This window comes from Lepus europaeus, chromosome 12, assembly GCF_033115175.1.
Source record: "Lepus europaeus isolate LE1 chromosome 12, mLepTim1.pri, whole genome shotgun sequence".
Classification (NCBI taxonomy): Eukaryota; Metazoa; Chordata; class Mammalia; order Lagomorpha; family Leporidae; genus Lepus; species Lepus europaeus.
In genome coordinates this window covers 46,921,510-46,993,598 of record NC_084838.1, presented here as the reverse complement: position 1 = coordinate 46,993,598, position 72,089 = coordinate 46,921,510, and the positions used below count along the sequence as shown (strand labels likewise).

General features: G+C 40.6%; 2 pseudogenes; one reads left to right on the top strand and one right to left on the bottom strand.

Annotated features, from left to right (window-relative positions):
- Positions 1-26,480: 26,480 nt before the first annotated feature.
- LOC133772076 (5S ribosomal RNA) lies at positions 26,481-26,599 on the bottom strand (annotated as a pseudogene).
- An 11,373-nt stretch (positions 26,600-37,972) lies between these two features.
- Positions 37,973-38,317, top strand: LOC133770991 (large ribosomal subunit protein eL33-like; annotated as a pseudogene).
- The last annotated feature ends 33,772 nt before the right edge of the window (positions 38,318-72,089 follow it).

Sequence of the window (72,089 nt, the reverse complement as noted above, 5' to 3'; positions counted from 1 at the left end):
ATAACACAAAAAAATTGAAAAATCTTCCATGTTCGTTGATTGGAACTATCAATATCATCAAAATACCCATACTACTGAAAGCAATTTACAGATTCAAAGCAATCCTAATCAAAATAGCAATGACATTTTTCTCAGATCTAAAAAAAATGATGATAAACTCATGTGGAAACATAAGAGACCCTGAATAGCTAAAGCAATGTTACACAACAAAAACAAAGCTGGAAGCATTATAATGCCATATTTGAAAACATACTACAGGGTAGTTATAATCAAAACAGTCTGGTACAGGCGAAAAAAATGTATAAATCAATCGAACAGAACAGAAACTCCAGAAATCAATCCACACATTTACAACCAACATATCTTTTACAAAGCAGTTAAAATCAATCCCTGGAACTAGGACAGTCAACAAAAGGTGCTGAGAAAATTGGATCTCTGCATGCAGAAGAATGACACAAGACCCCTGCCTTATACATTATAGAAAAATCAACTCAAAATGGATCAAAGACCTAAATCTATGACCTGATACCATCAAATTAATAGGAGAGAATATTGGGGATACTCTGCAAATAATTGGCATAGGTAAAGACTTCTTGGAAAAGACCTCAGAAGCACAGGCTATGAAAAGCAAAAATAGACTAATGGGATTACCTGAAGCTAAGCAGCTTTTGTACTGCAAAGGAAACACTTAACAAAGTGAAGTGGCAACTGACAGAATGGGAGAAAATATTTGCAAACTATGAAATTGATAAAGGATTAATATTCAGAAGCTATAAAGGGTTCAAGAAAACCAACAACAACAAAACAAACAATCCAATTAAGAAATGGACAAAGGACTTGAACAAGCATTTCTCAACAGAGGAAATTCAAATGGCCAACAGACACATGAAAAAATGCTCTGGATCAATAGCCATCAGGGAAAAGCAAATCAAAACCACAATGAGGTTTCACTTCACTCCATTTAGAATGACTTGCATACAGAAATCAACAAATAATAAATGTTTGTGAAGATGTGGTGAAAAAGGTACCCTAATCCACTGTTTCTAAGAATGTAAACTAATACAGCCATTTTGGAAAGCTCAAATATATATATATATATATATATATATATATATATATATATATATATATCATATGACCCAGTAATCCCACTCCTGGGAATTTACCCAAAGAGAATAAAATCAACATATGAAATAGTTATCTGTACCCCATGTTTATTGCAGCTCAAGTCACAATAGCTAAGATATGGAATGAACCCAGTTATTGCAGCTCAAGTCACAATAGCTAAGATATGGAATGAACCCAGATGTCTGGGCGCTGTGGCGAAACGGGTTAAAGTCCTGGCCTGAAGTACCGGCATCCCATATGGGCGTCAGTTCTAGTCCCAGCTGTTCCACTTCTGATCCAGCTCTCTGCTATGGCCTGGGATAGCAGTAGAAGATGGCCCAACTCCTTGGGCCCCTGCACCCACTTGGGAGACCTGGAAGAAGCTCCTGGCTCCTGGCTCCTGGTTTCGGATCAGTGTAGCTCCAGCAGTTGAGGCCATTTGGGAAATGAACCAGTAGATGGAAGACCTCTCTCTCTGTTTCTCCCTCTCTTTCTGTAACTCTTTCAACTAAACAAAATAAATCTTAAAAAAAAAAAAAAAGAAATTGAGGGGGAGAGAGAGGTGATAGAATAGTACTCAGCTGTAATAAAGAATGAAATCCTGTCTTTTGCAACAAAATGGATACAATTGGAAAACCATTATACTTAGTGAAATAAGCCAGTCCCCAAGAGACAAATATCATATATTTTTCTTGTTCTATGGTAACTGCTAGAGTACCAAAAAAATGCAATATGTATGAATGAAATTGACATTTTGAGATTCAATGATTGTTTACAGCCCTTGTCTGTACTGTTGAGGAACAGTGTTTTTTTTCTTTTTACTATTTGTTGAATTTTTTTACTTAGTGTTGGGTTAATTTTATGTTTATAAAACAGAGTAGATCTTTGTAAAAATTGAAGAAAGGAATGGGAAAGGAAAGGAGGAGGGTAGGTTGGAGTGTGGGCAGGAGGGGGTGTAGGGCAGGAAGTATTACTATGTTCCTAAATCTGTATATATGAAATACTTGGCCAGCGCCGCAGCTCAATAGTCTGATCCTCCGCCTGTGGCACCGGCACCCCGGGTTCTAGTCCCGGTCAGGGTGTCGGTTCTGTCCCGGTTGCTCCTCTTCCAGTCCAGCTCTCTACTGTGAACTGGGAAGGCAGTGGAGGATGGCCCAAGTGCTTGGGCCCCTGCACCCACATGGGAGACCAGGAGAAGCACCTGGCTCCTGGCTTTGGATTGGCACACTGTGCCGGCCATAGAGGCCATTTGGGGGGTGAACCAACGAAGGAAGACCTTTCTGTCTCTTTCACTAACTCTGCCTGTCAATAAATAAATAAATAAATAAAAGCTACAACTTCTTTAAAAAAAAAAGAAAAGAAAAGAAAAGAAAAAAGAAATACCTAAAATTTGTTCACCTTAAAATTTTTCAAAAGAAATGGTATAGTTCAGAGAAGGGACCTATACTCTGACTTGGTGATCACAGACCAGGCTGAAAACAATCAAAAGGGCAGTTGCTGAAGAGACAAGAGCAGGCATGTAAAATAAACTAGGTAGAAGCAAAACTCATTGATGAGTATCTGTTGATGACTTATTTCCACTTTCCAGCCTCTTACCCCTTAGCAACATGAGCCTTTTTTCTCTAGTCATCATAGCTTTGTCCATTGCCTATATATGATTGGGGTCAACTACATGTCTTTAAGCATGCTATTGTCTTCCTTGGCTACAGCCGTCTTTGCTATCTAAATCACATTCTCCCATCTTTCATTAAATCATTCATAACTCTAGACTGTCCTCTCATCCCATTTTCACTGAAGACACTGGATAAGTCAACTCTGTGATCCATGGGGTCCTCTCCTTGTCAGTTAATTGGACCATGGGTTTATGACTGGCCAAAGGGAAACCTTTTGAGCCAAGCTGATTCTGTATCTTTATAATGTGAACACAGAACCTTCCCAATGGCAGGAGAGATGGATTTTTTTTTTGACCTTTTTTATTTTTTTTTAACTTTTATTTAATAAATATAAATTTCCAAAGTACAGCTTTTGGATTACAGTGGCTCCCCACCCCCATAACTTCACTCCCACCCACCTTCCGCTCCCTCTCCCATTCCATTCACCTCAAGATTCATTTTCAATTATCTTTATATACAGAAGATCAATTTAGTATATACTAAGTAAAGATTTCAACAGTTTGCACCCACACAGAAACACAAAGTGTAAAGTACTGTTTGAGTACTAGTTATAGCATTAATTTACATTGTATAACACATTTAGGACAGAGATCCTACATGGGGAGTAAGTGCACAGTGACTCCTGTTGTTGACTTAAAGGAGAGATAGATATGGTATGTGAGATTGATTGTGATGTTAACCAAACCACAGGAGTTGAGAAATAGAATAAGAAAGCTGAGTGAAACTGAGAAGAGAGAACATGCAACCTCTTGGGAAACAATGAAAATTTCTGACTTTCCAGAACTATTTTCCTGTTTTATTTTACATGAAACTTGTGGTAGTCCAACCCCCATTTGCATCTTTGTATCCCACGATTTCAGTTACCTGAGCTCAACCAACATATAAAAAATATTAAATGGAAAATTCCAGAAATAAACAATTCATAAGTTTTAAATTGTATACCATTCTGCGTATTCATGCCAATCTGTTGTATCAATCTGCTGTATCCTGAAATGTGACTCATTCTTTTGTCCAGTGTATTGATACTGGGTTTCTGACCCAGTGTGAGTCACGAAGCAGCTGTCTGGGTTATCAGATTGCCTGCTGTGGCATCACAGTGCTTGGATTCAAGGAACTCTCCTTTCACTCTGGCCTCGAAGTGCAAGAATAGTGACACTGGCAATTCAGATATGCCAAAGAGAAGCTATGAGTACCTCATTTAAATGAAAAGCTGAAAGTACAGTAAAGTGTTCAGTGAGACCACAGTTGTATAGTTTTTATTATAGTATATTACTTATTTTTGCTGATTTCTTACTGGCCAAATTTATAAACTGAACCTTATCATAAGTATGTACATAAAAGAAAATGCTTCATATATAGAGAGTTTGGTACTGTCTGTGGTTTCAGGCATCAACACCTGTCATGGAATGGAACCCTAGTGGATAAGGGCACACTATTGTATAACTTAACATCGTGTTTCTGTTTCGATGATGACTAATTGGACTAGGTTTCAGGTCCTTTCAATCCAATGAGCCTGAACCAAATCCCATTCTCCAAACTTCTGTTCATTTAATCTGTGCTATTCATTTTCTGAATCGATCAGGTGCTTTCAGAATCTGTTTACAAGTGCAGCTTCCTGCTGAGCAGAACCCTGAGAGGCAGCAGGGATGTTTCTAGTACTTGGGTCCCTGCCACCCATTTGGGAGACCTGGATTGAGTTTCAGGCTCCTGGCTTTAGCCTGGCCCAGATCTGGGATTCTGTGGACATTTTGGGAGTGAATCAGCAGATGGAAGATTTCTGTATGTCTGCCTACCTAAGTGTCTATCTCTTCTGTCGCTGTGACTTTCAAATTAATTAATTAAAAAGTCCCCAGTGGTATATAAGTAATGAAACATCACATGCTAAACCCTAAATTTACACAATTTGTATGTGTTAATATTTAAAAAAAACATAAAGAAATTAAAACAAAATGCCCAAACTCCTGAAGAATCCGTGGTGGGCATGCTTCAGGGATGACACCTGAGAATTATCTACTAATGTCTTCTCATTTCTTTCTCATGGAGGGAAAGAAATTTCACCTAGTGGTTATTTGTGCCACTCTCTCACCTTAGAGCTTGGCTTTCTGCTAAAAAAAAAAAATCAATGGTAGCACAAATGGTAGGCCATCACTTTATCACTGCAGCTCCTAACCTGCTTTCTGTATAAAATGTCATTGTAGAGAACTGTTGGTCATCTAAAATAATAAATACATATCCATTAGCTTTCCAGTGTGCCCATAACCCTTCAGCAAAATAAATACAATGACAAATGCCACATAGTACTAGGGGCCTTCAAAAAGATCATATACAGTGTTATGAAAAAAACTATACATGGATTTAAACTTTCTTGCATCAAAATAAACTTATCTTTTAATTCAATTTTTCATGAACTTTTTAAAGTACTCTTGTACATCTGCAGAGGTTTAGATTAGAGTTTTTTATCCTTGTTTCATGAGCAGACCACCTTGAATAACTTATCGCATTCCTAACACTATTGAGAAGGAGTTTTCCTTTAGCTGGAAGTGCTGTGCTCAGCATAGCTTCAGGGGGAAAGCACAGGGTTACCAGCTGTGGAAGACCTGGCATTGCTTTCAGAGTTTCTAAGAGAAAGCTTTCTATTCCAATGGTGCACTGGTTAAAAAATGGCCTCTGTTCTAATAGAGAAGAGATGTGGTTTGGCATCAATAGGGGAACGGATAAGATGCAGAATAATCAGAAATATGCAGCTTCCAGCCTCATCCTGGGACCAGAGCAAAAGTCTGTTCTTTATAATAGTTGCTCAGATATTTCTTTAATACATCCACCAGGGGTCCTCAGTGATTTTTTTTTCCTCTCCAGGAAGGATGGTAAACCGTGTTTTGATTTATTGGAAGAGCGCATATTTACATGGTATCTCCAGCTTTGTCCCTGCAAATGTAGCTCCATTCTACGTAGAGCTCTGGCAACCCCAAGAGAAGCACAGAGGACTCAGCGAGTGGTCTGTGCCTACAGGTCCTGCCCTGAACTAAACCTCCACCATATTCTGCTGGTGCTTTTCCAATGTTGCTGTCTGAACAGGATGGAGACACTCCTGTTCCTTCATTTTTCTTTCAGTCATATTTTGTAATCTTCTTCTCCCACCATCACTCTTGATCTGTAATCATCTTGCTTGGGCCTCACATTTTGCTTGAAGTCAGGTAGCTCAGCAGGATGAATATGTATGATTTTATTGTGTTTCTTGAAGAAGGGAAATGAAATTTGATTAAGCAGAGGAAAGGGTGGGTGTCTCAGAGCAGCATCTGTTGGTGTTGCTCTCCTAAGTGCCATAAAGGTGCAGTAGATCTGGGCTGGGAGTTAGGACTAACTAGTGGGCAAGCTACCCATTGACTGAGCCATGACGGTGTGTCAGCCTTGGTGCTACCCTGTTTATATGCAATGTTTTTTAATTTGAAAAGTATAGAGAGAAGAGAGGAGAGGAAAAGAAAAGAAAACAGAGGAGAGGAGGGGAGGGGAGGGGAAGGAAGGGGAGGGGAAAGAGAGCTCCTATCTGCTGGTTCACTCTTCAAATGCCCACAAGGGCCAAGAATTTGGGGTGGCCTGGGCCAGGCCAAAACCGGAAGCCAACAACTCAATCCAGGTCTTCCACATGGTGGCAGGGATCCAATCACTTGAACCAAAGTCTACTACCTTCCAGCATTTGCATTAGCAGCAAGTTTGAATCAAAAATGGAGCCGAGATGCAAATCCAGAAACTCATATGGGATGCAGGCATTCTAACCAGTGGCTTCACTGCTAGAGCAAATGCCCACCCCATACATAGAACATTATAATTAGCTTAACAAAACTGAGTGCTTAGCAATAGCGTCCTCTCTACAGATGTGGCAATGGACGTTTTGAGAAGTTAAGGGACTTGTTCGAGTTCTAAGCCATTATATGATACTTTAGCCTCTTTGGATCTCAGAGTCCTCCTGTGTCAAATAAATAGATTCACCTAAATTAGAGTTTTTTTCGATCTCAGCACTATTGATATTTTGGGCTGGATAATTCTTTGATGTTAGCTGCATTTTGTCCTGGACCCACCAGATGCCAACAGCTCCTCCCTTTTCCTAACTGGGACAAAAAAAAAAATGTCACCAATCTTTATCAAATGTTTCTTGAGGGGACATTGCCTCTGGCTTGAGAACTACTGGCCTAAATAATTCCTATGCACTTTCTAGACTGACCCGCCTATAGTTGGCTGTGTGCCTCCTTGGTTTCCATCTCTCAATTCTTTTCCTCTTACATTTTTAGCTTTTCTTTTTGCTTAGTTTATCCAGCTTGTACATTTGGGATAATAAAAGCGCCCACCTTCAAATTTGCAATCCTGGGGACAGTTTTTGGCACAGATTAAGTGCTCAGTAAAAGCTGCCTGTGTTGGTGTTAAAGTCTCACATCCCCATAAGCAAATTAATAACTTTAAGCTCACCTTATCTGAGGCAAGCTCTATCCCACCTCACCACGGCAGAAGAAAAGCAAGGAGCACAGCTACTCAGAGGGCCCTAAAGGAAGCCATCCTCTTTGGCCTGCAGCCCCTTATAATACAACAGGCCACAAGTTCTGAGGTTTGGGGAAAATCAGAATAGACTTTATACGTATTAGTCAACTAATTGGTGCAACTCACCTTCCTTTCGGTCAGATTTATGTAGTGCATATCCCAAATAACAAACCCCGCTATTTGTCATTCTCACTAAGAAAAACATTCAGGTGCTTTCCCTCTGTAAATTCTGAAGAGAGGCTGATAGGTTTCGCTCATTTAAATAAAGCATAGATGTATTTTTAAGAACGCTTTGCTTCTGAAGGGAGTAGAATTGACAGACCTGGACCTTGAATGCTCATTTGATATACTGATGCTCTATGGAGCTTGGCAAGGCCGTTTTTCAACCCACCCAGGAACATTTTCTACTTCCTTCCATAGTTCTATTTTGGACTCTTACTTTACATACTGCCTGCAACCAAGGACAGTGATTATCTCCCCTGAGGGAAAAAACTAAGAATATTTTTCTTCTCGAAAGTTCTAAGATCCTTCTCTCCTTCCTACCCTATATCTCGACCTAATCAACAACCTCATTTTGTCTGAAGTAGGTATTCAATTTTGCCTTCTCGTCATCTATGCTGTACCCCTGGGGTCAACTGTCTTTTGGGTGAGTAAGCTTTGTGAGTGTTGAGTTGGAGCTGAAGTCTCACCTTTGAGGTAGATGATTCTTCTTGCATATTTATGCTTTTGGGCACCATTTGTTTTCCAGATGCCTTGCAGGATCTCTCCAACTTGCAACTTGATTTCTGTACTATCCTTTTCATTTAGCCTCTTTCTTTTCTTTCCCTTCCATTTTTTCTGTGAATTTCAATCAGTCTTGAAGGTGAATAGGCAATAAAAGGAGTGTTTCCCTGTATAATCTGTGCTAAGAGGGAGCTCACAGATAAAGACACTTCTAGCCAAGATTTACCCTGCAGATGCTCATTAGACCTTGTCCTTGGGTATTGGAAGATGTTTCAAATGTGCTAATTTAAACATTGGCATAAAAATAAACCATTTCTCAAACTTTTAAACACGTTAATATGAATTGTGAATTTTTAAGAAGAAAGATAACAAATGTGTTTTTCAAATGATTGCATATCCTTCTTTTTTACAATGGGATATCTTACGTTTGTTGCAATACATTTTGGAAGCTCTGTTTCAGGATATATCATTTGTCATATTTCAAACACTCCTTGGAGTTCTATATTCACTATTTATTTAAAATGCAGAGTAATGGACAGAGAGCGTGACACATGTACACACACACACAGAAAGAGGAAGAGAGAGAGAGAGGGAGAGGGAGAGGGAGAGGGAGAAGGAGAGGGAGGGAGGGAGAGGGAGAGGGAGAGGGAGAGGGAGAGAGAGAGAGAGAGAGAGAGAGAGAGAGAGAGAGAGACTTCATCTATCCATTGGTTCACATGCCAAATGCCTGCAACAGCCAGAGCTGGGCCAGGCTGAAAAAAAAGAGAAAAAACTCCATCAGGGTCTCCCACGTGTATCGCAGGGGCTCAGCTACTTGGATCATCATCTGCTTCATCCAAGGCACATTAGAAGGAAGCACAGGAACTAGTACTTGAACTGGCATGCTGGTATGGGATGCAAGTGTCCCAGATGACAGCCTAACCCTCTACATCACAGCGGCCACCCCTATTTTTGACTGTTAGATAAATTCTTGCTTCAGGCTCTGTTGGCCTCTGATTGCTAAAAAGATCATCAACTTCAAGCAGAAAGCAGAGCTTAGAGAGCACACCTTATCAAAAACTATTAAAAACACAATGTTATATGTTACAGATTTAATAAAGGTGATGATCAAACTTACTTGCTTAAGTTGCTTTATTCACATCTCAACCTGTGAATCAAACTCCTGAAGATGGCACAGTTGGTGTTCCTCAGGAATGACATGTTGGTAGAATTACTTACTAATCTTTTTTTATCTCTTACTCATGTAGGGATGGAAAATTCAACTAGTGGTTGTTTGCGCTGTTCCTTTGCCTACAGTTCAGTTTTCTTCTAAAAAAGACACCCAATTTATAGCCTTCCTGTATGCAGAGGGTATCATTCGATGGGTATTTCTTTGGACATATCTCCATCAGTTTGTGAGCTGAAGCACTCCTGATATCTTCCTGCCTTATTACTAACTTTCAATATTAATAATCCTGTGGGTTCTTGCCATTTATTCAGAGCAGAATTCTGAATACTGGCTCAAATAGACCAGACAACATGGTAAGTTTTTAAGGATTTTATTCAGTGAGAGAAATGCACATGAAAGTGAGGGCTTTCATTAGGAGAGAAAAGTCTAGAAGCTAGGTTGGGTCTGTACCAGGTAGAGAGCAGGCAGGAGCCACATGTAGGCAGGAAAGCAGAGAGTGGGTGGCCTGAAGGCCACACACCTGCAGAGCAGCAAGAGCATAACAAGGGTACACAACCAAAAACAGGCAGGGGCCCACCGTGCTTCAGGCCTTTTATCTACTCCCAGAGGGGAGTGGTTACACAGTCTGATTGGCAGATGGGCGTCCAGGTGGGGTCAGGTAGGGGTGTGAGGTCACACAGGGGGCGTGGTCTCCAGCTTACACATCTAATCAGTTTTACCCTATCTGCCTGCCTGTATCACTCCCTCTCTGCCCCAAGAAATGGAGGGAAAAAAACATTGCACTCTACCACCCCCCCCTAAAAAAAACACCTCTCTTACCAATTTCTTCCATGAATTTATGGAATATCCAGTTTTCCCTTATTTACTGAGGCTGTCATATAGGTAGTAAGAATTAATAATCATGGGATAGTTGTATTAATATCAGTATAGATAAAGCTAGTGTTCTTCTTTAGTGCTATTTCCAATCCATTGCATTTTAGAAGGCAGCAGGAGGACTCATTTAACATCAAGTAACACATAAAAATTAATTCCTAAGTGAAAATAGTCTTTATAACATTTATTGTGTTGGTATTATACAATTTCTACGTTTGAAAATCTCTTGCATTAGAGATAATACTGGTACAAAGAGCTACCTTCATTCATACGCTATTCTTTTGTGTTCTTTTTCCAGGAGTGGCACATCCAGATAAAAGGACCATAACAACTGTTCAGTTCATGCAATGTTATGACTGAAGTCCATAGTAATCAAAATGTGTTTAAAAATGAGTGTATTACACTTATCAATCACAAAACACACATGCAAAAAAATTAAAACAGTAAGTATTTAGTGTATTGTATATTTAATTTCAGTAAATGTAATTGTCTAATTAGTCAACTCTTGGTTAAGTACTTTAAATCTTATCTACTTTGAGCTGTGTGCCCCTACCAATTCTGTGATTTGGCTGGGCTGGTTCCCTATACATTCCTCCTCATTCCTCTCTTTCTCTCTGTTTTCACACTTTGTTCTTTGCTAATTTCCTGCTGGCTTCTCCAGCTGGGAAACACTCCCTCAGTCTTCCCTCCCCCACCCTGCAGCTATCTCTATGGGTAACATCAAACTGCTGATTTTAAGACATTTAGCTTGTATTTATCCAGGGCCAGGCACCCTGGTTAACTTCTAAAGTGTGTTTATGATCCAAGGACATGATTTGTTTCTAATTAAACCTTTCACTAAGGGGAAGAATAAAGGGTATAGAAGCTTGAGATTTTAAACAATCAACATTCCCAAAAAAGGCAGGAAAAAAAAGAAAGAATTCCAAGAGTTCACATGAACTGAAGCCCATAGCACTGTTTTTCCTGAGTTGGGGGCCAATATTTACTTGTCCTCACTCAGGCGGGGCTGTCCAGGGAAAAGCAGCAGAAATAACTGTTAGGCAGGGACCCCAGAAGTGGACAACACAAGAAACTCTTTTTATGAAGGCACCAGTTTTCATGTGTTCCAATATCCTGGAGGTATGTTGTCATGTCCAAAACACTCACAATAAGTGATGGCAAGAAAGAGACTCTTTGTTAGCTCCATTCAGGGAGGAAAATTGAGATGCAGCTGGGAGAAGCGGTAAGTATCCAGTCAGCAAGACAGCAAGGAGAATTTATATTAGATGGGAGATTGTGAACACATTTACTCTCGCAGACAGACATGGTGCTGCTATATGCAAGGCAGTGTGTAAATGATTTTGTAAAAACAAATGCTGGCCCTCAGTGTTCTCAAGATGTGCCCCGTGAACATTGATACTCAGTAAAAATATTCCAACTGAATGCTAAAACCTGCAGACCAATGTCTGCTATGGCATTAGTTCTCAGTTCATTTCCCCTTTGTCCATTCCTGTTTTGTAGCAACCCTAACTTGGCATACGAGGAGGATAATGATGTACACAGTAATAGAAAAGCTTCTGTATTACCCTGGCAGTGACACCACCTACAGCAGAGAAACAAGTTCACCCTTGATCATAACTTATCTATGAGGCCCCAAAGCAGTCCTTTGAGCTCTGTGAGTTCTCCATAAAATTGACCATATTTTTAACTACAGCTGTGAAACTTCTTCATTTCCCCCAAATGTGTTAGTTCATGTCCTCAAAGACAGAGAAATGTAAGAGATTTATTATGGGGAATGCCCTCAAAACAGAACAGGGAATGGAGGAACATACAGGTGAGAAAAGCCTCAGACCTAGAAATAGTGCTTGATACCTAGGAAAAGAAGGGAAATAAGGATTTGGAAGGAAGAACTCTAGACTAAGCAGCAGCCCTAATCTTGACCCGACCAACAGGGAGAACCAGAGCCAACAGGATTTTTGCTCTGGGCAGAAAAGGTCTATGTTGAGTACTCCCCTAAGCTCAGTGTGGATGGGAATACCCCAGGAAGAACTTGGTCTTGGAGTGAACAAGCAGTGGACTGCTGATATGGGGCACTTAGAAGCATCTGCTAACTGTAAGGTTTGCTTTCACGTGGAGATCTGAACAGAGCACTCCCATGCTGTTGTTCCATGACGCCTTCTACCACTTCTCTGCCAAGTATCATGAATTATCCCGAAGACATTGTTACTAAAAGCAACTTTCCAGTCTCTCAAAAAGCCATCAAACCTAACTTGTTGATTAAATTCCTGTTTGACCATGCACCATTGAATGTTACAGACTTTCAAGTCATCTATTGTGCAAAATCTAATGCCCATGTGGAATTCTAAATTGGCTAAAGGCACTTGCTCCAAACCACTACCTCTCCACCAAAACTCTCCCACTTGCTCTCTTGAACTGTTAGATTACTATGAGCAAAATTGTCCATATTCTCAACTCTTTCAGAATGTCTCTTTATCTAGTTGTTTTACCTGAACATGGCCTACCCACAGACTCTGTTTCCTTTTCAAATGGTTGGCTAAAAGTGAAGTAATTTTTTTTACTTATGACTCATTTCTCTGACATTGTTCCTCAAAAACTCATCTCCTTTAAAAAATCCACAAGATTATGTTGCATACAGGTGTTGCAGTTTGGTTTGGTGTTGCAGTTGAGACACAGGTGGGAGCAGGGAGGAAGGTGTGGGTGCACAGCAATGAGCACAGAGACCACACAGGATCCTCACGGTCAGAAAGTGGAGGATATGCTAGCTTTGGCAAGTGAGGCAAGAGCAGACTGCACCAGCACTGGTGATATTGCCAGAGTGAGAGCCTTGTGGACCACAATGTCTTTGAGTCTGGCCTGGAGCCCTAGTGGGGTGAAGGGTACCTGTCTAACCCAGTGAAAGAAAAGCATGTTTCTTTCTCCCATCCTAGCACAGGGCACCTCACCTGGCAACGGATGGGGAAAAGGTGTCACTTTGACACAAGTAGAGGCTACTGCAGCTTTTGGGCGTGTGTGTGATTGGGGAATTTTCTGAGGGAAAAATGTGCATTCCACAACAATTTTGATTCTGTCTGGGAGGGCTCACATGGGCTGAGCACCCACATAGGACTGTGAGGTGCCCCAATCCTCTCAACATATCATAGGCACCAGGGATCAAACTGCCAGGGCAGAGCACCCACAGGCAGCTGGCTCTGGGAAGGTCTCTGCTCTCTCTGGGGAAGGCTCATTGGGGGAGAAGAGATCCTTTGTACCCTATGAATATGGGAGCCTTATGCGTTGTACTCTGGGAATCCTGTGACTGCATGGTACAGCATGGAATATAGCTGGGTCTTCGGGTAATCACTGTGTCTGGTGTCAGAGGTTCAGAGCTTCCTGACTGCTTGGGGTGGGTCATTGTTGAAAGCCCCATGCTCAACTTAGGAGTGCATAGATTCTTTATGCAGTTCATACAGCAGCAGGGGTGAGTGCATCCACTGTGGGCTAAACCTGGGCATTGATCACTTTGGAAGAGAGGAGGTGAGGTTGTGACTATAATAGAGGTGATCATACCCAACTCCCTGTCTGCCAATAGAGGAGTTCTACCACACACATCTTGGGTGTTACCTGGATTCTCGCCCCACCCTGGAGCACTGGCCAGAGCACCTTGGCCACATCCAGCACACGCCTCTGGGTATTCACTGAAAGAGCAGACACTCCACTAAATCAAATAAGCATAGGTCAAAGATAAAATCCATCAGGGGAGGAAAAAAAACCCAAGTATTTCCACAAGGGCCTAAAAATAAATGCAGAAATTCAAGAAACAAGAATAAGGAAGACAACATGAGTCCTTCGAAGGAACAGAGACACTTCAATATTAGAATGTGAATATGAAGAGATTGATGAAATGCCTGAAAAGGTGTTCAAAAGAATGATCATAGGACTACTCAGAAGCAATGAGAAGCAAATTAAAGAAATCCATGCATGACATGAAGGAAATATTTCCCAGTAAGTTTGAGATTTTGAAGAGTAATCAAATTAAAATATTAGAAACAAAGAATTCAATATGTCTAATAAAAAATACAGTGGAAAGCTTTTACAACCCACTTGGTGAGGCAGAAGAAAGAATATCCCAGCTAGAAGACAAATCTTTGGAAATATCTCAGACCAAAAAGGAAGAAGAAATAAAAAACAATTAAAAACAGCATGTGATTTATGGAACACTGTCAAATGATCCAACATATGGGTCTTGGGACTTCCTAAAGGTGTTTAAAGAGAGAATGGGTTAGGTCTATTCAATGAAGTAGTTGCAGAAAACTTTCCTAGTTTGGAGAAAGAGACAGATATCCAAGGAAACAAGGCACACAGAATTTCTAATAAAAATGACAAGGAAAGATCTTCACCATGACACACTGTAGTCAAATTTTAAAAGTAAAACATAGAGAAAATATTCTAAAATGTGCATAAGAGAAATGCCAGGTTACATTCAGAGAACCTCCAATTAGACTCATGGTTGATTTCTCATTAGAAACCTTACAGCTAGGAAAGAATGGTGAGCCATTGTCCAAGTCTTAAAGGGGGAAAAAAAAAAAAAAACCGTCACCCCGAGTACAATGCCCTGCAAAGCTCTCATGAATGAAGGTGAAATAAAGACCTTCCATAACAAACAGAAATTGAAAGAATTTGTCACCACTCATCCAACCTTACAAGTGATGCTTAATGATGTGTTACACAAAGAAACACTGATCGTCATCATTATGAAAGAATGTGAAGGCAGAAAATATCCGAGTAAAAGTACAAAGGAAACCCAAAATAAACCAATAGGAATATTTATGAAAAATAGCAGGGCCAAGTCCTTACTTATCAATAGTAAGTTTGAATGTAAATAGCCTAAATTCTCCAATTTAGAGATACAGATTGGAAATGGCACTGTGGCTTAGCAAGTAAAAGGTGCCACCTGTGATTTTGGCATCCCATTGGCACTAGTTCAAGTCCTGGCTGCTCTACTTCTGATACAGATCCCTGCTAGTGTGTCTGGGAAAGCAGTGAGTATAGCTCAAATGCATGGGCCCCTGCACCCACATGGGAGACCTGGAAGAAACTATTGGCTCCTAGGTTTGGCCTGGCCCAGTCCTGGCCTTTGAGGCCATTTGAGGAGTGAACCAATGGATGGAAAATCTCCATCTCCATCTCTCCCTCTCTCTTTAACTCTGCCTTTCAAGTAAATAAAATTTATCTTAAAAAGAAAAAGTGTCCAAGATTGGTTTAAAAATTGAGCAAAGTTAAAAAAAGAGAGTTACAGACTGGCTGAATGAATTAAATAACAAGAACCATCTATTTTCTGCCTAGAAGAAACACACCTCAGCAACAAAGATATACACAGACTGAAAGTGAAAGGATAGAAAAAGATATTACATGCTAATAGAAAGCAAATACAAGCAGGTATAACCAACCTAATATCAGACAAAATAGACTTTAACACAAAAACTATTGAAGTGCATTATGTAACAATTAAGGGATCAATTCAATGGAAGGTGTGACTGTAATGAATGTATATATACCAATGCCAGAGTGCCTGGATATTTAAAAGAAATGTTAATGTTAATGCATCCAAAGGGAGATATAGACTCCAATACAAAAGTTAATGGGGAACTTCAACATCCCACTTTCATCAATGGACATGTCAACTAGAAAGAAAATCAACAAAGAAACAACAGAGCTAATCTGCATTATGGACAAAATGGACCTAACTGATATATATGGACCTAACCTTTTATCCACAGCTGCAGAACACACATTCTTTACATCAGTGCATAGAACTTTATCTAGTACAGACCATATGCTAGGCCATAAAGCAAGTCTCAGCAAATTAAAAAAAATTAAAATCATGCCATGCATTTTTTTTGACCACAATAGAATGAAACTGGAAATTAACAAATAATCTGTGATTGGACATCATGTTCTTGATTTAACAGTGGCCTATAAAAGGAATCAAAAGGGAAAGAAAGAGATTCTTAGAAATGAAGGAAGATGACAACACAAAATATCAACACTTATAGGAAACAGCAAAAGCAGCATTAAGAGGGAAGTTTGTAGCAATTAGTGCCTCCATCAGGAAATTGGAAAGATATTAGGGACAGCTCTGTGTTGTGGCATAATGGGTTAAGCATCTGCTTGAGGTGCTGGCATCCCATATGGGCACTGTTTCAAGTTTTAGCTGTTCCACTTCAGATACACCTCTCTGCTGATGGCCTGGGAAGGCAGTAGAAGTGCTCAAGTGTGCTTGGGCCTCTGCACATATGTGGGAGACCAGAAGAAGCTCCTGACTTGGAATCAGCCCAACTCCTGCCATTGTGACCATTTGGGAAGTGAACTACTAGATGGGAGATCTCTGTCTGTAACTCTGCCCTCAAATAAATAAATAAATCTTTTAAAAAGTTATAAAGGTACCAAATAAATGAACTATCAATGTATCACAAGGACCTAGAGAAACAAGTGAAATCTCCAAATTAGTAGGAGGAAAGAGATAAAAAGAGATAATTAAAATTGGAGAAGAAATAAAATAAAATTGAAACAAAAAAACAAAAAGATCAGTGAAATGAAGATTTTTTATTTTTATTTTTTTTGACAGGCAGAGTGGATAGTGAGAGAGAGAGACAGAGAGAAAGGTCTTCCTTTTTGCCGTTGGTTCACCCTCCAATGGCCGCTGCAGCCGGCACATCTCGCTGATCCGAAGCCAGGAGCCAGGTGCTTCTCCTGGTCTCCCATGCGGGTGCAGGGCCCAAGCACTTGGGGCATCCTCCACTGCCTTCCCAGGCCATAGCAGAGAGCTGGCCTGGAAGAGGGGCAACCGGGATAGAATCCGGTGCCCTAACCGGGACTAGAACCCGGTGTGCTGGCACCACAAGGCGGAGGATTAACCTGTTAAGCCACGGCGCTGGCCTGGAGCTGTTTTTTTTTGAAAAAATAAACAAAATTGATACACCAATGGCTCAACTAAGCAAAAAAAAGAGGGAGGAAACCAAAATGAATAAAATCAGAGATGAAAAAGGAGATGCAACAATGGATACTGCAGAATAAAAAGAATTATCAGGGATTGTTACAAACAGCTATATGCCAACAAATTGGAAAACCTAGAAGAAAAGAATAGAATCCTGGACACATACCATCTACCAAAACTGAGTTATGAAGAAACAGAAAACCTAAACAGACCAATAACCACGATGGAGATTGAATTAATAATAAATTCCTTCCAACAAAGAAAAGCCCAGGACTGGATGAGTTCACTGCCAAATTCTACAAGACATTTAGAGAAACTAATTTCAATTTTTCTCAAGCTATTCAACACAACTCAAAGGAATGGAATTCTCCCATACTCCTTCTATGAGGTCAGCATCACCCTAATTGCTGAATGGGAAAAAGGTACAACAGACAAAGAGAACTATAAACCAATATCCCTGATGAACACAGATACAAAAATCCTCAATTAAATATTAGCTAAGTGAATCCAACAACACATCAGAAAGATTATTTACCTGGATTTATTCCTGATATGCAGAGATGGTTCAACATACAGAAATCAATAAATATTATATATCACATTAATATCACATTAATAAGCTCAAGAACAGACACCATATGAGTACCTCAATAGATGCAGAGAAAGCATTTGATAAAATACAACATCCTCTCATGATGACACTCTTAAGCAAATTGGGTATAGAGGAATATTTATCAACAAAATCAAGGCAATTTATGGCAAACCCATAGCTAGCATATTATTGAATGGGAAAAAGTTGGAAGCATTCCTATTAAGATCCTGAACCAGATAAGGATGCCCACCCTGAGCACTGCTATTCAATATAATTATGGAAGTTTTAGCCAGAGCCATTAGGCAAGAAAAAGAAATCAAAGGGATATAAATTGAAAGGAGGAAGTCAAATTATCCCTGTTTGCAGGTGACATGATTCTATATACAGGTGAACAAAAGACTCCAGCAGGAGACTATTGGAACTTATAAACAAGTTTGGTAAAGTGGTAGGATATAAAATTAACACACAAAAATCAATAGCCTTTGTACACACAGACAATGCCATGGCCAAGAAAGAACATCTGAGATCAAGCCCTTTCATAATAACTAACTTGGAATAAATTTAACAAAGGATGTCAAAGATCTTTATGATGAAAATCCTAAAACATTAAAGAAAGAAATTGATTAACATACAAAAATGGAAAAAGTCTTCCATCTTCATAGATTGGAAGAATTAATATAATCAAATTGTCCATACTATTCAATGCAATTTAAAGATTCAATGAAATCCTAATGAAAATACCAATGACATTCTTCTCAGACCTAGGACAAATGATGCAAAAATTCAAATGGAACAAAAAAGACCCTGAATAGCTACAGCAATCTTAAACAACAAAAACAAAGCTGGAGGCATCACAATACCAGATTTGAAAACATATTACAGGGCCTTCATAGTCAAAACAGCCTAGTACTGGCACAAATAGACATGTATATCAATGGAACAGAATAGAAACTCCAGAAATCAATCTACATATCTATAACTTACTAATCTTTGACAAAGGACCTAATATCATTCCCTGGAGAAAGGACAAGCTCTTCAATAAATGGTGCTGACCAAATTGGATCTCTACATGCAGAAGCATGAAACAAGATCCCTATCTTACATCTCATCCAAAAATAAACTCAAAATAGATCAAGGATCTAAATCTATGACCTGATACCACCAAATTACTAGATGATAACATTGGGGAAACTCTGTAAGACATCAGCATTACCACTTCCGGAAGTGCCGGCATTCCATATGGATACAGGTTGAGTCCCAGCCACTGCACTTCTGATATGGCTCTCTGCTATGGCCTGGGAAAGCAGTGGAAGATGGCCCAAGTCCCTGGGCCCCTGCACCTACATGGGAGACCCAGAAGAAGCTCCTGGCTCCTGGCTTTGGATCGGCACAGCTCAGGCTGTTGCAGCCATCAGGAGAGTGAACCAGTGGATGGAAGATTTCTCTTTCTCTCTGCCTCTCCTTCTCTCTCTGTGTAACTCTTTCAAATAAATAAATAAATCTTTCTTTTTTTTAAAAAGACATTGGCATAGGCAAAGACTTCCGTGAAAGACCTCAGAAGCATAGGCAATCAAAGCCAAAATAAGACTAATGGTATTACATCAAGCTGAGAAGCTTTGCACAGCAAAGGAAACACTCAACAAAGTAAAGAGACAACTGACAGAAATAGACTAATGGGATTACATGAAGCTAAGCAGCTTTTGTACTGCAAAGGAAACACTTAACAAAGTGAAGTGGCAACTGACAGAATGGGAGAAAATATTTGCAAACTATGAAATTGATAAAGGATTAATATCCAGAAGCTATAAAGTGTTCAAGAAAACCGACAACAACAAAACAAACAATCCAGTTAAGAAATGGACAAAGGACTTGAACAGGAATTTCTCAAAAGAGGAAATTCAAATGGCCAACAGACACATGAAAAAATACTCTAGATCAATAGCCATCAGGGAAATGCAAATCAAAACCACAATGAGGTTTCACTTCACTCCATTTAGAATGACTTGCATACAGAAATCAACAAATAATAAATATTTGTGAATATGTGGTGAAAAAGGTACCCTAATCCACTGTTGGTAAGAATTTAAATGAATAAAGCCATTTTGGAAGGCAGTATGGAGATAGCTTAGAAAGCTCAAATATATATATATATATATACACACACACACACACACACACACATATATATATATATATACACACATACACACCATATGACTCAGTAATCCCACTCCTGGGAATTTACCCAAACACAATGAAATCAACATGTGAAATAATAATCTGTGCCCCATGTTTATTACAGCTCAAGTCACAATAGGTAAGATATGGAATCAACCCAGAAGTCCATCAACTGATGACTGGATAAAGAAATTGTGAGATAAAGAAATTGATGGAAGAGAGAGAGAGATAAGGAGGGAGGGAGGGAAGTTATGGAATAGTACTAAGCTGTAAAAAAGAATGAAATTCTGTCTTTTGCAACAAAATGAATGCAACTATACTTAGTGAAATAAGCCAGTCTCCAAAAGACAGATACTATATATTTTCCTTGATGTGTAGTACCTAGTAGAGTACCAATAAATGTAATATATAGGAATGAAATTGACATTTTGAAATTCATTGATTGTTTATAGCCTTGTTTCTACTGTTGAGGAACACTATTTTTTCCTTACTATTTTTTGAACCCTTTACTTAGTGTAGAGGTAATCATATAAAATAAAATGAGAGCAGATCCTTGCAACAATTAAGAGAAATAAGAGAGGAAGGAGGAGGAAGAGTAGGAGCATGGGTTGGAGGGAGTTTAGAGTGGCAAGAATCACTATGTTCTTAATTCTGTAGATATGAAATAAATTTGTTCACCTTAAATTTTTAAAAAAATAATCAAACTAAAAATAAAAAGACACAGGTTGGGACTCCTATATCAGAGTGCCTGGGTTCAATTTCCAAATCTGGTTCCTGATTCTAAGCTCCCACCAATGGGAAGGTAGTGGTAGTGGTTCAAGTAATTGGGTTTCTGTCACCCATGTGGAAGACCTGGACTGAATGCCCCACAGTAACCTTCTCATCATAGTCCTCTCTCAAACTCTCGATCACTCTTCATTCAATGAACTAGGTACTTTCTTCTTCACCGCTTTTATTACTTGTGGAGACTTTAACATTCATGTAGCTAATCTTTCCAATACTCTGGCTTCTCAGTTGGATGTATTGTTCTTGAAGTCAAATGTGGTCAACTTTTGCAGTTGACTCTGGAAACTTTCCCCTCTCATTTGCCCTCTCACTGGATTATTTCTACCAGCTGTTATATTTAATACCTTTGTTACATATGTAGTAACATTTTAAAAATTCTTCTCATCCTAAAATCCCAATCTTTACTCATATATCCCCTAATTACCTGTCCATTTCTCTTCTCCTTTTTAAGGCAATATGCCCCATTTTTGTATTTTTATCACTTGCCTTTGTTGCTGTAGCCCATTCCAATCAGGCCATATTCTACTGTTTACTATTGTCGACTTCTCAGAAATTACCAAGGACCTTTCATGTTGCCAGACTCCATGATAACTTCTCTCTCCTCATCTTAGTGAGTTTCTCAGAAAAAAATTTTTTTTTTTTTTTGACAGGCAGAGTGGACAGTGAGAGAGAGAGACAGAGAGAAAGGTCTTCCTTTTGCCGTTGGTTCACCCTCCAATGGCCGCCGCGGTAGCGCGCTGTGGCCAGCGCACCGCGCTGTTTCGGTGGCAGGAGCCAGGTGCTTCTCCTGGTCTCCCATGGGGTGCAGGGCCCAAGCACTTGGGCCATCCTCCACTGCACTCCCTGGCCACAGCAGAGAGCTGGCCTGGAAGAGGGGCAACTGGGACAGGATCGGTGCCCCGACCGGGACTAGAACCCGGTGTGCCGGCGCCGCAAGGCAGAGGATTAGCCTGTTGAGCCACGGCGCCGGCCCAGAAAAATTTGACATAGATTTCTATCACCTTATCTTTGCAATATTTCATTCCCTTGAACTCAGAAACACTGTACTGACTGGTTCTTCCTGCTCAAACAGTTTTGCTGGTTCCTTCTCTAGCTTTGACCTCTCAACATTAGCATGCCCTTGTGTTCTGTTCTTGATCCTCATAGTTCTCTTTACACTGACTCCAAAGGTGATCTCATCAAGTTTGGTGACCTTAATACCTTTCCTATATCTGCAGTATGGACCCTCCACTGGTCACTGTACTCAACATAATGACAGTTCCAATAAATACATCTGAAATTTCCCGTAGCCAAACAGCATCTTGGTTGTTTCCCACCATAACATGTGTGTATGCATGTATATGCATGCAAACACACACACACACACATACATACACACCCCTCTTGCATTCTTCCTTCATTTAAGGAATGGCATTACATTCCTCTTCTTGTCCATGTCCCATATCTAGGAGTAAGGCTTAACCCATCAGTTTCCTTCACAAGCCCCGTTCTTACGTGTTGTCAGTAAATTCTGTTGGTTCTACCTTCAAATTATATCCCGAATCTGACATTTTCTAGCTGTCACCACTGTTAGTATCCTGTTAGTAGTCATCATTATTTCTCTGGTAGACTATTGCAACGTTCCTGGTCTCCTCAGCGTTCTTGCCTTTCTTACTTTTCCTCTCACTATTGCTTATTTTCCATATCCCAGAGAGTATCTTTATAGAAATCAGATCACTTCATACTCCAACAGGGAATAACATAATCATGCCAAATGAATGCTTAGTCTAGTTGAAATAGAAACACATTAAATTTAATAAATGTCAGGGCCGGTGCCGTGGCACAGTAGGTTAATCTTCCGCCTGCAGTGCTGGCATCCCATATGAGCACCGGTTCTAGTCCCGGCTGCTCCTCTTCCAGTCCAGCTCTCTGCTGTGGCCTGGGAAGGCAGTGGAGGATGGCCCAAGTGCTTGGGCCCTACACCCCATGGGAGACCAGGAAGAAGCACCTGGCTCCTGGCTTCGGTCAGCGCAGCTCCAGCCATTGTGGCCATTTGGGGAATGAACCAACGGAAAGAAGACTTTTTTCTCTGTCTCTTTCACTCACTCTCTGTAACTCTACCTGTCAAATAAATAAATAAAAATATTTTTAAAAATTTAATAAATGTCTCCATTGCTCTTTCTATAATTTTTCTTCTTACGGATTTGCACCTATATGCATGTTGTCTTTGCAACATTGGAATGCCTTTCCACTGCCAAGCCCACCCTACTTTCACCTCACTTGACCTTCTCAACTCCTTTCAAGAACTACTTTTTTCTCCAAATCTAGTAGATTCTTCTAAGCAGAGTTAGTTTCTGGATCATTTGTGAGCTAATGCACATGGTTTTTACCTGTCACTCTGTTATGCAAATTCTCTTAATGCATAGGTTATCTTGCATTGGACTTTTTGCTTTTTGTATCCTCATAATTCATCATAGTGGTTATATGGAATGCCAGCATTGCAGGTAGGCAGCTTTACCTGCTATACCACAATGCTGGCCTCAACAGTTATTCTCTTATTTCTCTGTCTCCACCTATAATTTTTATATTGGTTCTGGGTAAAAATACTGCAATAATCAAAAAACATATGTTTGAAGCAACCATTCATTTTGGAATTATTGTTAAACTATAGACTCATTTTCCATTCATATTTTAAAAACAGTGTCTGCTATGTGTAGTAAATAGTATTTTAATCTTTCCTGCAGAAGTGTGAGTGGTATGCACACTAAGTGGTAATTCTTTAGGAATAGACTTTTAAATTCAATTCAGCACTTTTATCAAGAATGGAGAAGCTTAAAAATTAAGCCAGCAGGCATCCAAAGCCTGGGAGAACACTACTGGATGCATTCTTAATTAGAGCCAATAAAATGTGTTTTTAGGGAGAGCTTTCCCACAGAAAGCTCAATGGCAAAACTCACAAGAAGCAAACAAATTAAATTCTCTATATTAACTGCTTGGCACATTGCTTCTCAACAAGTTACTTAGCCCAACATGATAGTTGACAAAATTTTACTTTCAAAACTCCAAATAAATCTAAAATGAAGTAACAACAACTTATATATTTTCCCAAATATAAAATGACCCATAATAATTTCAATTTTTACTAGAATAATAGCAGGAAACAAAATGCTACAGCAAGAATGCCAAGTAAAAAGGTGGACAAAATATTAAGATTATTAGATTTTGTTTCCATTATTATTTTTAAAAAAACTCTTTAGGTATATTTACGTTATGGCTTATAATTTTTCTATGTCACACAATATATATTTGTGTAAGCATTACATTAAGACTGGGAAGAATGTAAGAAGAGATTCTAAATTACCAACAGTGATTAGCTCTGGATATTGGGATTACAAATAAGGAGATGAAGCAATCTTTTAGAGAACTGTTATTCACATCATTGTTTTTTAAAGGTTGTATAAAGTACTTTACAATTAAGAAACTTCAGTTTAAAACTTAAAATGTTTACCAGCCAATTTGTGAAGAATCCTTTTCTGGGACTCCTTTGTGCCAAACACAGAAAGCAAACACACAGGTAGTGCTCACAGGAGTTGGGACTTCCGTGAGGCAGTACATTCCAAATATGGTGTAATACATAGCATTTTGGTTTCTTCCACAGATATATTAATACTGTGCACAATTCAGTAAACTGCTTACCAGATGAAATCAATGTGGATACTTCTTTTCCAGAGCTGTGCTATGTAAATATTTTCAAGTCATAAAATGTAAACATGCCTAATGATTTAAATATAAAAATCACATAGACCTTTGGGTAAGGATTCAGAATATTTTAGCATTTTTTTTGTGCAAAAAGTATTAAGAAATTTTTGAATTGACATTCACATCATTTTTTGAAGGCATATGCCCTATATAATCCATCCCATTTTTCATTTCGTTATTTATCCAATGTGACCTTTTTTTTGTTATTTCAGAATTCTTAATAATACTTTTCAAAAAGTCTAGCACATAATGATACTTTCTGATGTTGTTGAAAATAGGAATGATTGAACAATTCCTTGTGACGTATCAGGGCTTATTTTCCTTGGTAAAGGTTTCCTGAAACTTCTTTTTGAGGAGGTACATTTAGTTATTTTATTCTGCATTTGCCCCTTGCAACGCCTTCCACTCTGGTCACACTTAGGAGTTACTTGAGAAAAAACTAAGAACAGTGTCAAAGGGGGAACAGTTGGAGAGGAGAAACTCAGTCCAACAGCATGAAGGTCTTCATATATCTAAAAAACATCACAAAGAAGAAACTCATTTTTGTGTTATTAGAGGGATTCTTTTGAGGGCTAATGAGTAAAAGCCCTTCAAATTTTTCGGTTTATGGCCTAAGGATGTCCTAAACTGCTTTGGGATATGTGAATGTCAACAGCCACGTAACCTGTTGAGCAAACTGAGCATTTCAGCATCAGATGTGTGATTGCGGCAGATGACTCCAAGGTCTCCTCTACCCTGAGAATTCTTTGATTTAATCAATGAAAACAATGCTGTTCCCACCAAAGTAGGCAGTATAAGCACCAGACACTTGAACACTTAAGGCTTTCCCTAGCCTTTCTGGAAAGAATGTTTGGTTCATCTTCCCAAAGACTTGGGTAAATGAAAAACTAGAAAGAAATATTATTTGGACAAGAAACTGATTACACTCAAAAATTGGAGAAAACACTTTGTTTGTCATAGTTTTAGCCAGTTCAGCATAAATTTTTAGTAGGTACTGCTTGATGGGACAAGGACATAAGCCTCAACCATTTTAGGTTCTTATTACTCCTGCTTTCTTTCAAGGGACCGGTTCAGTCTGACACCCTACTGTTCCCACCCCACCCCAAGCATTCTTCCCCAGGTTTGGAAGCTGGTGGGCCAAACTTGAAGAACCTGTGTGGGGAAGCTCCTCTCTGCCTGCTGCCTCCACCCCAACTCCTAGCCCACCTAAAATATCAAAAGGCTCAGCCCCTGGGGTCTGGGTACTCTGCCACATGTTGGTCTGCGTGTACTCTGGCAGTTGGCCACCTCTGCGAGTTTATTTTCTTTGAATAAATTTGGTCTGGTTGCAAGTTCATATTCTGTCTCTTCTCTGTTCTGTGCCCTTTTTCTTACCCCACTCAAAAAGACAATAAATTCAGTCTGTGTGTGTTGGAGGACTTGGGGGTGATCTGAGAAGCTAGAATGTTGTTTAAGGGTGAAAACGAGTAAAAATTAGTTTCTGTTACAGGTGAAATGGCAGAGAAAAGTTATATCCATTCTTTGTCTTACATGAAAGAAGAGTTTCTAAGTGGACAAGGCAGACAGAAAAGCAAGATTTATTTAAGTCAGAGACCTCCTGCTGAGATGGGGGAGGGGAACTCCCAGAGAGACAAAGGGCTCACAGTAGTAGGGTTTTAAGCACAACTTTGGAGAAAAACAATCAACTAGCAATCAGTTAGAAGGTGGAGACTGGGGCTGGTGCTGTGGGGTAGTGGGTTAATGCCCTGGCCTGAAGTGCCAGCATTCCATATGGCACCAGTTCAAGTACTGGGTGCTCCTCTTCTGATCCAACTCTTTTTTGACAGGCAGAGTGAATAGGGAGGGAGAGAGAGACAGAGAGAAAGGTCTTCCTTTTGCTGTTGGTTCACCCTCCAATGGCCGCCGCGGCCGGCGCACCGCGCTGATCCAAAGGCAGGAGCCAGGTGCTTCTCCTGGTCTCCCATGGGGTGCAGGGCCCAAGTACTTGTGCCATCCTCCACTGCACTCCCGGGCCACAGCAGAGAGCTGGCATGGAAGAGGAGCAACTGGGACAGAATCCGGCGCCCTGACCGGGACTAGAACCCGGTGTGCCGGTACCGCAGGCGGAGGATTAGCTTATTGAGCCGCAGCGCCGGCCAAAGCCTACAGCACCCAATATTCCCAGGCGGTCTCCCATCCAAGTACTAACCAGGCCTGACCCTGCTTAGCTTCCGAGATCAGACGAGGTCGGGAGCGTTCAGGGTGCTACGGCCGTAGACCTGATTCAACTCTCTGCTATGGCCTCGGATAGCAGCAGAAGATGGCCCAAGTCCTTGGGCCCTGCACCCACTTGGGAGACCCAGAAGAAGCTCCTGGCTTCAAATCAGCACAGCTCTGGCCATTGTGGCCATCTGGGAAGTGAACCAGCAGATGAAGATCTCTCTCTGTCTCTATCTCTCTCTATAACTCTTTCAAATAAATAAAAAATAAAATCTAAAAAAAAAAAAAAGAAGGTGGAGACAAAAATCCATCAAAAGGCCTCATTTGTAATCTAACTAGCTCATGATAAGACAAAAAACATCAAAAGAGTGGGATTGGTGACTTCTGTTTTCACAGTAAACTGGGAACTCAGAAGGGTGGAAGCACAGCTCCCTTGCTATTCTCATGATAAAACTAGAAGATCCCAAGGAGCAGAACAGACACTTTTGTCTTGCTAAAGGTAACTTTTGGTGATAAATATGCATTTTGTACCATCTCAAAAGAGATTTGTCTTTCCTGCTCTCCACTGGGACCAATCTGACTGCCTATTGACCCATCTGACTCCTTAGTTTCTACTGGTATTTCTGCTCCTGTAAGTGAGCAGTCACTTGAAATTAGGAACTGTTACTTTATTTCCTTTGTGAGAATTTTCCAGACGTGTCTCTCTTACCGGAGAAGCAAAGGGTCCTTGTCTTGGAGCAAGAAAGAATTCAGGCGTGAGACAGAGAGCAGTGGAAAGTGAAATAGCAAGGTTGATTAGGGTAGGGACATCTGTAAGAATGGATGGGCACCTCCCCAGACAACCTGAGACAGAGTGCCCAGTTCACATTTAGGCTTGGGTTTTTAAGGGGATGGATCTTGCCTTCCCGCCTTTTCCCTCTCCCTCTCCTTCTTCTCTTCACAAACAAAGGACTTATTGGGTGTAAATACGCAAAATTCCTCTCTGAGTTTTTTCCCCTGAAGTTATCAAACAGGGGAAGCTTGGCTGCCTTTGCCCCACTTTACAGGAAGGATGGTTGTCAGGCCTGGTAGAAGGGTCAGTGTTAAGCCATCACAAAACACACCAAACACCAGAGTAAGGGGAAGGGTTTATTGGGGAAAACCAGCAGCCTGGAGGGAAGGGGCGAAGAAGGAAGAGAGAAGGAGAGTGTAAGAGAGAGACAGAGAGGAGAGGAGCTAGCGAGGAGAGAAGAGAGAGCAGAGAGAAGAGAGATGAGAAGGGGAGAGGAGAGAAGAGAAGAGAGCACAGAGAAGAGAGAGCGAGAGAGCCACGTGTAAAAAAAGAGAGCGCTTGTCTGGGAGGCGGGTCTAATATCCCTTTTCCAGGGGGCGGGCAGGGAAGTAGGAATAGCGAATCCCATTAGGATGGGGGTGGAGCTTGACAACGGCGGTTGGGCTGTGTGGCCACCTGGCTTCCAGCAATGGAGGTGGGGGCTAGAGCCTAGGATGGTATCAGGGTGTAGACTGCCATAGATAAAACTGCGCCATTTTCCTAACAGTGAGGACCCCTGGGCAGGACTTTGAAGTGCAAGATGCTGGGTTTCTGGAGCTTCCGCAGTGGGTGCTGGTCTTCAGGCCTTTCTCATACACAAATAGGCTCAATTTCTGACTTCCTATATAACATCTCTTTGAGCTCATCTAAATGAAATGAGCAATAAAGAAAACAAGCTGCTATGTGAGAACACCCAATCTTTTCAGAATATCAATTATGTTATGAAGAATATAGCATGCATTTGTGGTTAGTTATTAACCACCAGTATAGCCAATTCTTAATATTTAAACCATTGTTGGCTTGCAAATGATTATAAGCAAAAAATGTTGTTTTTTTCACTGAGATTCAATGCTAAAGAAAAAGTAATGGTGTTATTTATAAAGTTCTATTCAACCTCAATTTCTATATTAAATTGCCACTGAAGAATTTAAATAGACTCACCATAAACCATGTAAACATAATACCTTGTACTTCAAAATAAGTAGCTGCTAATGTAATAGGTACCTGAAGAAATACCTAATTATGAATTTACAATGTTATATGTAATATTTCATTAGTTTATCACTTCAATAATCAATTATTCTTTTATTCTTAAAATGACAAAAAGGACATTGATGCAATTTCAGTGAAAGCCATTCAAATTCTAACTACAGATATAATGAAATTAATGAATAAAGTATCTGAAAACTAGAGGAGCTAAAAAAGAATAAAACAGTCTAATATAAAACACTCTCCTAAAATTATTCCAAAAGGTAGAAAATTAAGTAACTTCACACTTTTCAGAGGGAAAGACTGAAACAAGAAGAGCGGAAAGAGAACTGCATCAGTGTTGGTAGGAAGTTAGACATTAGCCTGTGTGTGTGACAAGGGCCTATGGAAAACACAGCATCAATAGAAGTTCACCTGGGAAGCAGCCCAGGTTTTTACACTTCCTAAATTCTGCCCATAACTGGTGGTCTCAGTCTTCACCCCATGGAGAGCTCCCCAGGAGAAGCCTCTTTCCTCAGCACCAAATGGGATACCTGGTCTGACAACAATGAGCAATAAAATCTTTACATTCTTCTTCCAAGGAAGGCACCCTAGGGGAGGCGTCTCTGCCTGATGCCAGGTGGGCTCCCCAGTCTGATAGCACCAAATAGTGAAACCTTGGGAGGAATTTCACCTAATTCACACCCAGCAAACCCTTTATCCTGGAGGAGGAGGGGGAGGAGGAGGGGAAGGAGAAATGGTGGGAAGAACTAGACCCTATTCCCCTTTAAGCCCCAGTTTTAAATACAGACTGCAACTCTGTGCTCAGCTCTTAGCTCTTTCCTGAACCGCCCACCTGGCCTGTCAGGTATATTCTCTCCATTAAACCATGTAACCTTGTTTTCCACAGTCTGAGTGACTGGGAACTCTATGTTCTATCTGGAGAGGTGCCCAGGCATTCTGATGGATGCCCTACCCCATTAAACCTTGCTACCTTGCTTCCCACATTGAATTCTTTCTTGCACAAGGACAAGAACCTATTCCACTCATCTCCACTAACAAGGAATCCTTGTGGTTCTAAGTAATTCTTACAACTGCAGGCAGTTTCAATAAATGTACTGTATGGTTGTTGGCTGTGGTGGAATGAAAAGGTCATGCCAAGAGGGCTGCTGGCAATGGAGCCTGCCTGGCAACAGGCTCTGATTCAATGGCTTCGGAAACCACATGGCAACGGAGCCTGCCTGGCAACAGGCTGTGATTGGATGGCTTCGGAAAGTGCCTGGCAATAAGCTGTGATTGGTTAAGGCATAAACCACCCCTTGACTGGATTGGCTGCCTTGGCTATATAAGCTGCTGTACCAACTGAAATAAATGAGTCTGCAGGCTGCTGTCCTCTGGCCTGCTTTCACCCAACTCTCGGTGTCTGTGTGGTGATTCCTTGCCTCTTGCCCCCACCACGCTCCTCCTCTCAGAATGAATCTATAGCAACAGTTAGCCATTTATAATCAAAAGTATATCTAAGTATATCCTTAGATATCCTTAGATAAAGATAAGTATATCTAAATATATCTAAGGAGCCGGCACTGTGGTGTAGTGTATAAAGCCACCACCTGCAGTGTCAGCATCCCATATGGGTGCTGGTTCAAGTCCCAGCTGCACCACTTCCAATCCAGCTCTCTGTTATGGCCTGGGAAGTCAGTAGATGGCCCAAGTCCTTGAGCCCCTGCACCTGTGTGGGAGATCTGGAAGAAGCTCCTGGCTCCTGGCTTCAGACTGGCACCGCTCCAGTTGTTGCAGCCATCTGGGGAGTAAACCATAGGATGGAAGACCTCTCTCTCTGCCTCTGCCTCTCTGTAACTCTGCCTTTCAAATAAATAAATAAATCTTTTTTTTTTTAAAAAATACACATCTAAATAACAGAGGGAATTAACTCATAAAAATCTTTCTTACATTTTTCAATAAATTACAAATCATTATTTTTAAAAAATGAAAAAAAACTAATAAGTTTTCATCTTTCTAGTAAAGATGCAATAGAAAAAATTTACAAGAAATTTCTGTTTATAGTTTTGGTGAAGTAGCTTGTTACAGATCATTGCTACCACTGAGGATAATGAGAAAAGCTAATTAAAAAAAACTGTTAGAGAGCTATTAAAACTACCTGGTCTACAGGGGCTGAGGCTGTGGGGAAAAGGGAACTGCAGAGAGGTAAGCTGACCCATTGAAGTCACATTTGTTCTGGGGGGCATTTGCTGATTGCTGATCCTGGGTACAGAGAAAGAGGCTGAGAAGTCATGATTTTCCTAGGCAGAGAGGCTTTGTCAAGGGACAAAGTAATTAACAGAAGTTTGGGAAGTCTTATGGGTCTAGGGACACACAACTGGAGGCTTTGGAAGCCAAGGTCACAAGGAGAAGGGAGGTGTGTAGAACTGAGCTTAACAAAAACTCATTTCGTGTTTAACATATTTGTTGAATTCTAAAGCTACAGGGACAAGGGGCCATGCAGTCAACAAAGCAAAGTGGTTTAGCAGCCACAGGTACTGACACAGAAAATTTAAAGTTCAGGGTCTACCAGCTCAAAGGGCCTTGGTAAAGGCACCGAAGTCCAGGTTTGAAACCCTGGAGACTCACACCATAGGAGCAGGGGTAAACTAAATGGAGACCTAATCTAATTGCTGCCCAGTTCTGATTCTGCACAGTGTCTAGCAGAGAAAAGAGCTAAACTTTCTGAAGGATGATAACACATGGAGACTCCTTTTCTCTCCTCTCCTCTTCTCTCCATACAGATAATACTTGACATTTAATAAATATGACTAGGCATGCCAAAAGACAGGATCATAGCCTGAAAGCTAGTATTAAAGCGCATGTGCGTGTGCACACACACACACACACATTCTGCTATTAGAGTTTTAGGAGAGACAGGATTTTAATATATACAAATAATATGCCACCCAAATAAGGGGAACGTTGGATCAAATAGACAAAGAGATGAAGGAATTTACCAAAGAACTGGAACATATATATATATATATATATATATATATATATATGAGATTCTATTTGTTGGTTCCCCCTCCAAATGCCTTCAAAAGCTAGGTCTGGGCCAAATTAATGCCAGGAGCCCAGAGCTCATTCTGGGTCTCCCATGTTATTGGTAGGGACCCAAGTTCTTAGGCTATCACATTCTGCCTTCCAGGATGCATGTCAGCAGGAAGCTGTATTGGAAGCGGAGTAGCCAGATTTGAACCAGGAACTCTGGTAGGGATACAGTTGTCTGGAGGGGCAGGCATTTAAACACCATAGCAAACACTTGCCCTTCATGGAAGTATAGGAAATATTTCTTATGAAAAAAATTGCTGGTCTTTCAAGAGAGGTGAATAATCTCTATATTATTGGATGTTTTTACTTCTTCATAAATGTAAATTGAGGCAGATTTTCCTTGGTGGCACAAAAGACCTAGTTTTTCATTCATTCAAGTATTATTACTGATTGCTTTCTATATATTAAATACAATGCTAGATAATAAAAAAGGGTAAACAAAACAGAAATGCTGTTGATTGACATATAATTATAAGAAAGAAGTATTTTATGGAAGGAAATGTTCAGAGTGTTCCAGTAATGAATGGCAGGATGGGATTTAAGGAATAGTGACGACAGGACAAATCTCAGAGGAGGAGTGAAAGTCTATGAATAGGGACAGAGGAAGGGTGTGTATATGTTGGAAGAGATTATTATATTCAGCAAAGACTGTTCACATAGTGGTTCATATCCAATATGGATATGGATTTCATGCCAATATTAATGTTTTCACAGGGAATTTTGAGACATTTATGGATCAAAAGTCCTAAGAACATGGTGTCTTAAAACATTTCTTTTTTTTCCCCCAGAGATATTTGTTTATTTGAAAGGCAGAGATATGGGGTGGGGACGAGAGAGAGAAAGATTCTCCATCTGTTGGTTCACTCCCCAAATGGCTGAAATGGCCAGAGTGGAGCCAGGCTGAAGCCAGGAGCCAGGAGCTTCATTTGGGTCTCCCACTTGGGTAGGGGGCCAAGCACTTGGGCCATCATCTGCTTTCCCAGGCAATTAACATGGAGCTGGATTGGAAGTGAGGCAGCCAGAACTTGAATTGACACCCACATGGGATGTCGGTGCTGTAGGTGGAAGCTTAACCTTTTATGCCACAACATGGGCCCTAAAACATTTATTTAAGATCTGGTATAAGACAGTTTGTTTTGAAAATAAAATTCCTGAATAACTCTGTATTTTTTAAAAAGCAGCGGAGATGTTTGACTCAGTGGGTAAAATGCTCCTTGGGATGCCCACATTGCTTATTTGAAAGCCTGTATGTATTTGAGTCCTGGCTATTCCATTTCCCACCCAAATTCCTGATAATGTGCATTCTTTGAGGCAGTGGTGTTAGCTCAAGTATTTGGTTCCCTGCTACCTACATGGGAGACCCAGATTGATTCTGGACTCCTGGCTTCAGCCTGGTCTAGCCTCTCCTGTTGTAGGCATTTGGGGAGTAAACCAGAGCAAGGAAGATCTCTTTATTCCTGTCTTTGTCTGATTTTGAATTAAAATGAAAATAGATGAATTTTAAAAATGAAAATTTAAAAAACAGTAGCATAGGTGACGAGGAAAATAAAGTGATAAAAGCACAATATGTAGGTGCAGTTGGGATGGTTGCGGCACTTGATCAAGCCCCCCAGGCTGCACAGGCTGACGGTACTGCCACTGAGAACAGACGGCGCCAGCTCACTTGCAGAACCAGCAGCGAGCCATGGTGGAGCTCAGTGTAGCGGGAGAGCACAGGACTAAGGCCGAGTCTAACAGCATGACAATAGAACCCTCATGACATTCTCAAGTGTTTTCTTGTTTGTTCCTTGGAGGAAAAGCTTGAGCAGTGAAATGCTTGCATCTGAAGCACCTTTTCACCTCGATATTGAAGACATGCTATTACTTTCAAGCTGAGATCAATCAAGTATGGGGGTTGGGGCCCCTGAAAGTGCTTAAGAGTCCAATTTAGAAAGGGCAGTACAGGGAGAAAGGCCAGAAGTAACATAAAACTGGTGAGTAGTACAAGAATATATCTGTATCTGGGTAGACTCTATGATGCAAATGTAGTCATTTATCTCCAAAAAGCTAATAGAATATTAAATAAACAACCCAATGTGTATCGGCAGTTCTTATGAATTATATAGTGGGGGGCTCTACAATGTTAGTACTATAATTGTCACTGATTTTTTTTAAAACTAACTAGTGAGGTTAAGCTTAATTGCTTTTGTTTTTTAGTCTATTGAAATAGTGAACTATATAAATTGAATTCAAATGTTGAAACTAGCTTTGCATTCCTGACATAAATCCCTATTGGTCATGATATATTGCTGTTTTCATACATTGCTAGATTTTATTTGATAAATTTGAGATTTTTCATCTCTTTTCTTGAGAGATATTAGTCTATTCCTTTGATGGCCTAGTTAGCAAGTTTTCTTGGTCTCACAACCTAATTGAAAAGTGTTCTGTATTCCTCTACTTTTTGGAAGTGTTTTGTATTCCTCTACTTTTATAATATTGGTGCAATTTCTTCTTTAAATGCTTGATATACATTATCAATGAAGCCATCTGATTTGGAGTTTGTGTTCCAAAATTTTAAAGTATGACTTCAACTTTGATACATACAGGACCATTCATATATTTTTACTTGAATGAGTTTTGAGCTTTGTAGTTTTTATCTTTCAAGAAATCATTACATTTCATCTAAGTTGTTAAATTTCTGCACAGAGAGCTATTTATAGCATTTCCTTCTTATACTTTTAATATAAGTTTTTAGTGACATCTTTTATTCCTAGTACCAATAATTAGTATTGTTTTTTCTTGATTAGTCTGGCTGGAGATTTATCAATTTTATTTTTCAAAAATCAGATTTTGGTTCTTATAATTTTCTCTTTCCAATTTAATTGATTTCCATACTGTTGTTTCTTCTTGTCTACTTGCTTTTCAAATTTTCTTATTTCTGGGGCTGGCATTGTGGAGTAGCAGGAAAAGCTGTCAACTGTGACACCGGCATCCCATATGGGCACTGGTTTGAGTCCTGGGTCCTCCACTGCCCAGCAGCTCCCTGCCTGGGAAAGCAGCAGAAGATGGCCCAAGTGCTGGAGAACCTGCACCCATGTGGGAGACCCTGATGAAGATCCCAGCTCCTGTCTTTGGTCTGGCCCATCCCTGGCCATTGTGGTCATTTGGGGAGTGACCTAGTAGATGGAAGATCTCTCTCTGTCTTTCTAACTCTGCCATTCAAAAAAAAAATTTTTTTTTTCTGATTTCTTGAGGAGGAACTTAGATGATTGACTTTTAAGCTTTCTTCTTTTCTGATAGAGATATATCATAAATTTACCTGAAAGTTCTGACTTAACTGCACTCACAAATTTTGGTTTGCATTTTAATCTTTATTCAATTAAAAGTATTTTCTATTTTGTGATTTTTGAATCATGGATTATGAGAAGTTTGTTGTTTAATTTTCAAATACTCGAGGTTTTTTTAGATATCTTTTTGCTACTTATTCCATCATAGTCAGAGAACCTATTTTTAAGATTTCAATTCTTTTTTTTTTAAAAGATCTTACTTATCTGACAGAGTTACAGAGAGAGGTAGACACATACACACACACACAGACAGACAGAAAGAGTGACAGAGAGAGATATCTTCCATCTGCTAATTCACTCCCATATGGCTGCAATGGCCAGAGTTGAACCAATCAGAAAGCAAGAGCCAGGAGCTTCCTCCATGTCTCCCAAGCAGGTGCAGGGGCCCAAGCAGTTGGGCCATCCTCTATTGCTTTCCCAGGCCATAGCAGAGAGCTGGATTGAAAGTGGAGCAGAAAGGACTTGAACCAACGCCCATATGGTATGTCAGTGCTGAGAAAAAAGTCCTAAAGTCTCCAAATATAATTATGAATTTCTTCTGTTTTCTGTTTTTGCACCATCCATTCTGAAACTAGTGATAGGTGTGTTGACATTTAGAATAGTTAGAGCTTCTTGGAGAACTTTCTTCTGTGTCATTTGTTTTTATTTTTTTATTTTTTGACAGGCAGAGTGGACAGTGAGAGAGAAATACAGAAAGGTCTTCCTTTGCCGTTGGTTCATCCTCCAATGGCTGCTGTGGCCGGCGTGCTGCGGCTGGCACACCGCGCTGATCCAAAGGCAGGAGCCAGGAGCTTCTCCTAGTCTCCCATGGGGTGCAGGGCCCAAGGACTTGGGCCATCCTTCACTGCACTCCTGGGCCATAGCAGAAAGCTGGCCTGGAAGAGGGGCAACTGGGACAGAATCCGGTGCCCCGACCGGGACTAGAACCCGGTGTGTTGGCGCCGCTAGGCGGAGGATTAGCCTGTTAAGCCACGGTGCCGGCCTTCTGTGTCATTTGTAATGTGCCTGTATCCCTAGTAATGTTTTTATTCTGTATAATGTTGATTGCCTCTGTGGTTATTTTAGTAGGCTATCAGACTCTTTTTTTCCAGGTCACAAGTCTTACACCTTCTCAGTGATGTGCTATGTTGTGTTGAGTCTATCCTGCATGTATACCTCTCAGATGTTACATGATCTGAGTTGGGTTTGGAATCTTCACTTCATTGTTAAATTTGTTGCTGTATTGCTTTGGGTATCCTTCCCACACACAGGCTGAAGGGGGAGCCTGAGATACAGGGTGAGACTACCCCTTACCTTTCCTCTTACACACTTACACACACACACACACACACAGGTTCTCCAACAAGCCGAGGCCCTTTATCCTATTCCTTGGGCTGGAGATAGATTTTTCAAAATTCTGTATAGTTTCTTTTGAAGATCTGTTACTTGAATTACTGCTCAACCAAAATGTAGTTTCCTCCATGTTTCGCGTCCCTCCATAATCCATCACCTTCTGTTTACTTTTGCGTCCTCACAGGGTTGCTCGCTACATTGTTTCACGTAGTTTTTCTTGTAACCAGGAGGTTAACAAGACCATAGTGGGATTTTCCTTTCAATGCTGGAAGAGAATCTTTATTTCCTTTTGAAAAATATCTGAGAGGAGCTGAAAATACCTTCCCTGTTACAAATCATCCGGGGAAAGGGAGAAGTCGGCCTGGTTTGGGGAGGACCCAGGGGAAGCAGAATGATCACACAGGCTATGCAGAGCCCTAAGGGCAGGAATTCTAGAAGACTCCCCGGAGCTTTGACTTTAACTGCTTTCCTTCTTCCTTTTCCCTGCTCCAAAGTCATTTACTTATTTTTGCCTGTGAAACCATTTGAAGAAACTCTGGGCCCTGTATTTTCACAAAGGACATAAATCTGTTCTTCCCAAAAGTCTGTTTCCCAAGTTGGAAATTGTGCATTCAACTGGCATGCTGCCCCTGCAGGGCCACTCTTTCATTCTTAGGGTGGGAATTGATTTTTCTTCTCTTATTTGTCATGTGAGAGTACTAAGTATATTACGACCTCTGAATTTTCACACATTATTTAAAAACCTGTTCACAATGTGAGAAGGCCTTGCATAGGCTTGTCTTTACCAATGTGTAAAAACCTCCAGCTGCCTTTGAGATTGTGAAGACAAGCTCCGCTCCTTACTACCTAGACAGACTAATGTCTGTGGAAAGTGAGAGCTTCGAATTTTGTCTGTATTTAAAGTGACCTCAGCCTTGGCTCCAAGTTTATGAATACAATTCAATGGATCTTTTCTATCCATATAATTATAAAGTTATTTACAAAAAATACACCTGCACATTCAAATTAGTGGGAGCATATAAAACACTTATGTTTTATATAAGTTCATGCTTTTTGAGTAAGGACATCTAAAGATCTATACTGAAACATTTCATGCACCAATGTTGTGCAAAGTTAGAATGAAAATTTAAGACAACTTTTGCAACTGAAGCACCAACTGATCTATATTTTGGTGGATATAAATAGATAGCTTTTCCATATTCAAATCTGTTTCATTCAGTTTCTTGTCTACCCCACTCAAACATTCTTTGATTCTCAACTTCCAAAAGATAGGCTAGTCAGTCCTTTCTTTTTCTACTGGTAAGGAAGAAGGAAATGATAGAAAAACTGAAAATTACAATATATGGGGCAGGCATTTGTTGCAATGCTTTAGACACGACTTGGGGTACCCAGTTCCATATTGGAGGGCCTGGGTTCTCGCTCAGGCTCTGCTCCTAATTCCAGCTCCCTGTTAATACTTACCCTGGGAGGCAGCAGATGATGGTTCAAGTAATTAGGTCCTTGAAATTCACACGAGAGACCCAGAGTTAGGTCAAGACTACCTGGCTACTGTGGGCTTTCGGGGGATCTCTGTCTGCCTCTGTTTTTCTGCCTGTCCTAACAAAACCAACAACCAAACAGCATCAACAAAGGCCATCCTCTTTCCACTATCCTGGAGCCTGTGGAGGCCTGCTGAGTTCATGACTTCTCAAGCAGGTAAGTCTGGAAGCATGTGGTGCAAGGCCATTTTTGTTGGCTATAAGCAAGCTCTTCAGAATCAATGGGAACGCATAACTCTCCTTGTAATTGAAGGTGTTTATGCCTGAAGTGAACTTTATTTTATTTGGGCAAGAAATACACTGATGTGTACAAAGCAAAGAATAATAACAGCGACTCCTGGTGGCAAACCAAGTAAAACCAGAGTGATCTGGGGAAAGATAACTTCTGCTCCTGGAAGCAGTGGCAGCGTTTATGCCAAGTTTGGAAGCAATCTTCCTACAAAGGCCACTGGACAAAGAATTCAGGTGATGCTGTATCCCTCATGATTTAAATGAGTGAAAAGTAAATAAATAAAAGTGGTTCTGTTCTTTTGTAAAAACAAACACAGAAGTACAGTAGGATGGCATTTCCATAGTGCTGTGTATAACATGGGCTTGTGTGAACATGATGCAGAGCGGAATTCGAAGAAGAACCAGAAAATACACGGGTTTCCTATTCTCCAACAGTGGCGCTGCTGGACACAGCTGGACAAATCCTGGGGATAGGACCCAGAGCGGGGAATCCCACCCTGCTCTTGGACATTTTTTTATGGAGCTAGGAACAGAGGAGCCTTGCCATGGAAAAGAATACTTTGAGGCAGATTGCCAGGGCTTGAGTTTCACTGCTTAGAGGAGAGGGGGAGTTGATGTCACATACGGCCCTGCTTTCTGGGGAAAGGCAACTCCTAGTCCCAGCTGGTTCCCAAGCAACCCAGAGAGAGTTCTCAAGAGCTTTAGATAATCCTGCTTATCCCTTCATATCTACTTAGTATTTTAAATAAACTTTAAAAAATGTTGAATACTTTCAGATTTACAGAAAAGTTGCAAAGATAGTATAGACAATTGTTGTGAATTCTTGACTCAGTTTCTCCTAAGACCAACATGACTAGGTAAATAGGTCAAAACAAAGACATTCATTACTATTCACTGAACTTTTGACTCTAATCAGATTCTGCTAGTCTTTCCACTAAGATCCTATTTCTGTTCCAAGATTCAGTTGTAGATACCATAAAGAACTTAGTGCAAACCAATTTTTGAGATGAAAGAAGGAATACTGTGGCTTTCTGTCACTGAATTTTTTTCTGATCATAATTCTTCTGGATTTGGTAATAAGTAAAATTGTACATAAGAGTGAATATGAGCTGGTGCCGTGGCTCAACAGGCTAATCCTCCGCCTAGTGGCGCCGGCACACTGGGTTCTAGTCCCAGTCGGGGCACCGGATTCTGTCCCGGTTGCCACTCTTCCAGGCCAGCTCTCTGCTATGGCCCAGGAGTGCAGTGGAGGATGGCCCAAGTGCTTGGGCCCTGCACCCCATGGGAGACCAGGAGAAGCACCTGGCTCCTGCCTTCGGATCAGCGCGGTGCGCTAGCTGCAGCATGCTGGCCGCGGTGGCCATTGGAGGGTGAACCAACAGCAAAGAAAGACCTTTCTCTCTGTATTTCTCTCTCACTGTCCACTCTGCCTATCAAAAAAAAAAAAAAAAAAGTGAATATGCAGGTCCTGTGCTATGGTGCAGCAGGTTAAAACCCCAGCCTGCAGTGCCAGCATCCCATATGGGCATTGGTTTGAGTCCCAGCTGCTCTACTTTCGATCCAGCTCTCTGCTAATGTGCCTGGGAAAGCAGTGGAAGGTGGCCCAAGTGCTTGGGCCCCTGCACCCACGTGGGAGACCTGGAAGAAGCTCTTTGCCCCTGGCTTCAGATCGGTGCAGCTGTGGCTATTGTGGCCATTTGGGGAGTGAACCAGCAGATAGAAGACCTCTCTCTGTAACTCTGTCTTTCAAATAAATAAAAGAAAACTTTTTAAAAAGAAAGTGAATATGCTATATTAGTACCCCTCTTCAAAGATTGCTCCATTCTAGATACCAGATCTTGATCAGAATAATTTAAAGTCAAGGTCTTATCTTTATCCTATCCAGGTACTGAACACAGTGCCTTATACACTGAGACATTCAGTACACATTATGCAGTGAAAGAATAACTTGATGTCACTCTACGAAGCTTACTCATTATAGCCCAACTAAGAGTACAGTATCTCAATACCACTTTACTTTCAGAATTCACATGCTGTCCTAATGATTCATGTTTCACAATATAAATGCTTATTAAAAAATGGGTAACAGTCCATCCTGTTTTTAAAGCAAGATGTGATAAGTAAAACTATAACTTGACTGATTATTCCTTAATAATATAGATGCTGGTGGACATTACTGACAACTACCTTCTATATTTAATTTTTAAGGAAAATTAACCTATTTCATGAAATTATCAAGAAGTTGAATATTGGAGTTTTATTTGGCCCGTCTGCTTAAATGAATGAGGTGTGTTTATAGATTTTTCAATGTATCAACTTAAAAATGTGAAGAGATAGTAGGGAAAATAAGTTAGGATGACCAAAAGTGGTCCAGGAATTATTCTTTTGGATAATTAGATATGTATATTTGGAAATAGTGCTGGTGGTACTTCCCAAGATAAACACTACTCTCTCAAAATCAATTAGTCTTTCAAAACATTTTGAAAGTAGCTCTGTAATAAGAGTAAATAAGGCAATGAACTCATTCAAAAATGTATTTCTAATACACAAGCCACTAGGCACATATAACTAAATTTGAATTAATTAAAATGAAATAGGCAGGCAGGTAGGCATTTGGCCTAACAGGTAAGTAGCCGTTTCGGACACCCATATCCCACATCTGACTACCAGCCTTTGGTTTCAAGCTCTGGCATCTGATTCCAGCTTCCTGCTGTTGTGGTTCCTTGGAGGCAAGTGGTTAGGTTTCTGATGTCCACATGAGAGACCTGCATTAAGTTCCTGGCTTCCAGGCACATGTGCTCACCCAGCTCCAACTACTTGTGGCATCTGGGGAGGGAAATAGTAGATGGGAGCTCTCTATTTCTCAAATAAAATGAAATGAAGTATAAAATTTCAATTATTTAGTATTTTTAGCCACATTTCAAGTGCTCCATAGTCACATGTGGATAGTAGCTACTACACTGGATAGCAAGAGCTTTTCAATTATCTTAGAAAATTCTAGGGGTGGCATTATGGTGTTACAAGGTAAGGTACTGCCTGCAACATGGCATCTGATATGGGCACAGGTTTGAGTCCCAGCTGTTCCATTTCTGATCCAACTCCCTGCCAATGTGCCTGGGAAAGCAATGGAAGATGGCCCAAGTTCTTGGGTCCCTGCAACCATGTGGGAAACCCAGATGAAGATCCTGGCTCCTGGCTTTGGTCTGGCACCGCCCCAGCCATAGTGGCAATTTGGGGACTGAATCAGTGGATAGATCTCTGTGTCTTTCCCTCTCTCTTTCTGTAACTCTGCCTTTAAAATAAACAAAAATAAATTTTTTTAAAAAAGAGAATTCTGGGCAGGGCTGCATTTTAAGCTATAAGTGGGGCATCAGGTATCTGTTGAATACTAAACTTAAATGCTTCTGAAACCAAGCAGATCTGGTTCACTTAGTTAAATTTAAGCATTGTACTGAGCAAGTAGCCCTGATTGATAGGGACCATCCTAGCCACTGTTTTCAATTTATAGATTTTTCCATTTGCAAGGCTACCTGCACATGATCAGATTTCTAATGTTCCATAAATAAATGTGTAACTTTACACTCTAGTTTATTCAAATACTGCCGCATTCTTCAAGGTTTATTCTACTTACTGCATTTTAGTACCACTTATGTCTCCACTCTGCTGTTCTGCTTCTGGTCCAGGAGATTATTTTTTTTTTGAGCCAAACTATCTTTTTTCTGTACCTTTTCAGGGTTTACCCATTATTTTTATGTGTTTGGAAGGTGAAGATGGTGGTAGGGAGGAGTACACATGGAAGCATTAACCTACTACAGCATCTGTGTAGAAAAAAGTTAATACAGCGTGCCTCCAATAGCTGTATTCGGAAAGTCTTGGTTGCAAGGCGGCCTTTGATTGGTGTCATGTGAATGTTCACGTCAATAGTTAATTAATCCGTTTGGTTCACTGTGTCTGGACTGTGCAAATAATATGATTTATGCTAAATACTTGTGTTCTTTCTAGAAGCCTGGAATTTTAGAATATACTAGGCACAGGGTGCTTTATGGGACCAATGTCAATAAAAACCTTGGGCACTGAGTCTCTAATGGGCTCTCTTGGGCAGAAACATGACACATAAACTGTGTTTCTGTGGCTGGGGGGAGAACATGTTATGTAAGACCCCTTGGCGGGGAGGGGGCAATGAACATAAGAAACCTGAGTATGGATTCCTCCAGACTCCACTTGCTATTCCCTACTACATTTTTGTAGTAAATATTAGACATGAATACAACTACATGGGATTCCCATGAACCCCTTTAACAAATCTGTAAATACAGGGTAAATATTGGGGACCTCTCAAAAACTATTTTGAACACAATTCTTGTTTTAATTTTTAAAAGGAATGGTACAAAGGCTTTTGTTGGAACAGCTCATGACTTCTAGTGCTCAGACAGACTTAAATTTCACCCAAGCTACAAATGTTTTCCTAAGGAGGTTAGAGAAAATGAAATAATATTTAAGATCTATATCATATCAAATAATATTACCAGTCTTTCTCATTTCCCTCCTATTTCATTCTTTTTAGGTGGGTGAGCATTGTGACATATTCATGCTGCCTGTTTTTCTGCTGCTTTTTCTTTGCTAGAAAGCACACAATGTATTTAAAAGGTCGTTAACCAAGTCTGCTCTTTTGACGTCTGATATTTGAGGCAGTTTCAGTTTTCACTCCATTTTTCTTTTTTTCAAACATATGTTCCCACCAACTGAATCTCTCTTGCTTTTTCTAAAAAGAGAAATATGAAACACAGAGAGAGATCACTTGATGTTTCAGAGCCAGCAGGGTCAAGTATGAGAGCTCATAATTGAAATCTAAAACGTGTGTTTTTTCTTCTTTACAAGAAAAAGGAAGAGGCCATGACCTGAACCACTAGCACTTCTGTTGATGGAGAATGGTAGGTATTGAGGCAATCACTAGAGTTTAGATTTCAGATCTGGGACCTGTGGAAAGGCATAGAGGCACTTACCACGGAAAGGAGTCATTCAAGAAATTTCCTTTTCTTACCCCTGAGCCGACTAACTGAAGTTTTTTGCTGCTTATTTGATAACGAAACATGTAAAATAACCATAGTCTGTAAGGTCACTGACCAGCCAGTTATGAAAACATTGACAAAGTTAAGGGCAAATGCATTATGGCCTCTAGTGTGTAGTCTCATGGGCCCTTTTCCACGTCTACTTGCCTAAACCTGCCTGCTTTCTTAAACTTGAACCATGTCTTCTGAAGTGTGCCACAGAATACTGACATCCCCATGGAAGACTCCCCTAAATAGCTCACATTTTCTGTGTCCAAAACAGTTTTCAATTCAGGGAATTGGGTTGCAAACCTTCAGTGAATAACTACAAGGCATCATTTTCTACGTTGAGGAGGTCTACATCCATGAACTTAGCTGATGTGGTTCCATGGCTGAGATATCATGTTTCGCCCCTTGTAGACACTTTGGTCCTCATAGTAAATATTTATGAGGTGAGAAAAACGCCTCTGTTAATCCTAAGAGGTCTCTTAAGTGGCCTCTGAAGTGCTTGCCTGGATTGGAGCAGTCACTGTAAGCCATCTTGCAGCTTTGTGAAGCAGTTGCGTTTGGGAAATGGGAGCCCTCCATCTCTGTCTTCCTGCCATTCCTGAATGAATCGTAAGTACCTTGCAGTAAGCGGGCAAATCACTCAATCTAGCTCTCCATTTTCAGCATGGCTTCTTTGATGAACGACACAATTAAGAAAGGGTCAGAAATATTCAAAGTCCCTGCTGCAGATCCCCAGCCCAACAGAAAGCCAGACGCCATCTCCTAAGTTTGATGCTACTTGTTTGATACTTTTTGCTCCTTATCTATTTTTCTTGCTGCTGTTTCTTCCGGCTTCCTCTGTTACTGTTGATTACATATTGACCTTTTTGGTGGTAGACACCTCTAAGCCTTGTAGCTAACTTCTGATGTTATTATCCCTCCTCTGATGGCCAAGTTGCCAAATACTGTACTTTACAAAGTATTGGCCAGGAGTACATCTAGTTATTTACCATTGCTCACACAAGCAGCCTGTAACACGTCCATTCTCACTCAATGAAGACCTTTGTTTTCACGTTAACACCCACTGGCTCGAAGGGAATAGGAGTAGTGAAATGAGAAGATAGCTGTATAACTTGATGTAGCCCTGAGCTTAATTATGATGAAATTAGATTTACACATCTATAGCAACTGCAAAATTATTTAATTTTTTTTAGAAATCTTAAGTGTCTTGGGGTGCCAATATACCACCCTATAGTCATTTTTTATATAGAGCTGAAGTTATGCGGAGCTAGATGGAACAGCATAGGATAACACTTGTGCATCTACTATGCTTTTATGGTTTTGTAGACTGAACCCAAGGACATGAGAATGATAAGAGTTGCTTTTCCAATCTGAGCCCAATACCTGAAATGTCTACAAAAAGAAGCATCTTTGGATGGAAACTAAATGACTTCACATGGTGACATTCTAGATCAGGATGCCATTTTTCTTTCTTTAGCAAGTTCTATTCTAACATTTTTAAGTCAGTGGAACAGTTTTCTTCAAAAATACTTGTCAGAATTATAAACAAATACCAATGGATGTGTTGTGGTCAACCACTGGTTGAAAACAGAGCCAGGGTTTTACCTCCTACCCTTCTTTCCTCGAGGGCCCTGGAATAGCACCCGGGGACCATGGGGCTTCCTGGAACTTATGAGGCTGGATGGTCCAGTAGGAAGAGAGCAAATTCTTGAGTCAGGCAGAAAGAACTTTGAATCAGAGCTGCACCAATGCCACCTATTGACTTCAGCAGTCAATTTCATTTCCCTGAATATTGTGTTCTCAAATTAAAACAAAAATGGGGGGAAACAGTACGTAAGGGCACTTCAAAAGATGTGTGGGAAAATGGAATTAAAAGATAACAAAACTTTCCACGAACTTTTTGAACCATACTTGTATATTTTGAGCCAGAGTTGCAAAAAGCAACTATGATAGGTTTAAGTGTGGCACACAGAGGGTTCACCAATTTTCAGTGTCCCAAATTAAATTTCCTTCACCAGGTTATAATAAAAAGTTTTCTTTTTTCTTTTGTTTTGAAAAATATTTATTCATTTATTGAAAGGCAGAGTTACAGAGAGAAGGAGAAAGAGAGAGTCAGAGGAAAGAGCGAGCTTGATTTTCCTTCTGCTGATTCACTCCCCGAATGGCCAGGACAGCTGGGGCTGGCCCAGGCCAAAGCCAGGAGCCTGGGATCCAATCCAGGTCTTCCATGTGGAGGCAGGGGCCCAAGTACTGGAGCCATTTTCTGCTGCTTTTCTAGATTCATTAGCAGGGAGCTGGATTAGAAGTGGAGCAGCCAGGACTCGAACCCATACCCATATGGGATGCTGGTGTTGCAATCTGCAGCTTAACCTGCTGCACCACAACTCCAGCAGCAAGAGCATTTTGTTTAAAATGTAAGAGTGGTATCCGGGGACAAAATTGTGGGTGTTTCCCTAGGCCTTCTTCTCTGTGTGAAGATTGGATTAGATGGGAGTGGAGAGTGGCCCTGGTGAGCGCTGGAAAGAGGAAAACCTGGGAACAGGAGAGAGAGGAATGAGCTCCAAGCAGAGTCCAGCCTGGTGGGCATCTCCTATGGCTGGGAACAGAGGACAGTAAAAGAGTGGGCTACATAAGGGGCACCACAGATTGCCCAAGGGAAGAGACCCTCATTAGACAGCAGGGACATTTGCAAGATAAATTTGAGTTGGATATTTAGGGGACAGACAAATTGTATCTCAGAACTTTAAAGCTCTACTTTTTTCTAGTTGATCTCCTTTGGTTTATAAAGGAGAGAACAAGCTCAAAAAGACCTTATAAGACCAGGAGCATCTCCCAGCAAGTTCGTAACAGTTTCCTCTGCATCTATAGCTTATTCTTCTAGACTTTCCCCCATTTCCAGGTCAGAATGCTTAGTGTTCAGTCTCCCTTAGCAACCAGTTATAATGTTCATGGCCCAGAAGGTAAATTTTCAAATAAGAATTCTATTTTAAATATACTTAAAATCTCATCCACTAAACATTTTATGAAAGCTGCTTTCCCTACAACAAAACTAACTGCTTTAGCTAGCTTAGTGGTATGGGAAATGCAGTAAAGCCTTTCACATGAGGACTAAAGTCACACAGACACAAGGAAGGAGTTTGGATAAGGCATAGACTCTCATTTCAAATCCCTTGTAAAAGGGTATGTACAGCAGTAAGAACCTTAAAATACCTCCCCACATTTAGATACAATTCAGTTACAATCCAGACATCATTTCTGGCTATGGCAGAACAAGCACAGAGGCTTGTTAATGATGTTGTAGAGAGTTTAATTTTTAAAACTTCAAATGTCTTATAAAACAAAATAAAACTACTTTAGTATAAAAACCCTAAAGGATTTTCAAATCATCCATATTATAGCTTGAGGAGCAAACAAGAAGACTCCCTGAAGGGAATAGAAGTTGGTGGTACAATCCATCTTGCATATTCATGGGTTCTGCATCAATGGATTCAACTAATAACCCATGGAAAATGTTTGCAAAAAACAAAAAGGTTGAAACTACACTGAACATGTGCAGGCTGCTTTTCTCGTCATTGTCCTCTGAGTTACGTAGTATAACTATTTGCACAGCGTTCACATTGGACGAAGGATTTAAAGTACTATGAGAATGATTCACAGCACACGAGGGTATGTACGTGGTTATGTACAAATACCGCATCCTTTAATATAAAGCGCTTGAACATCTTCAGATTTTGGTATCCACAGGGTGTTCTGGAATCAATTGCCCATGGATACCAAGGGATGACTGCACATTGGTGTGATCTGCAACTTCCAGAAGGTCCTAGCACCCCAGAGGATGTCCTCATAATAATAAAATCTGAGTGATGAGTGTACAAAGCCAATGTCACTTTAAACATTTTCAGTAAAATGCATAGTTTTATAAGGAGAGGCAAGCTTAAGTTTGTATGACACACACTATTCTTAGTCTGGGCAGTTTATACTCCACATCAAAAAGCCAAAAAATCACTAACAAGTGACTTGGAGAGTGTACAGTTGGCACAACAAAAGTTACTTTGCTAATCTTAATGGCCAGTGGCACCACACCGTGATCATGTAGTGAATCCATCTTCCTGACATACGAGTAGACCCTCATTCCCACTTGACATCTTTATTGATGGTAGGGGGCATTTTTCTGGATGGCACTAGAAATACACTACTAATATGGTGAACTCTAAACAAGCAGAACATCCCCTTTCTGATTCATATATTCTTTTAAAATTCATTTTTCTATAAATATTTAATGAATATGTAAGAGTTCAAAAGTTTATGGGAAATTGGATTAAAGGATGTTCATTTTGATGTAAAAATTCTAAAATCATGCATAGTTTTTTCATGAATATATATTTCCGTGAACTTTTTGAAGACTCCTCACATTGCCAGACACTATGCTGATGTTAGGCCTAAGGCACAGTCTTCACCCTTCAGGCATAGAAATGAAAGGTACATAATTGCTCAGAGTGTGTGACTACAGGTGATACCGTACAGGAAGGACAAGATGCTATAGAAGCAAATAAGAATGACCTAAGCCAGAACTAGGGATCTGTGAGTTGTCTTGCAGAAATCCGTGTCTTACCTAGGACTGGAAGGCTGAGCGGAAATGAGTTAGATGAGGGGGAGACAATGTCCCAGGCGGGGGACCAGCTTGAGCAATGATCTAGAAATAACAGCAAGAATAAATGTTAAGCAAAGAAAAGCACAGTGAGGCCCAGTTCCTTAACAAGTATGCAAATATTATTTAAAAAAACAAAAAGGATGATGGGGCAGCTGTTGTGGCTCTTGGCATGCCTCCATCCCATGCTGGAGTGCCTGGTTTAAGTCCTTACTATGACACTTCTGATCCAGCTTCCTGCTAACACGTCTAGGAAGGCAGAGAATCATGGCTCAAGTTCTTGGGTTCCTGTCACTCTAGGAGACCTGATGGACTTCCTGGCTTAGCCCTGGTTGTTGGGGGCATTTGAGGAGTGAACCAGCAGACAGGAGATCTCTCTGACTCTTCTCTCTCTGCCTACCTTTTAAATAAATAGATAAGTAAATAGTTAAAAAAGATAATATACATTATCAGTGAGTGTGTAGATGCATTCTCTCATACACTGCTGATAGGAATATAAAGTGTTAAAAGTTTTTAAGAGGATAACCTGGCAATGTTAAAAATTTAAGGATGCGTATACATTTGACAGTATGATTTTAGGTATTTATTTTAAAGAAATAATTGTAGTTATGTAAAAAGGTGCAAAATATACTAGTTTATAAAAACTAGGTTGGGTTATAAAAATTGGTTAAGAATAGGGAATTTGTTGAATAATTTTTATATTTAATAAAATGCACACTGTCCAGCTATAGGAGATGGCTCAGGTTCTTGGATCCTGCCACCCTTGTGGGAGATCCAGGTTGAGTTCCTAGCTCCTGGCATTAGCGTGGTCCAGCCTTGGCCATTGCTATTTGGGGGAGTGAACCAGTTGATTGGAGTTCTCTCAGATATTTTTTTTTTTTTAAAGAGGTCCAGTTTCTTACATCCTTACTGGAATTTTGTATTGTTATTTATTTGTTTTTTGTTTAAGCTATACTAACAGGTCTACAGTGATATCTAAGCACGTAAATTCTTTGCTCAGATAAATCTCTATGCTGTGTTTTTAAGTGAAAAAGGTATATTATAAAGCAATATAAATGCTATAATACCATTTTAATTTTGAACATAATTTTTAATCCTTCTCATATGTTAATCTTGTATAGCAAAATAGCTGGGATAATATAAATGACAGTTTAATTACCTGTCTTAGTAATATTAAGGGAGATTTAAAAACCCGTTTTTGGTTTTCTGCTTTTCCACTTTCTATTCCAAGTAGCTAAAAGGAATTTAGCAGTTTAAGAGGGGATTGTATTTCCAATTTCTCATTCACCATTCTTATAAAATTTGTTTCTATAAGGTAAAAGACGACTTTTAAATTACAGAAGATATGACACTCAATTATTTGTGTCAGAAGTGGTCAATCATGTCTTTCCAATATGCCTTTTCCAAAAAATGGAGCAATTTTTACAGGGTCCTAATTTAAGTGTACTCAGTCAATAAGCACAATTAAGAAAATGCCATAGATAGAAGGGCTCTTATTCTTTGGTTTATTCTTGATAGTTGTCTGGTAGAGATTTGAGGTTTATTTACCATGAACTGCGTGCAAATGCAACATGCTTAAGCCTGCACAAAAGCCTGAACACTAAGATGAGCAAATCGGTTACTCCTGAAGGATCATTGCAAATTATGAATGCTGGCAAAACGAACCGCTTTTTTGTGTTGTTGTTGTTAACTATTACTGTGGAGTGACAGGTTTTTCCAGTTCTGATGGTGGGTCAACACAGATACAGACAGCTCCAACAGCCACGTCCACAGTGAGTGTCAACTGCTATTTGAGAAGCTGAATGCCTAGCATAAAACACAGTGATTATAGCTATGCTTTCATCTGGAAAGGGCGCTGATAGGGTCAGGAAAGACCAAAGCCACGCTCAGAAGGGACATAGGTACCTGACAGGTTAATAACCCACTTCACAAAGTCACAATGCACCTTAAATCACTCCATTCTGTTTCTAAAGTCATTATTCCTTAAACCTTAACCTTGATTTTTAACCCTACTGAAAATCCACTCTGCAAACACTCATTCACATGGTGTGAATTAAAGTAAATTAACATAATTTAAATATCTCAAAGAATTGTACATTAATAATTCCCTCATCATAAGCACAGAAGAAAATTTGTACAGGGAAATGATATGAAATTCTAAAAGGCTCCGATCCTGCTCAGAAACAGGCACCCATTTTCTCAGATGAAAGCAGGTTTATTATATCAAGATTGCAGATGCCTGCAACAGCCTGTCAGCCCTTTGCTTTTAGGTGATGCCCACACGGCATCGAGGACAGCCGAGATCTGGCAATTTTCTTATTAAGCATGATCAATATTGACAACCAAACGGCATCATTCAAGCCCTGCAGATTTCTGGGCCTCAATTATCCTGTTTGTCTACACTGTTCACACTAACTGGATAAAATGAGCAAATCTCCACTTCTCTAACACCTGCCTGAAAGAGTGAGGTTCAGGGTTTGCCCAACAGTAGAGAATGAAGGAAAGCTGTTTGTTTTTTATCCTTTTTTGAAAAAACAAAACAAATAAAGGTTGACACTGCCTCTTCCACTGTGCTTGCCATGTGGAGATTACAATGATGAATCAGGTATGGATTCTTCCCTATAGGGAGCATTGAAGTTATGATTTTAAAAAAGGTCTGTGTAATCACAAATGCATTGATCATAAGAAATACACACTCTGAGCTGTAGGAAATACACAGGATGAAGACATTACTTGTGACTATGGGGCAAGCAGAAGTTACCCGGAACATAGACTGGAAGGTGGGGGCAGGGTAGGGGCAAAGGCACAGATAAGAATACAGGTTAATTCAGACTTGCTGGAAACACCAGGGAATCAGCTTAGGAGGAGGGGAAAGCACGGACAGAATGCTCATGCAGACCGGCCTCAGAAGAGCTGACGTCAGGGCTGGGGAGCAATCGGAGCCCAGGGAGTTACTCTTCTACTTCTGTTTCATGTTTTCTATAAGCAGACTTGCTCTCCCTGCAGAAATGGCTACAGCTATCCCCAACTCTTTAACTGAATGGCAGCAAAGAGATTCTTCCTGTCCCATATTTATATCAGTTTTATGAACTATGGTCCAAAGAGTGAAGTCACAAATGAACAACTTCCAGGGGAAGCTAAAAGTTCCTAGACAAGGGGAGGCGATTTGTACTGTAGTTAGATGTTCCCTACAGAATGTCTGCTATGTTGAATAAGAGATATGATAGAACATGACAATCGTAAGTCTGAAAGGGGAGCTGAGGGAAGAAAATGAATGACTTTGGGGGAATCACTGAGCAGAGTAGTATACGATCTGAACTGTGCTGTGGACAAATTACTTTGACAATATTGAGTATGATAAAATGAAGTAGATTTGCTTCTTTTGTAAATTCACTGATCTAATAGTGTTATATGCATTTTGGTAAACCACTGTAACTTGGGAACAAGATGTAAGATACAATAGTTGGGAGGTGGCATTATGGCATAACAGGTAAAAGCTGCTGCCTGCGCCGCCAACATCCCATATGGGTGCCGGATCTAGTCCTGGCTGCTCCACTTCTGATCCAGCTCCCTATTAATGCACCTGGGAAAGCAGCAAAAGATGGGCCAAGTCCTGGGCCCCTGCACCCATGAGGGAGACCTGGATGAAGCTCCTGGCTCTTGGCTTTGACCTGGCCTGGCCCTAGCTGTTGCAACCATTTGGGGAGTGAACTGGCAGATGGAAGATCTCTCTCTCTCTCCCCTTTTCTCCCGCTCCTTCTCTTTCTGCAACTCTGCCCTTCAAATAAAATCAATAAAAAAATCTTTTTAAAACATAGAAAGATACAATCATTGGTTAAAAATATTAGTGAGAGATAGTAAAATTCAGCTTAGAATTTGTTACCTATCAATTTATTTTGTGACCATAGCATCACTTTCTGAAACCAAGTTTTCCAGTTTACAGAATCTGAGGATTCAATTAGAACAAACATGGCTCTGTGTACCCACTGTCTCCCTTGCCCCAGCCACACATTGCTACTGTGTTCCTTCCCTCTGAACCTGGGTTGGACCTCAGAATCTCTTTTCTCATAAATACCAATCCACTGAATTGTTACTCATTGTCCAAATATTTGCCATCCCTAGAGCGCAATTCTAAATTGCTGTTCTCCAAGTCTAAATTGCCATGTTTTAGCATTGCTAAATTACTAAGCACAAAATGGAGTCTTTAGTCCAACACCCTTATTTTATAAATAAAAACCCCTTATTTTATAAATAAAAAAATTGAAGTCCAGCAAGCATACATGATTGGCAAAACCTCACAACAACTCACATTAGTCTTTTAGTAATTTTAATGTGTCCATGTGGTTTTTGAACTTTGATCTGAAATTATTTCTCTAAATGCTTTCAATTAATTTTCTAAATTTAAATTTTTTTAAAAAAATTATACTTCTAAAAACTGATGGGACATTGTCGTGAATTTGCATTTCCTGGTTAATGAAATCTTTCAGTGGATTACTACTGACATATCAGAATTTAGTAATTAGGTGAAAGGTCATAGGTATTTCCTTAATATTGTAAAATTGAGACTTTGACCCACTTATGAACAAATAAATATTTCCTCTTTTGGTAGCATGTTCAAAAAAGAGATACTAACCTATAATGAACAATACTTGGTTTGCTTCACCAATCTGAGCACAGTACTTGGTGTTCTGTAACTCATGTTACTAATAGAGAAAGATGCCCTGATTTCTCAATGGCTAGGAGAGTGCAGAATCAGAATCCTAGAGCTTCAAAGTTCTGTAAGAGATCATCTGATCTCATTTTTATAGTACAAGTAAATGAATTTTTTAATTAAGCAAGACAGAAAATGACTAAGTCTATTTTGAGTGAACTCAATAGAGGTGGACTAGGTCAGGATATTATATCCTCCTTTGGTGCAGATACCTGCTTTGGTTTATAACTCCCCTTTTGGTACCCAAGTACTCATTGCTTCGTGCTGCAATTATTTATTCATCTGCGTTTCTATTATTGGAGGCAGCTGAAGATAGGAATCTATATCTATCATCGTTTAGAGTACCCAGCACACAGGGAGGGCTTGGCAAATGCTCGTTTCTTAACGCATGATGCAGGTCTTCAATTCACTTCTATTTTGTTATAAGGCATAATGCACCCCTTTGCTTTGCTACTTTGGAGAGGCCCACATCTCCAATACCCCAGTGCAGAGGCTAATATAAAGTGACTAATCAGGAAATGTTTGTTGAGTGAATTACAGAGGATTTCACATTTCTTGAAAGTCTTTTCATACATTCAGTTCTGCATTACCTCTTATTTTTCCAGCTTGTACTGATGCCTTTAAGAGTTCTCTTTTATAAACCTGGTTCATGTCCTGTTAAGTTTCAAAATACTAGCCAAACTGGAAGGTTTGGTAATGGTAATGGGCACAATCCCAATTATGTCATTGCTTCTTTTACTGGAGCTTCCCCTTATATTGTCCATTAAAGTTAAGAAGCTCTCTTTAGCATCTGTGTTTGTAAAGCACAGGGGATGGGGCAAATATTTAAGGCTTTTCAGCAGAAGGATAATGTAGCCAAACAACTCTACCATGCTGCCTTTCCCATGTGGCCAATCCTTACTGTCTCCTTTCCTCCCATGTCCAGTCTTCCTCTCCTGCTGTTCTTCTGCCTAGGCAGTGTAGCATCATGCTGTCTATTCAGTCCAACCCCTTGGGCTTGAATCCTGTCAGACTCTAATTGTGTAACCTGGGACAAGTTATTCCCTGAGCCTCAGTTTCCCCATATGTAAAATGGGCATAATTATACTTCCAAGTGTTACTGAGAGTATATGAAATAATACATGTAAAGTGTTTACCAAAGTGCCTGGCATTCAAAAAATGCATTTATACTAGTGAGCTATTAGTATAAACATGTGTTCATATTTCCTCCTACCTTCTCTTTGAGGTCTAGCTTTTGTGAAGATTGCTCTGATGATACCACATGGAATTGATCTTCCCCTCTCAAAGGCCCTTTGTCTTTACTAGCTCTGCCTCACAGCGATTCTCCTCTATGTGGTTATGTGGGACTGTGCTATTTCCCAATGGCCTGTGGTCCACAGTGTAGCACTTGGGTCTAAGGATGATCAATATCTTATTACCTTGTTCATAAAATAATTATTCCCTGTATTTGTTTTCTCCTCCAGGGAGGTTCACGGAATATGTAGGCAAGGACTATGTAAGGCAAAAACCCAGATCTCAAAACATCCTTCCCTCATGTAAGGCAAAACCCGTATCTTAAAACATCCTTCCTGACTCAGTGACAGCAGGGGCCAGACCACAAATGCCTTAGCTTTCCCCCATACCTGCTCTCTCTCTCTCCAATATCTTTCCTTGTTAACTCCTGCCCTCAGTTAGCATTGTGATTTAAATGAGCTGATTTCTCTTTGAAAAGATGACCACAGTCAATTTCTGGGCATTAGAACTCTAACAATCACTGGTTTATGAAGGTTTTCTGAGCCAGATTGCCCCATTCCCTTAGACAGAAAGCCCCAGCCTCTGCACAGCTGTACAGAATTGGCATTTCTGCATTAGCCACATCAAATCAGCCTGGGGAAGAGCCAAGTCTGGGGTTTTTAATCCATTAATTCAAATGTTTCTAGGAAAATAGTCTCAAGGACTTGCCAGCTGGTTGTCATGCAAGACGGAGAGCTGTCTGTTCACTGTTAGCGGCGTCTTCTTTTCCTATTTCAGAGTTTCCTGGCCTTGTCTAAAGGGACCACTAGATTATGAAGGGATTGATGCATGGAAATCCCAATCACTGATTACCTTTTAGAGGGGAGGTTGGAAGAGAGAAGGGAGATTTGAAGGGAAAGATAAACAGAGGCAGGTTCTTTTCTTTAATGTGTGAATACTTACTTGCATATTTGTTGTATTGATTTTTTAAATACTATACACTATTAAAAATTTGTGTGTACTTAACATATGAGTAGGCCTGGATTTAAACTTTTTGCATAAACTTATCATTTAATTTTATTTTCCATGAGCCTTTTGAAAGATCCTGATACATATTTTATTTTATTTTTTGACAGGCAGAGTAGATAGTGAGAGAGAGAGAGACAGAGAGGAAGGTCTTCCTTTTTGCCGCTGGTTCACCCTCCAATGGCTGCTGCAGCCGGCGCATCGTGCTGTTCCAAAGCCAGGAGCCAGGTGCTTCTCCTGGTCTCCAATGCGGGTGCAGGGCCCAAGCACTTGGGCCATCCTCCACTGCCTTCCCGGGCCATAGCAGAGAGCTGGCCTGGAAGAGGGCAACCGGGATAGAATCTGGCGCCCCAACCAGGACGAGAACCCGGTGTGCCGGCACTGCAAGGCGGAGGATTAGCCTGTTGAGCCACGGTACCGGCCAAGATCCTGTATACATATTTTAAAGCATAGAAAAATTAGGAATTTCAAACTAATTGAATGTTATTCTTTTCACCGTTATATTATTCCTTCACTCAAAATGTAAAGCCACTCAAAGATTTGGATATTTGATATTGAAAAGGTCATTTACCCAGTAGCAGGATTTTCAAACTGTCACTCCCTAGAATGCCATTGGAGGTGTCTCTAGCATTACCCAAGGGGTAAAGGGAAAATGGCAGGTACAGTCTGGGCCCATCGTCCCTCCCAACCACACTTCATTTTGCTTTCCATGTTATAATACTGGGCAAGAGATGGTCAAGGAATCAGGAGAGATGACAGAATAGCTATCCTCTACTTTAAAAGGATATCAAACGAAATTAGCCTGATGGCTATGGCTTGAATAGGAAGAATGAAATTAAGTGGTTGAAAGTTCCTGGGAGATGGGATTTAGTTTGCTACAAATAGATGATCATACATTGTGGTATACTTGAGGTGATCCTAGTTTATGGCTGTTGTCCCAGAATAATCTAGTAATTGCCCCATAACACCATTCAAGCTCAAAGTGCACTAGTTTGGCCAGAACTGTAAGATCACTCTGGATATAAGGGTTATTTTTCTAACTAATACACCTAAGATTACAAAGGACTGCTACCTGAAGCACAAACAAGAAGTGAAGCAAACGAAGAGGATTGGCTTGAGAACTTGGCTTGATCGATTATTTTCAAACTTGAGATTTTTATTAGATTGTTCTGGGTTGTAGCCTGGGAAGATGGATTTCAACAATTTCTTCAGCAATCCTGATACTCAGCCATTCTGGATAATCACTATAAAGCCTAATGCTTCCCAGATTGTGAGCCATGACTCCCACAAGTGCGTGGGGGTAGATACACAATTGTTTTAGTTATTCTCAAGGCTGCCATTTGCTTTTCAAATAAATATAACTTATCTGCCTCATATTTAATATTTGTTAAACCTATAGGAGTCATAAGGTAGTAAGTCATAGATAATATCATGCTTAAAAGACATCCAATTCATAATAGCTATTTGACTTTCTAATTTTTTCCTCCAACAAAAAGTAGTACTGAACTACAAACTCTGCCATGTGTATATATGATATCTTCCTCTGGTTTCTAAATGAGCCTTCATACTCTGAAAGAATGGGAATTATTAACATACTTCATTGAACTTTACCAATAAAGCAAGATAAACTAAATGTCACAAGCCTAAGGTCATGGGCAGTGGCATGTGGATAAACATTTCACAGGCAGCTTTGTTTGAGTAGGGCATCGTTGGAATAGGGTTGGAGAGTGAGGGTGGAGAAAGCTCTGATTTGTAAAGTTGACCAGTTTCTGTAGTGTAAATACTTCTCAATGGCTACCAATTTGATTTCCTTCAATGTAGAAATCGGAAAAGATGTATATTATCGGCCCTGCTGAGTTGCTGTAAGTCAGCTCTAGCAAATCATAGAGCTGACTGCAAATCTTGTTCTCACGACTCCTACTTGAGTCTTTTCACCACTCTGCAGATACAGCTGTCCTGGAACCAGCCCTGGTAGCACATTATTTGTGGAATCAAGGATGATCATTTTGTGTACCAACTCCAGAGCCACACGTGAAAACGCCCATATCTCAATTCCCAAATGTTTTCTTTTTCCTTCCATGCAGTTGCCATTTTTGGCTCTCCAGAAAATTTCTGTGGTCTTTGGCCTCTTTCTAAACCTGCTTCTTCTGCTCTAATCTAATCTAACTTCAGGATAGCTCCTCAACAGTTCTCCACTTTTGGTGAGCCACAACCCATCAATGACTTTAAAGACCCAACTGATCTTCTCTCCTAAGTTCACATTGTGACTTCGATACACATCATTATCTCAGACTTTGTTCATTTTTCTCAGCTCTCTTTAATACCGTGCTTTCTAAAGAGAGTTCTCAAACCCAACAGTTATGATGATGTTCAGTGAAACACACCAGAGGCTTAGAGGTCAATTGTAAGTAGGAAAGGTGGGATGCCACTATACTACAGCTGCTTCCCTACACCTCAGAGAATCACAGTCCATATTCACAAGTTAATGATTCTGAGCACTCTTGAAGCAAGAAATACACATACTTGGTCCAACATTTCCATAATTCACTCAGGCACAGAGTCATTCATCACTGACCCTTATTTAAATCCCATGGAATATGCTTTAGGAAATACTGAGCTAATAGCTTACTGCAGCATCCACAGCATCACATTTTAAAATCCATATCCCGTGTTGAATTACTCTTTAGCTCCTCCGCCTTATGCACCCCCAACCCCACACACTGTTCAGTTTATAGACTAAGTACGATTGACGCATTCTGAGATCAGTGGTTGACCTACCTCCTCCAGGCTTCAGTGACTAGCTTAGTCTATCTTCCAAATTCCCTCTGACTTCCCCTTTGAATATCTTAGGCAGCAGAAGTGCATGTTCTTTTTTAAATAGAAAGCATTACTTTCTAAAATCAAGAAAGCATTTTAAGGGGAAGAGCTACCAGTCAGTACATCTGTTAGCCCTTTCTGCCCACACATAATTGACTAGGATGAGCGGTGTTGTGGGTAGAGGTGAGTGATGAGAAGCAAGGATGGGTAGAAGGGAGTAGGATAATAGAGGACAGTCAGGCAAAGAAATTTAAATGTAAAGATGTTAAGAAACAGGAAATTAAACCTCATCCTTCTCTCTCCTGGTCTTGAGTAGCTCCTTCAAGGAACAGTGGAGCTTTTGTTGAAACTGCACATTTATTATGCAGTTGTTTATTTTGCTAAGATAATGACATGGCTTTAAATCTGAGTGCAAACAACTAATGTGACCCGGGTGGCTTCCATAACCCTTTTATTTCTATTTCCTTCTTGCAATGGGCTCCCATGGCAATAGTGGTGAATTTCCTCATAGCTCAGGAAGGTATCTGTGGAGAATCAAAGCTGCCCGAAAGGAACAATAAGGTTACTAGTATTTTTCACATGAGTGCCCGAAAGAATTATATCAATGCTTGGGAGTTCTCCCCGATGAGAATTCTTGTCTTTGGGGAATAGTTGCTCTATGATCGATCCACTTGCCATCTGCAGGGAGTAGAAATATTTAACCTCCCATCATTGCTCTGAAGGTATTTACCTGTCTCAAGAGCTAGTGAGAGAAATATGAAACCTTTTAATGTTGCTTCTATCCCTGCCTCAGTTTCCTGTATCTTCCCGGAAGAAATGTCTCCTCACATGAATGCCTGTGGGATAGCCTGCCTCTCCGCCGGCCATGCTTTGATGATTCCCAGGCTCTTTACCTACTCCCCACCTTCTTGTAATTTCCAAAGCTCCCCCAGTGAAATTTCCCTCCTGTCTGGGTTAATCTGCCCTTGCAATTGAGTATGGTCTGTGCACTTACCTTTTTATGGGACTTTCTGGAAATTTGCTCTTCCTCTCAAGTTTGTGACTACCGCTGGAGAGCCAATGTTCAAACCCTCTCAACATTTTATTCCTTTCTAACTTAGCTGTTTCTGGAAACTCCTAGCAGAATTTATGGGGAGAGCATGGTTGAAGCAGTTAAATGATTACAAACTGCTACACCTGGTGCTCCTCAGGCAGTAGCTGTATTAGGTACACAGGTGTTTTGTGTAGGTTTAAGTCATCCCCATGTTTTCCCTCTCTGCCTCCTTATCCCTGGACAGATATTACACCCGGCCATCTCCCTATCATTTTTTAACTCTATGAAAAATATTTATTCCTGGCAATTGCTCAAGGCCCCATTGCATTCATTCTGTGTTCACTACTTCTTGTTCCTCTCCCTCATATTTAAACTCTAATGCTTTAATTTTAGTACTCACAACTTTTTTGGGGCTCCATGGCATTGAACCCTTTTGGACTGTTTCCTGTCTTATGAACCAATTTTTCTCTAAAGTTCTTTGTTTAGCCTGCTCTCTTCCACACGTCTCAAGATTTTTGATATTCATATCAGTTCTGACCCATGAGAAACCCTGCTAATTGGGCTAACCTAAAGAGGTTTGAGATTTTTCTTTGGAACCCTAAATCTTTGACTCATTAGCAGCCCAGAAACAGTGGTTGAGGCAATCAAGATATCATAATTGCTGACCATGCCACAGCAGGCATCCCTCTTGGCTGAGCTGGCAGAGAAAGGATTGGAGTTACTGAGCCTTTCTTTGTAAACAATGGAATAAAAGTCCATGCTCTTCATCCCCATACCATCATTGGTGCTGCTGCAAAGAAGTTTCAGCAGAATTTTCCTAAACCACCAGACATTAATGTATAAATTCAGTTCTACAAATAAACTCAGGGCTTTGGGATCCTGGTTGACACTACAAGTGTCTGTCCTCTGTCTGCTGATGTTCAAGGGGCTGAGAGACACATACTTCCCTTCAACAAGTTGGGAATATCTCCTTATAGTGCTGGCCTATTTTAGGATTGACAGGTTGCTGAGACAAACACAATTAAAGTGAGTACTCACTCAGCTGAAGGAGATCAGCTTTCCTATGGTGATCCTTTCTGTTCTTCTGTTTAACTGTTTTGCTTAACATCTTTACTAATCATTCATTTTAGAATGAAGCCATCTGCTCTTGTTCTGTGTTTTCTAGACTTGAAACATTTGTATAGGTTCCTTTGAGACTGGGTTTGCTACCAGTTGCCAAGTGAAACATGATGTAAACCTGGAGTTGATCTTTGAATGGCTGGAGGCTGGGCAATGGGGAAAAGCTGTTTGACTCTAAGTACTAGCACCTGGTTCTGCTGGCCACACCTAAACTGCAGATTGGGGAGGATTGAATATAAGAGGGACCCTCTTTTAGAACCATCAAATACTTTTCTTCTTGACTTCCTTAAAAAACTCTTTCAACTACAGAGAGGGGCTGGTGTTTTGGCATAGCAGATGAAGCTGCCGTCTCCAATGCTAAAATCCTGTGTGGGTGCTGGTTCGTGTCCTTGTTGCTCCACTTATGATCCAGTTCCCTGCTAATAGCCTAGGAAAAGCAGTAAATGATGGCCCAAGAGTTTGGGCTTCTGTCATCCACGTGGGAGACCCAGATAAGGCTTTTGGACTGATGTACATTTTTTGCTGTTAAAAGTTACATAAGAACTCATATTCAGGTTATTTTGTATGAATATAAGTTTTCATTTCTCTGAGATAAATGCCCAGGAGTACATTTGCTAGGTCATGTGGCATGTTTATGAGAAGACACCTGTACAACCAGCTTTTACTATGCCCTTATTATCCATTATAATAGTGCTAGAAAATATTATCATTATTTTAATGTAACCTAAAGTGTAACCACATTAGCTTATTAGGTAACTAGTAGTAATAATAAGCAATGCTAAGTGTCTTTGACTTTATATATGTATTATTTTAGATGTTGAGCTAATTAATCCAGTAACTACATTAAGTTGATTATTGTACAACCCGCACCACTGCCCGTTCCTGGCCCTCGCTATCATACACTCCCCCTTTCCTCCACCTGGCCATATGTGACCCTACCCTGACCCAGGTCCAGGAATGTAAAAGGGAGGTTTAAAATTTGAGATAACAACCAGCCCCTACCCTGGAGTCTTCAGGATGTTGGGACTTATCAGAAGTGTCAACTTGACCTAAGCATTCCCCTAAAGCCTGCTTGTACATGATAAAATCTCTGTAAGAATTGGGCTCGGGGCTTCGGGGTGGGGGGGGTCCTCTCCTGGAGGCACTGAGAGGCCCAGGTTCCAACTCTAATAAAAACGACCCTGCTTGTCCTAAATAGCACTCTGGCCTCAGAATCAGCCCTTAATGCATTCGGATCTGGCTGAAGAGCCCATGAGAGTATTGTAGGCATGGAAAGTCAAGACACTCTGGAAAAAAAAAAAAGACCTAAATGAAAGATCTCTGCGAGTGAGATCCCAGTGAAAAGAATGGGGCCATCAAAGAAGGAGGTACCTTTCTCTGAAGGGAGGAGAGAACTTCCACTTTGACTATGACCCTATCGGAATAAGATCAAAGTCAGCGAACTCTAAAGGCTTCCACAGCCTTGGCAACTCATGACTAGAGCCTAGGGAGATTACTGACGCCATGAACAGGAGTGTCAAATTGTTAAGTCAACAACAGGAGTCACTGTGTACTTATGTCCCATGTGGGATCTGTCCTTAATGGGTTGTCCAGTGTGAAGTAATGCTATAACTAGTACTGAAACAGTATTTTTACACTTTGTGTTTCTGTGTGGGTGCAAACTGATGAAATCTTTACTTAGTATATACTGAATCGATCTTCTGTATATAAAGATAATTGAAAATGAAAAAAAAAAACCTGGTGTTAAATTGGAAATTGCATAGAAAAATTAATTTTTAAAAAATATCATGCTGTGCACTGTTATTTAATGCTATAACTAGTACTCCAACAGTATTTTTTCACTTTGTGTTGCTATGTGAGGGCAAACTGTTGAAATCTTAATATATACTAAACTGATTTTCTGTATATAAAGAGAATTGAAAATGAATCTTGATGTGAATGGAAGGGGAGAGGGAGCGGGAAAGGGGAGGGTTGTGGGTGGGAAGTTATGGGGGGGAATCCATTGTAATCCATAAGCTGTACTTTGGAAATTTATATTCATTAAATAAAAGTTAAAAACAAACAAACGACCCCGCTAATTGGCTTCAACTTCGGTCTCTGGTGGTGTGATTTTCGGGGGACCACGGACTGCGGGCATAACATTTAATTTTTATGAAAGTTACAAACTTTATTTCCACAGTGATCATACCATTATACTTTCCTACTGTATCCTTGCTAGCATTTGATGTTGTCACTAATTTTTATTTTTAGCCATTCTCCAGTCTTTTTCTTTATTATTATTTTTTTTTACTTATTTGAAAGACAAAGTTAGAGAGAGAGAGGGAGAGATAGAACATATTCCATCTGCTGGTTCACTCCCCAAATGGCTACAACAGCTGGGGCGGGGCTAGGCCAAAGCCAGGATCCAAGAGCTTCGTCTGGGTCTCCCACGTAGGTGCAGGAGCCCAAGCACTTGGGCCATGCTCTGCCTTTCCAGGTGCATTAGCAAGGAGCTGGGTAAGAAATGAAGCAGTGGGGCCAATGCTGAAGCGTAGCAGGTTAAGCTGCCACTTGCAGTGCCAGCATCCCCTATGGGTGCCAGTTCGAGTCCTGACTTCTCCACTTCCAATCCAGCTCTCTGCTATGGCCTGGGAAAGCAGTGGAAGACGGCTCAGGTCCTTGGGCCCCTGTACCTGTGTGGGAGATCTGGAGGAAGCTCTGGTCAACCTAACTTCAGATTGGCACAGCTCTAGCCATTGCGGCCAATTGCGGAGTAAAGCAGCGGATGGAAGACCTCTGTCTCTGTCTCTCCTTTTTTGTGTAACTCTGACTTTCAAGTAAATAAAATAAATCTTAAAAAAAAAAAGTGAAGCCACTAGGACTTGAACTGGCACCCATATAGGATGCCAGTGCTGCAGGCAGCAGCTTAATAAAGCCACAACGCTGTCCCCCTAATTTTTGCCATTCTGATAGGTAACATAATAAATACCTCATTGTACTTCTAATATTCATTTAAATAGTGGCCAATAATGTTGAATATAATTTTATGGGTTTATTTTTATTCATACTTTTTTTCATCTGCATTTCTTTAGTAAAAAGTTTCTTCCTATCTTTTGTCCATTTTCTATTTGTTTTCACTGTTGAATTGTGAGGATTCTTTATGTATTTTAGATACTAGTCCTTTGTTAGATACATGGCTTGCAAATATTTTCTCCAGTAATATGTTATCTTATGGTCTTCATAAAGGCTCTTATGGAACACTTTTTCTAGTAAAGTTATAGTTTATTTATTTTCACTTTAGTTGTAAAAGGGAAAGAGGCAGACAAAGATAGAGAATCAGAGAAAATTTTCCACCTGCTGATTCACTCTCCAAATGTGTGCAACAGCCAGAGCTGGGCCAGGCTAACGCTAGGATCCCAGAACTCATTTGGGTCTCCCACATGGGTGACAGCAACCCAAGTACTTGAGCCTTTACCTGCTGCCTCCCAGGGTGTACATTAGTAGGAAGCTGGGTCAGCAGTGGAGGATCTAGCAAGTGAGACAGGTACGTTAATAAGGGATGTGAGCATCCTGCTGCATCAAAATTCCACCCCAATGGAGTCAAAGTTTTTAATGTTGATGGTGTTCAGTTTATCAATCTTTTCTTTTATAGATCACGATTTCAGTGTCAAGTCTAAGGACTCTCATGTAGCTTTGATCTCAAAAATTTTCTGCTACTTTAAAGTTTTATAGAATGTATAATTCTATCCATTTTGATTTAATCTATGTATAAGAAATATTTTGGTTGAGTTTTTTTTTTTTTTTTTTTTGCCTGTGAATATCCAGTTGCTCCAGGTCTCATTGTTTAAAACAGAGGAGAATGGTAAAATGACCTAATTAAATTAGCATCAGGAAAATAGTGTCCTCCAATCGGGGCCTTCAGATGCTTCTATGTTGTTTGTGGTGGCCACACTCATCTGGAAGCTCATAAAAGACTGTGAGATCCTGTAAATGAAGATTTTAATTTACCCTGCACTTCATGGAGGAAAGCACTTCTAGCGGTTTCTAAGAAACCTGAAGCTCAGGCTAGGGTGTCCTGGTAATCCCTTGCTAGAAAACATTGCTTTTTCATCAGAAGATTGAGTAGAATGAGATGCATCAATGCGTTTAATTCCAGAAGGCCAGGGAAAACCAGAAAGTCCTTGAGGACCACTGCATTTTCAACAGCACAGGCAGGCAGAGCTCTAGTCTTGGGACCTGTGGACCAGTAAACCAGCCGGGTCACCCTGATCTTCGTGCCGCCTCCCTGTCTCCAGAGGGGACTGAACAGATGAACACATAGTTTAGCCAACTGACCAGTGTAATTAAACTTCTCTCAAGCATCTTTGTAGGTTTTGTAGAATGTCAGGAAACTTCACTTACCCTCGTTAAAATAATTTTAACTCCTATATTACTTTCCATGCAGAGGTCTTTCTTCTTACTCAGTTGTCACAGCGATGTACCCAAGAGTGTGTATTTTTCAATTCTAATGCTAAAACATTTCAGTAGCTGTCAAATAAAATGCATACTACTACTGATCAAAAATCAAAAAATACCATTTCTAGGAAAGGTCTCAATTTAATTGCCTTTTGGACAACTGCAATCCAGCTTGTGTCAGGGGAGCAGTGAGCCGCACAGCGGAGGGCTAGAGCACAGCTTACAGGTCGGGAAGCGAGTGTGGTCCTCATTAGCTGTGGGACCTTAAGGAAAGCCTTTGACCTCTTTGTAATTCTGTTTCCCTTTCCTCAACACGGCAGTAAGACTTGTCTTGCCTGCTTCACTGTACCGTTGTGAAGATCAAGTGAGACAGTAAATGTGAAAATGCTTTGAAAGCCTCACTATAGCAGGCTTCCGGCTCTTCAAGAAGTCCAAGTACCACCAACCTATCCCCACCTCCTCCCCCAGCATTATTTACTTAAAAAGAAACACACTAATTTTGAGGGACTATCGGCAAAGCACTGAGCAGTCTACGGCATAGAAGTGTTCAGCAGCTCATGCTGTCTTCGTCATTGCAGCACACTTACCTCCCCCTTACCGAGGCCCACTAGATGACCGAGCTTGGCTAAGGGCTGCAGCAGACAAGGCTGACTGGCTCGGAGCCGTCTGGGTTCCGTTTCTTTGGCAGACAGTTATTACTGGGAGGTAGCTTCCCCTCCAAAACCCCTCTTGCAATTCCGTCTGACCACATGACTGAGTTTTAGCAACAGGAATGTGAGCAGCCATGATGTGCTCTCCTTTAAGATCCAGCCCAGAGAACCCTCAGGAAGCTCTGTTCTCTTTTTCCATTTCTGGATGCCTGGAGTGTTAAGGACTCCCAAGAAGACTTTGGGAGGTATGGATTGATGATGGCAGAGCCTACGTCAGCCCCTCCACCCAATTGTCCCTAATGACTACACAAAGGACCAATCTGCCGGCCTACCTGGCTGCCTAGAAAAACTGTTGCTGGAGAAGGAAATAAACTTTCATTGTACTTGATTCATTGCATATATATATATATATATAATATATATGTATATATACATATATATACACACACACCCACATACCCATACATATATATGTATATATTAGCAGCTAGTCTATCCTAAGATGTCTTCCCCATTTTCCACTTTTTATGTGAATATCTTGCATGCAAATACACACAAACAGGAGGGTACTTCAAAAAGTTCACAGAATCAAAACATGTTTATTTTGTTGCAAAAGGTTTCGAAATCCACACATAGGTTTTTTATAACATTTTCCATGATTTTTTTTTTTTTTTGCATCCAAATAAACTCATCAGAGTAGGTGTTTGGCCTAGTGGTTAAGATACTGGTTCCTGCATCCTACATCAGAGTACCTGGGTTATAGCCTCAGCTCTGACTCCTAACTCCAACTTTCTACCAGTGCAGAACCTTGGAATTAGAAGCTGCTGGCTCACACAGTTGGTTTCATGCCACCCACGTGGGAAACCCGGATTGAGTTTCTGGCTCCTGGCTTCAACCTGACCCAGTTCTGGTAATTGTGAGCAACTGGGACATGAACAACAGATATTAGCTCTCTGTCTCTTCCCTTATTGTCCTTTTCTCTCTGATTCTCAAATAAACTAAAAAAACCTTTCATTTCATTTTCCACTTTTTGTAGTATACTCATTTACTTACACACACACACACATGCACACACAAGAAGGTTTATCAAAAATTTTATGGAAAATTCATATTTTAAAAAACACATATGGATTCATAAATTTTTTGAACCAAAATAAACTTTTAATTCCATGAATATTTTAATTAATTAATTAATTTTTAAAAGATTTATTTATTGACTTGAGAGGTAGAGTTACAGACAGTGAGAGAGATAGAGACAAAGGTCTTCCATCCGCTGATTCACTCCCCAAATGGCTGCAATGGCCAGAGACGAGCTGATCTGAAGCCAGGAGCCAGGAGCTTCTTCTGGGTCTCCCACGCAGGTGCAGGGGCCCAAGCACCTGGGACATCTTATACTGCTTTCCCAGGCCACAACACAGAGATGGATCAGAAGAGGAACAGCTGGGATACAAACCAGTGCCCATATGGAATACTGGCATCGCAGGTGGAGGCTTAGCTCACTAAGCCACAGCTCCAGCCCTCCATGATTGTTTTAAAGTACCCTCTTCATCTGTGTGTGAGTATATAAAATTTTGAAATCCATGCATGTTTTTGTAATATGCATTTTTCATGTTATTTTAAATGGATTTCAAGATTTTTTCAGTAAAATCAATTTATCTTTTTTTATTATTATTCATGAGGCAGAGAGATAGGGAGAGAGAGGCAAAGGTAGAGAGCGAGCGAGAGCACTCTCATACATTTTTTCACTCCTTAAATACCTGCAACCACCTGGGCTGGGCCAGGCCAAAGCCTGAAGGCAGAGACTCAGTCCAGATTTCCCATATGGGTGTCAAAGGTGCAATAATGTGAACCATCATGACTTCCTCCCAGGCCTGATTTAGCAGGAAGCTGGAATTAGAAGCCAAAGCTGGGTATTGAACCCAGATACTCAGATATGGGCTATGAGCATCTTAACTAGCATCTTCATAAACTTATCTTTAAATTCCATGTTCCATGAACTTTTTCAACACCTCTTGTGTGTGTGTGCATGAATACATGTGTGTGTGTATAACCATGTATTACTTTCTGTAATCTTGTATCTTGCTCTGTTTGACAACAACTTAGGAATCCTAAGAGACACTTCTCACTAGTCCCTGCTGAGTTTGTGCTATGGATTCTTGATTCCAACAGTCACTCCTCCCTGGGTGGTTCTTTTGGATGCTTCCCTTATTTTCAGATTCTTAGATTGAGGAAGGAAAAATAGGGCGGCCCTGGTGAGGCTTCCTGGGGTCTAAAGGACAGCTGAGGTTGACTGCACAGATGGATCCCTAGTGAGCCCTTCTCCCCGTGGTGTGCCTCTGTCTCCATCCCTGCCCCTTTGCTGCTGGCTCTCACCTACTGTTCTGCAGGTTTTATCACCTTAACTGTATGAAAGGGGAAGATTTTCCCTTATGAATGTGATCACTTTTTTGACAAACCCCTAGGTGAGTCTCCTTTTGGGACCCACAAAATAGCTTGGCTTCTTCAGAATCCCAGCAACATCTGTTGAGACAATCAAAGTCCAAATCTAGGCTTGAGGACTGACTGACACCACTCTTGGTCACAGGCAGGGAATATGTGTCCTGCTCGTCATCTCCCCCTCCTTCACAGTAGACTCTCATGTTCCTGGGTCCGATTCTACCTCCTCTTCTGTTCTCAGGTCCTAACGCAGGTATCCAGTGCAGGAACCATGGCCGCCTAGGCACCAGCAACTTCTAAAGTTGCTCTTTCCATTCTTTCATGAGTCCTGAAGCCCTTCAAGCAAACGGCACTGAGGGCCATCAGATTTAGCTCCTAAGTGGACGTGCAGATTGGGAGCTGCATGGCCTCCTTAGTGAGCTATGACAGATGGAAGCTAATCTGTCCTCGCAGCAGAGAAACAGGCTTGTCCTGCCTGCCAGCATCCACAGGCATGCAGAACTGAAGAGCTGCCTGGGAGTGCAATTATTCCCAAGAGCAAGAGAGTCAGGTGCCCAGGTTTGGTTCAGCACACCTTCTTGTTGAAAGGTCAACATCCATCCATCCATTCATTCATTTATTCAGAATACATACAGCATAGTGTTAGTCAACAGATACTAAGTATCAATGTAAAGGGACTTAAGATAAGAAGCTGTTTGCACACGGGGAGTCCCTGAGGTTTTTTTTTTTTTTTTTTTTTTTTTTTTTTTTTTTTTTTTTTAATAACAGACAATACCATTCAGAATTCATTTTTTAAATAATATCACAAAGTTGAGTTGAAAGTCTATTTACTTTCATCCTTACATGGTCATGGCTGCCCAGGTACCCGTATGTGAGGGAACCTAGAGTTATACCAATAGTAGTTTCTTCTAGAGATATTTGGCAAGGTGGAACCAAAGTAGCTGAAGGCCAGGTAGAAGGAGTGGACAGCAGTAGAAAAGCTAAGAGGCCAGGGGGAGGGTTGGGTATAAGAACAACCATAACAAAAGTAGTTAGAACAGTGTGACCAAGGGACGATGCTGTGGCATAGCCAGCAAAACCGCCGCCTACAATGACAACATCCCATATGGGTGCCAGTTCAAATCCCAGCTGCTCCACTTCTGATCCAGCTCCCTGCTGATGTACCTGGAAAAGCAATGGAGGATGGCTCAAGTCCTTAGGCCTATGTGGGAGACCCAGAGGAAGCTCTTGGGTCCTAGCTTTGGCCTGCCCCAGCCTTGACCATTGTGACCATTTGAAGAATGAACCAACCAGTGGATGGAAGAGCCTTTCTCTCTCTCTCTGCCTCTGCCTTGTCCCCTCTGTAACTGACTTTCAAATAAATAAATAAAACTTTATTTCTTTTAAAGAATGATGTGGCCAGAGGAAAAGTATAAGGGGAGATTAGAAGAGCAGATTCAGAAATGTATCCTGCCAGAGAGATGAATAGCAATTTTTTTGCTTCATCTGAGATATGGATCAGATGAAAGCCTTTTAAAATTGGTGATAGGATGTTAGCGAAATTATTTACTATATGCAGGTGAAAAAGTGGAATTAATTTGAGAGAAATATTCTAAGAAGATAAAGGACAATCATGGGGACTCTGGACATGTGACATATTATAGTTTTCTGTTATTTTACCCTTATGTAAAAACCAAATTATACAAAGCAACAGTAGCTGAAAATCTCCAGTTCAAATAAATCAATCAGAAATGTTTTAAAAATGTAGGCTTTCTATGTTTTGAGAGCTGGCTTTATTAAGTAAAATGAATGTGAGCTACAGATATTAGCCACACCATTTTTTGTAATATGTTTGATAGAAGGCATTTTCTCTCCAAAAGCAGTTTCATCTAATCAAATTTTCTTAATATGGCCCATATTTGGTGTAGTCACACAGACTTTAAACTCCTCTGTCTTTATTTCTCATTTCCCCGCTGAGTTTGTCAAACACTGTGCAGCCTCTAGCTTCTAGAGCCTTAGAAATCTTTGTTTGAACAAACAAAATCCCAGACTGGGAAATGCCAACATAACACATCGACATTTGAGTGGTTGTTATCACTGCAGCCTTTGGAGCCCAAAGATCTAGGCTTTCAGCCCAGCCTAGCCTTCCACAGAGCAGTCACCGAGTGACTACTGAAGACTGACCCAAGACTCAGTTGCCTCAGTTGAAAGCAGAGATTACCATAATAACTTCCTTTATGCATGGAATAAATGGAAGAAATGCACAGCAGATTGCATGGATACTTTAAAAAAGCCCAACGAAGGCTGGCTCTTTTATTCACAAGAACCTTAGTTAATAACTGCCTCCAAGCAATTTAAAATTTTCCTGCCTCTGTGTTAAAGCCAAAATGATTTTGCTGCAAGTACAGTTATACTGCCTGTCATGTAGTGAAAAAAAAATGCTACTAGTGAGACTCCTACCAGAATGGCAACCAACAACTGTGAGTGTGTGTGTGTGTATGTGTGTGACAGAGACAGAGACATGATGACCTGGAATTGAATGACATCCTTAAAGTACTGAAAAAAAAAAAAAACACCTTACCAGTCCAGAACTCTCTACCAAATGATTTTTACCCTTTTGAAAATTTCCATTTACAGCTCTCCTAAGATTCTTGTGTAGATGCAACATTCATCCTAGTATCATATTCTGAATTCCTGGAGAACTTGACATTTCTTGTAGTGCCAGTCTTTTGGTATTGAATTCTGTCAGTGTTTTGTTAGTCTGAAGATGTTCTTATTTTGGCTTACTTATGTCCACCGTCTCCACCAGGTATACTTTCTTCTGCACCAGGAGCAAGTCCCATCAATAGGATAGGGGAACATTGTCTCAGGGAAGGCTGCCATGTATTCTCCTTCTCTCCCCCCCCCCCCCCCCCCCGGAATATCAGCTGCACACAAGCAAGATGCAAAACCTCATGAGTGTTAGATATTGTTTACTCAGCAGCCACTATCTTAGGTATGTGTGACTTGGGGGCAGCCACATTCCCCATCCTTCACCTCTTGGATGTTTCCACCATTGACTCCACGGCCAAGGATGGAACAAGAGGGTCTGTGCTGTCACATTTGCCTGGGTGACAGCAAAGCAGTTCACTGCGATTGAAGGGTCAATGGCACCTGGAGAATGATAGAGTCAGGACAAGAGAGAGGTGACTCAGATCAGGACAGGTGAGAAGAATGAACTGAGGATCCTGTGGCTCCCTGGAGGCAGAAAAAGGAAGAAATGGGGCTGAGAAAGATAGAGGGGAATAGTTTGGAACCTGGGTCAGAGACGAGGTGGGATGTACACAAATTTGTAAGTGTTTAAATTAAATAGAATTTATTAAACAGAGCATCCCTATGCAGAAGATTGAAATTAGACTCTTGCCTCTCACCCTTAAACATCAGCTCAAGAAGTAGGCGATTGGTCTGGTGGTTGAGCTGCCAGCTAGAACACCCATATCCCATCTCAGGGAACCTGGGTTCAAATGCTAGCTCTGCTACCAGTTCCAGCTTCCTGCAAATAGAGGCCCTGGGATGCCACAGTGGATTTCTGAAGTGGTTGGGTCCCTGCCACCCATGTGGGAAATCTGAATTGAGATTCCAGCTCTTGGCTTCAGCCCGATTCAGCTTTGGTTATTGCAGGCATTTGGTGAGTGAAGGAGCAAATGGGAGCTCTTTCTGTCCATGTAACTCACTCACTCTCTCTCTCTCTCTCTCTCTTCTCCCCCCCCCCCCGTTTCTAATAAAAAGAAAACATCAACTCAAAAGGGACCAAAGACATAAATGTAATAAATGAAACTACTAGAATAAAAGAGATGAAACACTTTAAGACACAGACATAAGCAATGAGTTTTTGGGTAGATCCCGAAATCGCAGGCAATAAAAACAAAACTAGACACATGAGAATATATTAAACTAAGAAGCTTCTGCACAGCAAAGAAAACAAGCAACAGAGTGAAAGATAATTGACTGGAAGGAAATATTTACAAAGTATTCCTCTGACAAAGGATTACTATTGAGAATGTATAAGGAACACAAAACAGTCAATGAAAACTCAAACAATCCAGTTAAAGAATGGGTGGAGGACCTGAATAAAGATTTCTCAAAAAAAAGAAACACAAATGGTCAACAAATATATGAAGAGATGCTCAAAATAACTAGCCATCAGAGAAATGAGATTAAAATCAGGATAAGGTATCTACTCCATTTTCTAGAATGGCTATTATCACAAAGACAAAAACAGTAAATACTGGTGTAGATGTAGAAGGGAAATTTTGTACACTCTTGGTGGAAATGCAAATTAGTTTGGTCATAATGAAGAAACAGTATGGATGATCCTCAGAAAACTAAAAATCTATCTACCATATGACCCAGCTAACCTACTTCTGGGTATGTATTTGAAGAAAATGAAATCAGTCCATCAAAGAGACACCTACCTATGTCTGTTAAATTTTTTTTAAAAGATTTATTATTTGTTTTAAAGTCAGAGTTATACACAGAGAGAAGGAGAGGCAGGGGTGGAGGGATCCTCTGGTTCACTCCCCAGTTGGCCACAATGGCCAGAGCTATGCCAATCCAAAGCCAGGAGCCAGGAGCTTCTTCCAGGTTTCCCATGTGGGTGCAGGGGCCAAGAGACTTGGAACATCTTCTACTGCTTTCCCAGACCATAGCAGAGAGCTGGGTTGGAAGTGGAGCTGCTGGGACTTGAACCGGCACCCATTTGGGATGCTGGTACTGCAGGCAGCAGCTTTACCTGCTATGCCACAGCACTGACCTCCAAAAAAATCCTTTTCTACTTTTTATTTTTAATTAATTTTTTTAGAGAGAAAGGTATTCTTTCCATTGGTTCACCCCACAAATGGCCACTATGGCTGGTGTGCTATGCTG